General features: G+C 46.6%; 4 protein-coding genes across 6 annotated transcripts in view; all 4 read left to right on the forward strand.

Annotated features, from left to right (window-relative positions):
- The window catches only part of eml3 (EMAP like 3), a 67,234-nt gene extending 51,324 nt beyond the window's left edge, over nt 1–15,910 (forward strand). The window contains exons 11-24 of the mRNA XM_079257652.1: nt 1,884–1,994; nt 2,509–2,604; nt 7,775–7,909; nt 7,994–8,132; nt 8,206–8,357; nt 8,439–8,564; nt 9,146–9,277; nt 10,026–10,093; nt 11,193–11,281; nt 11,456–11,553; nt 11,657–11,744; nt 14,989–15,087; nt 15,153–15,283; nt 15,366–15,910. Coding sequence (XP_079113778.1) covers nt 1,884–1,994; nt 2,509–2,604; nt 7,775–7,909; nt 7,994–8,132; nt 8,206–8,357; nt 8,439–8,564; nt 9,146–9,277; nt 10,026–10,093; nt 11,193–11,281; nt 11,456–11,553; nt 11,657–11,744; nt 14,989–15,087; nt 15,153–15,283; nt 15,366–15,566 — 1,665 coding nt within the window. The 3' untranslated portion in view covers nt 15,567–15,910. The remainder of the gene's footprint in view (nt 1–1,883; nt 1,995–2,508; nt 2,605–7,774; nt 7,910–7,993; nt 8,133–8,205; nt 8,358–8,438; nt 8,565–9,145; nt 9,278–10,025; nt 10,094–11,192; nt 11,282–11,455; nt 11,554–11,656; nt 11,745–14,988; nt 15,088–15,152; nt 15,284–15,365) is intronic.
- A 4,594-nt stretch (nt 15,911–20,504) lies between these two features.
- mta2 (metastasis associated 1 family, member 2) lies at nt 20,505–37,905 on the forward strand. The gene is made up of 18 exons (XM_079257985.1): nt 20,505–20,855; nt 27,351–27,418; nt 28,372–28,465; nt 31,122–31,239; nt 32,046–32,109; nt 32,184–32,301; nt 32,379–32,481; nt 32,831–32,930; nt 33,009–33,197; nt 33,494–33,568; nt 34,240–34,298; nt 34,407–34,507; nt 34,708–34,847; nt 34,925–35,153; nt 35,233–35,322; nt 35,407–35,525; nt 35,630–35,772; nt 37,719–37,905. Exons 1-18 carry the CDS (start codon nt 20,828–20,830, stop codon nt 37,873–37,875), a joined length of 1,995 nt encoding a protein of 664 aa, XP_079114111.1. The 5' UTR covers nt 20,505–20,827; the 3' UTR covers nt 37,876–37,905.
- A 1,842-nt stretch (nt 37,906–39,747) lies between these two features.
- cth1 (cysteine three histidine 1) lies at nt 39,748–42,091 on the forward strand (the record flags this gene model as incomplete). The annotated part of the gene is made up of 2 exons (XM_079257684.1): nt 39,748–40,108; nt 40,223–42,091. Exon 2 carries the CDS (start codon nt 41,141–41,143, stop codon nt 42,089–42,091), a length of 951 nt encoding a protein of 316 aa, XP_079113810.1. The 5' UTR covers nt 39,748–40,108; nt 40,223–41,140.
- Nucleotides 42,092–42,761: 670 nt separating this feature from the next.
- taf6l (TAF6-like RNA polymerase II, p300/CBP-associated factor (PCAF)-associated factor) lies at nt 42,762–53,698 on the forward strand. 3 transcript variants are annotated; one of them, XM_079258000.1, is made up of 12 exons: nt 42,762–42,864; nt 43,650–43,818; nt 45,056–45,142; nt 45,213–45,363; nt 45,433–45,483; nt 45,557–45,651; nt 45,720–45,794; nt 49,581–49,801; nt 49,885–50,017; nt 50,146–50,274; nt 52,657–53,153; nt 53,225–53,698. In XM_079258000.1, exons 2-12 carry the CDS (start codon nt 43,672–43,674, stop codon nt 53,559–53,561), a joined length of 1,923 nt encoding a protein of 640 aa, XP_079114126.1. In that variant the 5' UTR covers nt 42,762–42,864; nt 43,650–43,671; the 3' UTR covers nt 53,562–53,698. The 3 variants fall into 3 exon arrangements, with proteins under 3 accessions (XP_079114126.1, XP_079114127.1, XP_079114128.1); XM_079258001.1 differs by having other exon boundaries at nt 53,228–53,698; XM_079258002.1 differs by having other exon boundaries at nt 45,056–45,136.
- Nucleotides 53,699–60,948: the final 7,250 nt, after the last annotated feature.

Genomic DNA, 60,948 nt, shown 5'->3' on the forward strand with positions numbered 1-60,948 from the left:
AAATAATTATTCAGATCAAATTTATTTTTAGAATATTGTGTATTCTTTAAAAAAAAATCCATTAGTGGTGTACAATCAAAACTGGCATTTAAGCAGCATGTTAATTTATTCTTTTCTTAAATCACGTTACAAATTAAAAAAATAAGAAAAGTTCATGAAAAAGTGTTGAAAATTTTGAAAAAATATTCATCTTTCATAATTTTATCGCAGCTTATCGCAAGTTCTTGTAGTTTACATTTTAATGCTGTTTGTAGCATACTTGATACATACAGTTTCAGAGACCTTTTTCATAATTTTATGGTAAAAACTGGAATCAAGACACGAAAACACAACCTGATTCTTGTCTTCTGTCCCCTGGTGGACACATTCCGCACTGCAAGGATTTTGACATTTTCCAACTTGTCGGGGTGGAACACCTCTCTCATTAACCTCATCGTCTCAATCACTGTGCGCTGACTCGCAGGAAAAATGCTTCTTATTCCACTTTGGTGCCTTTTGTACTTTACAGACACCTGTAGTTTAAAGATGGTCGACTGTTGCCATGGTGCTTCCCTACTAGCTTATTCTCTGGAAACGAATCTAAAATTCTTCGCTTATGCAAATGTGTTTGATTATTAGTGGAGGTCGTAGCAAAACAACAGAAAATGAACGTATGATTTCCCTTGGTTTTATTCATCCTTGTTTTGGCAGCCATCTTTACTAGTTAACTTGGGGTAGGTGGGACTACTTCCAATTTCCCAGTCGGAAATTCGACTGGGAAATTGTAAAGATTTCCCGACCCGGCTCGGTTTATTTGCCTCCTCCCGCTAAACAGCCAAGAAAGAGAAAATTGTTGGTGGAAAAAGCTGTGAATAAAAAAGCCTTGGATCACGCAAGGAGCAGAACCAGAGAGGGGAGGAGCCAATACAGGGGGAGGAGACAAGACAGGGGCGCCGCCAGGATATAGGAGGGACCAAAATAGGGGAGGAGCCCAGACATGGGGAGGGGCCAAGAAACGAGAGGAGCTGAGGCAAGAGGAGGAGTCAATAGAGGGGGAGGAGCCTAGGCAGGGTCCTGCTAGCTGCCCAACATTATCTAGCCCAGCTTTATAAAGCTGGATTGATCTTTTGCAAATATTTTTTTCAGCCTTTTTGTAGGTTTGGGGCCGCTGTCATCTTTGTTTTGCCCTTTTAAATATGTTTCCATAATTTTCCCTAAATGCTACCAGCTAGGTGAATGTATTCTTCTACTTAGTTTGTTAAACTGATCAGTGAATTACGGCCTCAAGCTGATGGAAAGAAGTTTTACGTCTGCACTTCTTATTCATAACAGGAATTCTCTTATCTTCCGAGTTATTCCCTATGTTGTCCCACTGCCTAAGGGTGGCGCGTTATAGGCCAAAGCTCTTAGTTAGTCTGTCTAGTGGATGTATTAGGTAACAACATGCACAGGTAACGGACAAAAGCACAGACGTGTGGACAGTGACGTGCCAACCTGTGAAAGCGATGTATGAAGCTGCAGTTTTATCTCCACATGAGCTTTCAGTCCCAACATCTGGTCGGCAAACAGAGAAGGACCCGAACCGACTGAAGGAAAGTTGACCTTTAACCAGGTCAACAACAGGAGGTGCTTTTCTCTGTCTTTGCTGTACCCTTGGCTTTGTCCTGGCCTTCATGAGGAACCCTAAAGGAACCTCTATCAGTTTGATGAAAAACCACATCATGAGGCATTTACCAACACATGCACCACATGCGCTCCTCAGGATCCCCTGCTGGTTGACCACCACTTCCCGTTACATCGCGTGAAAATTAGCAGTTCAGACAAATACGCTAAGCTAATTAGCCAGTTAACTCTGCATTCTTGTGCACACAAATGTAAATGTGATTGTATTTCTCATCTTCCAGCCTCTGCAGCCTTGTGTCCACATCTGGGACTCCAACACGCTGGTCACCTTGCAGCAAATCGGCCTGGGAACTTTCCAGAGGGGAGTGGGTTCAGTGGCCTTTTCCACTGTTGTAAGTGTGTGAGCCTGTGGAGGATGTGTTTGGTGGGATCAGTGGTGGAAATAGCAGTGTAAAAAAGGGGGTGGGGGTGGGGGGGTGTTTTCACACCTGAGATTTGTGTGATGTCAGAGATCCTTTTACGTCATCCAGGAAAGATTTCATCTGTGAATTTGAGAAATCAGTTAGTTCAGTTTCTGATTTCTGGAACTTTCTGCTGCTTCAGACATCAGACATGGGTCAACATCAGGTGGACTTGTACTGGATGGAGAGATCTCAGAGAAGAGGCAGGATGAAGATGTATTCGCTGTCGTTAGGATGAAAATATGTTCAGTAGTTCTGCTTTAAACAACATTTTCTATGTGTGACAGAACTTACTGCCGTTTTTAGCCTGTTTAGACCATTAAAGGGATTCAATTCCAGTCTGTGGAAGTTTTAGTTTTAGTAACTGGACAATGAAAATAATACATTTATCAGTCCAGAGAGACTGGGTGTTAAGAGGATGCTGTCCTACTGCGGATGTTTCCAGGATTCTGGCTCGTTCCTGTCTGTAATCGATGACTCTAATGAACACATGCTGTCGGTGTGGGACTGCAGCAAGGGGACCAAGCTAGCAGAGATCAAGGTAAAAACACAACTTCTGGCTATAAATCAGGAACTGGAGGCTGTGTTGTGATGCCCCCAACTGTTTAAACAGCTGCATTGTTTCTGACTGCCCCTGGATGGCATCTTTTTCTACCCTGACATGCATCTCGCTCTCTACAGCGATGCAGTTTTATAACCCACAGATGCAGAGTTTTCAGCGGAAGTTAAAAGCTTCATCGTGCTTATGCTGATTGTGGCTGCAGGCTGGAGGCTGAAGAGGGGCAATGGGGGGGGGGTTCATGGCTGGAACTCACTCTCTGCTTTTATGGGCTTTTATCCTAAATCAACTCAACTTCCTTCGCAGTAATTTTGGTGTAGTTGCCATAGTAACCTTGTAAATATTTTTCACTCTGGATTTGACCAGCTGTGTGTGTGTGTGTGTGTGTGTGTGTGTGTGTGTGTGTGTGTGTGTGTGTGTGTGTGTGTGTGTGTGTGTGTGTGTGTGTGTGTGATTCCATAGGCTGCTGTTTGAATTAATTTATCATCTCAAGTCAAGAATTTCATGGTCTAGTGCAGGAACCAAGCGGCAACCTCTGGCGGTTAAATCTGCAGTTGCCCCCTCATCTTCAGGTTTTCCAGGTTTTTCAGGTTCGAGTTTTTTAGGTTCAGGTTGTTCAGGTTCGGGTTTTTTTAGGTTCAGGTTTTCCAAGTTTTTCAGGTTCATGTCTTTCAGGCTCAGGTTGTCAAAATTTTTTAGGTTCAGTTTTTTTAGGTTGAGGTTGTCCAGGTTTTTTAGGTTCAGGTTGTTCAGGTTTTTTAGGTTCAGGTTGTTCAGGTTTTTTAGGTTCAGGTTGTCCAGGTTTTTTAGGTTCAGGTTTTTTAGGTTCAGGTTGTTCAGGTTTTTTAGGTTGAGGTTGTCCAGGTTTTTTAGGTTCAGGTTGTTCAGGTTATTTAGGTTCAGGTTGTTCAGGTTCTTTAGGTTCAGGTTGTCCAGGTTTTTTAGGTTCAGGTTTTTTAGGTTCAGGTTGTTCAGGTTTTTTTAGGTTCAGGTTGTCCAGGTTTTTTAGGTTCAGGTTATTTAGGTTCAGGTTGTTCAGGTTTTTTAGGTTCAGGTTTTTTAGTTTCAGGTTGTCCAGGTTTTTAAGGTTCAGGTTATTTAGGTTCAGGTTGTTCAGGTTTTTTAGGTTCAGGTTGTCCAGGTTTTTTAGGTTCAGGTTTTTTAGGTTCAGGTTGTTCAGGTTTTTTAGGTTCAGGTTGTCCAGGTTTTTTAGGTTCAGGTTTTTTAGGTTCAGGTTGTTCAGGTTTTTTTAGGTTCAGGTTGTCCAGGTTTTTTAGGTTCAGGTTTTTTAGGTTCAGGTTGTTCAGGTTTTTTTAGGTTCAGGTTGTCCAGGTTTTTTAGGTTCAGGTTATTTAGGTTCAGGTTGTTCAGGTTTTTTAGGTTCAGGTTTTTTAGGTTCAGGTTGTCCAGGTTTTTAAGGTTCAGGTTATTTAGGTTCAGGTTGTTCAGGTTTTTTAGGTTCAGGTTGTCCAGGTTTTTTAGGTTCAGGTTTTTTAGGTTCAGGTTGTTCAGGTTTTTTAGGTTCAGGTTGTCCAGGTTTTTTAGGTTCAGGTTGTTCAGGTTTTTTAGGTTCAGGTTTTTTAGGTTCAGGTTGTCCAGGTTTTTAAGGTTCAGGTTATTTAGGTTCAGGTTGTTCAGGTTTTTTAGGTTCAGGTTGTCCAGGTTTTTTAGGTTCAGGTTTTTTAGGTTCAGGTTGTTCAGGTTTTTTAGGTTCAGGTTGTCCAGGTTTTTTAGGTTCAGGTTTTTTAGGTTCAGGTTGTTCAGGTTTTTTAGGTTCAGGTTGTCCAGGTTTTTTAGGTTCAGGTTTTTTAGGTTCAGGTTGTTCAGGTTTTTTAGGTTCAGGTTGTCCAGGTTTTTTAGGTTCAGGTTATTTAGGTTCAGGTTGTTCAGGTTTTTTAGGTTCAGGTTTTTTAGGTTCAGGTTGTCCAGGTTTTTAAGGTTCAGGTTATTTAGGTTCAGGTTGTTCAGGTTTTTTAGGTTCAGGTTGTCCAGGTTTTTTAGGTTCAGGTTTTTTAGGTTCAGGTTGTTCAGGTTTTTTAGGTTCAGGTTGTCCAGGTTTTTTAGGTTCAGGTTTTTTAGGTTCAGGTTGTTCAGGTTTTTTTAGGTTCAGGTTGTCCAGGTTTTTTAGGTTCAGGTTATTTAGGTTCAGGTTGTTCAGGTTTTTTAGGTTCAGGTTTTTTAGGTTCAGGTTGTCCAGGTTTTTAAGGTTCAGGTTATTTAGGTTCAGGTTGTTCAGGTTTTTTAGGTTCAGGTTGTCCAGGTTTTTTAGGTTCAGGTTTTTTAGGTTCAGGTTGTTCAGGTTTTTTAGGTTCAGGTTGTCCAGGTTTTTTAGGTTCAGGTTATTTAGGTTCAGGTTGTTCAGGTTTTTTAGGTTCAGGTTTTTTAGGTTCAGGTTGTCCAGGTTTTTAAGGTTCAGGTTATTTAGGTTCAGGTTGTTCAGGTTTTTTAGGTTCAGGTTGTCCAGGTTTTTTAGGTTCAGGTTTTTTAGGTTCAGGTTGTTCAGGTTTTTTAGGTTCAGGTTGTCCAGGTTTTTTAGGTTCAGGTTTTTTAGGTTCAGGTTGTTCAGGTTTTTTAGGTTCAGGTTGTCCAGGTTTTTTAGGTTCAGGTTTTTTAGGTTCAGGTTGTTCAGGTTTTTTAGGTTCAGGTTGTCCAGGTTTTTTAGGTTCAGGTTATTTAGGTTCAGGTTGTTCAGGTTTTTTAGGTTCAGGTTTTTTAGGTTCAGGTTGTCCAGGTTTTTAAGGTTCAGGTTATTTAGGTTCAGGTTGTTCAGGTTTTTTAGGTTCAGGTTGTCCAGGTTTTTTAGGTTCAGGTTTTTTAGGTTCAGGTTGTTCAGGTTTTTTAGGTTCAGGTTGTCCAGGTTTTTTAGGTTCAGGTTTTTTAGGTTCAGGTTGTTCAGGTTTTTTTAGGTTCAGGTTGTCCAGGTTTTTTAGGTTCAGGTTATTTAGGTTCAGGTTGTTCAGGTTTTTTAGGTTCAGGTTATTTAGGTTCAGGTTGTTCAGGTTTTTTAGGTTCAGGTTTTTTAGGTTCAGGTTGTTCAGGTTTTTTAGGTTCAGGTGGTCCAGGTTTTTTAGGTTCAGGTTTTTTAGGTTCAGGTTGTTCAGGTTTTTTAGGTTCAGGTTGTTCAGGTTTTTTAGATTCAGGTTGTTCAGGTTTTTTAGGTTCAGGTTCTTTAGGTTCAGGTTGTTCAGGTTATTTAGGTTCAGGTTGTTCAGGTTTTTTAGGTTCAGGTTGTCCAGGTTTTTTAGGTTCAGGTTGTTCAGGTTTTTTAGGTTCAGGTTGTTCAGGTTTTTTAGGTTCAGGTTTTTTAGGTTCCGGATGTTCAGGTTTTTCAGGTTCAGGTTGTCCAGGTTTTTTAGGTTCAGGTTTTTCAGGTTCAGGTTTTTTAGGTTCAGTTTTTTTAGGTTCAGGTTGTTCAGGTTTTTTAGGTTCAGGTTGTCCAGGTTTTTTAGGTTCAGGTTTTTTAGGTTCAGGTTGTTCAGGTTTTTTAGGTTCAGGTTGTCCAGGTTTTTTAGGTTCAGGTTTTTTAGGTTCAGGTTGTTCAGGTTTTTTTAGGTTCAGGTTGTCCAGGTTTTTTAGGTTCAGGTTATTTAGGTTCAGGTTGTTCAGGTTTTTTAGGTTCAGGTTATTTAGGTTCAGGTTGTTCAGGTTTTTTAGGTTCAGGTTTTTTAGGTTCAGGTTGTTCAGGTTTTTTAGGTTCAGGTGGTCCAGGTTTTTTAGGTTCAGGTTTTTTAGGTTCAGGTTGTTCAGGTTTTTTAGGTTCAGGTTGTTCAGGTTTTTTAGATTCAGGTTGTTCAGGTTTTTTAGGTTCAGGTTCTTTAGGTTCAGGTTGTTCAGGTTATTTAGGTTCAGGTTGTTCAGGTTTTTTAGGTTCAGGTTGTCCAGGTTTTTTAGGTTCAGGTTGTTCAGGTTTTTTAGGTTCAGGTTGTTCAGGTTTTTTAGGTTCAGGTTTTTTAGGTTCCGGATGTTCAGGTTTTTCAGGTTCAGGTTGTCCAGGTTTTTTAGGTTCAGGTTTTTCAGGTTCAGGTTTTTTAGGTTCAGTTTTTTTAGGTTCAGGTTGTTCAGGTTCAGTTTTTTTTTTTATGTTCAGGTTTTTCAGGTTCAGGTTTTTCAGGTTTTACACTGAATCGGACGTTGAGGATGATGAAGAACAACCCAGATTAGTCTGATGTTGTTTCAGAATGAAGGAACATTAGTTAAAGCCACGTGTTCCTGAGGATGCATCAGAAGGACCTGGTGAGTCCCACGGCGATGAGAAGGAAAACCTGGAACATGGTGGAATTGCTCCAGTGTGGACTGGATCTCTTTTCTCCACCAGTTTAACATGTTTTTGTGTTTCCTGGACCAAATGAAGACATGTGGATGAATGAATTTTAACCTCTCCATCTGGAGATCCTGGAGAAGAGCCTGGAAAAGATCCTGGAGAAGAGCCTGGAAAAGATCATGGAGAAGAGCCTGGAAAAGATCCTGGAAAAGATCCTGGAGAAGAGCCTGGAAAAGATCCTGGAAAATATCCTGGAGAAGACCCTGGAAAAGATCCTGGAGAAGATCCTGGAAAAGATCTTGGAGAAGAGCCTGGAGAAGAGCCTGGAGAAGAGCCTGGAGAAGAGCCTGGAGAAGATCCTGGAAAAGATCCTGGAAAAGAGCCTGGAGAAGAGCCTGGAGAAGATCCTGGAAAAGAGCCTGGAAAAGAGCCTGGAGAAGAGCCTGGAAAAGATCTTGGAAAAGATCCTGGAAAAGATCCTGGAGAAGAGCCTGGAGAAGATACAAGTGTGAAAAAATGGATTATTGTCAGTGAAGCTAGCGACATGAGAGACTGAAAACTGTCCAGGATCCATAACGTGTTTTTTAACGTACCCCGGTATGATCATGAGATTGACCGACGTCGATCAAAGCAACGTTTTCCTGAACCTTGTTCTGGTTCATAAATCATCTAAACAACCTTCAGTGTTCATCAGAGTAGAACAAGATGCACTGAAAGGGGTGCTGGGAAAACTGGTGGGGGCCTTAATGTTCGACTGGGGCCTCCAGAGGAAAAGGTGGACTGGAGGCCTGGATCGGTAGAGGTGGACTGGAGGCCTGGATCGGTAGAGGTGGACTGGAGGCCTGGATCGGCGGGGCGGAGCTCTAAGTCATGTTTGTGAAAACGTTTCAGAGTACCAACGAGGCGGTGTTTGCCGTGGACTTCAACCCCAGCGACAGCAACATCATCATCACCTGCGGGAAATCCCACGTATACTTCTGGACGCTCAGCGCCGGACAGTTCACCAAGAAACAAGGCATCTTCGGCGTAAGACGGATTTCCATCGCGTGCAACATTCCCGACGCACTGATGTGAAAATGACGTTAAACCGGAACAACTGCTGTGTTGCAGAAATACAAGAAGCCCAAGTTCATCCAGTGCTTTGTGTTCAGCCTGACGGGAGATGTTCTGACCGGTGACTCTGAGGGGAACATCCTCACCTGGGGAAAATCAGCTGCAGATGTCAAAACTCTCGGTAAAGGAGCCAAAGGTCAGTGTTGAGGAGCTGGATGAATTTCTGGCCTTTATCCCTACAAGGGTGAACAGTCCGTCTCCCCCAACAGAGACCTACCAGATCATGAGGCAGACCAGAGCCCACGAAGGCAGCGTCTTCACCCTCTGCCCCCTGCAGGGTGGCGCTCTGCTCAGCGGAGGCGGGAAGGACCGTAAGATCATCCGCTGGAGTGCCGACCTGGCCCCTGAGAGAGAGTGTGAGGTGAACCACACCACCGACCAGGAAGCTTGGAGGTCCCAGGTAAGAGTTTGACTGCTGGGATTAACGGCATTATTTGTCCAGATTCCAGAAAAGTTTGGGGCGGTACGGACCATCGCAGACATGGATGAAGAGGAGCTACTGGTCGGAACGACCAGGAATGCCGTCCTTAGAGGAACCTTCTCGGACGGGTTTGTCGCCATAGTTCAGGTATGTTCCTAGTCCAGCACAATGCAGACAAACTCACAAAATAATGTTTTCTCCCATGTTGCCGAGATTTCCTCCAGGTGCATTAAAACAAACTCTTGGTTTGTTTTATGGTTACCATGGTTACCGTGAAATGAAAAATATTAGCAAAGGAAAGTTTTAATGTGATATACTGAACTCCAGTAACACAAATAGCTAAAGAATAATTTATTTGAAATGTTTTATAAATAATAGTGATAATAATATACTAACTATATAAAATATGTCATTACTGAAAAAAGATATAAACGACAAAGCAAAGAAAACTAAAACAAAACACCTCCTTGTCTCTTTATTTACTAAGTCTGCTTGTTTTGTGTCCACAAAATACGCCGACCAGGCAGACCAACAAGTCATTATTGCTTGGAAAAGGGTCACCCTTTGGTGGGTGCTACTTTTATATCCAATCTTGGCACCCTTACCGATAACCAATTAATCTGACTGTATAATTTCCTGAACAATTTTACTTTTATATCCTGTAAACTTATATTATCAACACCATTCTTTGTTGTGTGTGTGTTTGTGTCTGTCTGTGTGTACATTAGGGTCATGTAGACGAGATGTGGGGTCTGTCTACACATCCGTCTCAGAACATCTTCCTCACCTGTGGTCATGACCGGCAGGTGTGTTTGTGGAACACTGAGGAACACAAGCTGGACTGGTGCATCAGTCTGGAGGTAGGACTCCACCTTCAGTCTTCAGCCTCCTCAGACCTGAAGCTTTTCAGGGAATTTTCATTTAAATGCTTTTTAATTAGTTTTCTAAAACATGACGTTTTCTCTGCATCCATGTGACCGACTCCGCTGCTACAGAACCTGAAGGGGATCTTACTATAAATAAGTAAAATTAATTAGTTTGATTAAAAGAAATAAAAAAGCAAAATGTTTGTACTAAATTTGCCAACAACCCATTCTTGCTTGTTGGGTGCTGCTTTTATATCTAGTCTTGGCACCCTTACCAATAACCATCGATCTGAAAGAATGGAGTCCTGAGTAGTTTTAATTGTATATCATATAAACCTTTGTCTTTCTGGGCCTCTTAACTTTTTTCTTTTGTTTAGTTTTTATCTGTTTGTAATCATTTTGATTAAATTATGTAAATATAGCAAAGTTACCTGCATCATGTAAAGGTTTAGGCAAATAAAACAAAAATTAAAGGTAACCTCTATAAGAAAAGACTGAGGCACTTTGTGTTTTTTATGGAAGAAAAACCTTTTATATCCAATTTATAGCTTTCATATCTTTTTATCCAATCTTGGCACCCTTACCAATAAGCAATTAATCTGATTGGTTAGTTTCTGGAACAGTTTTACTTATATGTGCTTTAAATATGTTTCTTAAAGGTTCAAACAAACAGATAAATTACATGTTTGTTTGTTTTTAAAAAGCAACTATTGATGTTTGAATGAATTCATTGTCTTGGCAGGAATATGGGCTGTGCGCCGACTTCTGCCCCACTGGGTCCGTGGTCTCAGTCGGTCTGAGCACAGGAAGGTAAGGCCAAACGAAGTCAACGTTTGTTTGTTTGTTTAGGGACGGTGGGTCTCAGTTGCTGTTTAGTTCCTGTGTTGTTCAGGGGTTTTCCACTTGGCGAGCCATCTGTGGCTGCAGAAGCCAACCAGCTGATTTCCCACCTGGAACGACAGGAGCGAGCGGTAAATCCTCCTCAGTCTGATTCGCAGCGGCAGGGAGATTTTCCTGCCGCGCTCAGGAAAAGTTTCATCCCTGTAGGTCACCTGTTGCCCTTTCAGGTCATCTCTCTGGTTCTGCTCCACGTTTCCTTCCCGCTTGAAATAATAATTTAAAACTTCTCCTTCCAGCTTTTCATCTGGAGAAACGTGCTCTCTCAGGTCCTCAGGGAACAAAAATCTCTTCCAAAACAACTGCTATAAAAAATTGGGAAATAGATTTTTTGTGTCAACTTCAGTTTTAATCAAAACTAGCAAATATGTCATTTTTCAGATTATTCTAACGCTTTAAATCCAGTTGATCCGGAGGCTCCCAGGCACAAGGCTTCTGCATTTCCTCGCCGTTAGCAACCCACTTTGTCAGCATGTGTAATTAATCCTTAAAGCTCTACCCCACGGTTCATCTGTTCACACGGACATGATGTCAGGTTTACGTGCTTCTCATGTTGGCTGGATGCTGAGCAGGACCGATGCAGACTAGAAACGGACCAAACGACGTCCAGGCTGTGTCCACGCTTCCATTGTCTTCCAGATGAGCCCTTGCTGCGAGGAAACCAAAGAAAAAATTCTCTGTAGTTTCATAACATGTTTTTCTTCCCATGAAAACGGTGACATGTCATCACATAAGGGTTGAAATACTTTCGCTAGTCACATATTTGGCTTGTTTTCATTAGAACTGAGGTTGACCGAAAGAGTTGAGGAGAAAAAAGTGTAAGAAATGAATCTGTATTGTTCTTACGACAGTCTCAGGGAGACTTTTCTGTCCTCTGTTGACCTGACAGGACGGTAAAACAAAGTGACCGTATTTTACTTATGAAATGTTTTCTTCAGACTTTTAACTCAGGTTGTTTATTTGCTGTAAGAAGAGTCTGAACTGAGTGTGACCTCTCATCACCCTGCGACAGGTGGGTGGTTCTGGACCTGCTGACCATGGAGGTGGTCTCTGAATCCACCGATGGGAACGAGCAGCTGTCTGTCATGAGATATTCACCAGGTCAGTCAGCCAGAGTCCAGGAAACGGAGCTTTCTCAGGTTTCTACGCCTTCCGTCAGCGTCTCTGAGTCTCTGTCATAGTGAAGCACAGACATGAGTCAGAGGATGAATGAAAAGAAGCGCAGAGCAGCAGGAAACCCCCTTTAACCCTATGAACGGCCTCTTCTGTTCCCAGACGGGAGCTTTCTAGCTGTCGGGTCTCACGACAACTTCATCTACATCTACAGCGTGACGGAGAGCGGCCGCCGCTACACCCGCTTCGGGAGGTGTAATGTAAGTCCACAGTTGCAGCAGTTTCTTTCTTTTAGTGATGTAAAGATGTAAGATTAGATTCAACTGAGAGGAAATTTTAACGTTCGCTCATCTGCTCCATCAGGGACACTCCAGCTTCATAACGCACCTCGACTGGTCCAAAGACGGGAAGTACATCATGTCTAACTCAGGCGACTACGAGATCCTTTACTGTAAGTTCAAATCAGAGATGATGAGAAAGTTGTCAGCTAAGTTTGCAGAGGTTCTGTTAGTAATAGATCCTGTTTTCTTCTTCTGGTTGCTCTTTATGCTGCTTTATCTGTTCGTACATTCATTTTACATCATTTTAGCCTCAGAATCTGACAGCTGAGGCTGAAACATCACGTCTCCATGGAAACAATGGCTGTGTCCAAATGTGCACCCTGTTTCCGACATATAGCTCATGCCATTTTCTAGGGAATTGAACCTTGTGACCTTCTTGTTGTGAGGCCACAGTGCTAACCACTGCGCCACCGTGCAGCTGCTGAAGTGAAATGATATGAAAATCAAATGAAATGAAAAATACTTCATTAATTTTTAAATAATTTTTTAACATAATTGTAGTATGTAATAATTCATTTGAGGAGGTCTGAACTGAACACACTTTGTTGTTTCATCACTGTGTTGTGGAGAGGGTGTGAAGAATCCTCCATCATCTTCATCAGCTTGTGCAGCATTCTTCTTTGGACAATCAGCTCCAGCGGCTCCAGAGTTACTCCAAGCACAGAAGCAGCTTTCTGGATCAGTTTGTTGATTCTCTTCAAGTCTCTGGTTCTGATGCTACTACCCCAGCAGATGCTGCAAAGCTGACTGCACTCTCCACAACAGACTTATAGAAGATATGCAACATCTTGGTGCAGACGTTAAACCATCTCAGCTTCCTTAAGAAGTACAGTCTGCTCTGACCTTTCTTGTAGATGTAGTCAGTGTTGCATTTCCAGTCCAGTTTGTTGTCTAGCTGAACTCCAAGATGCTTGTATTCCTCCACCACCTCCACCTCCTCTCCCAGGATGGAAACAGCGCTTTGTTCATTCTTCTTCCTCCTGAAGTCAACAATCATCTCTTTTGTTTTGCTGCTATTTAATATGAGATGATTGTCACCGCACCATTTAACAAACTGACTGACCAGTTCTCTGTACTCTGCTTCTTGTCCATCCCTGATACACCCCACAACTGCAGAGTCATCAGAGTATTTCTGCAGATGACAGGACTCAGAGTTGTACTGGAAGTCTGAGGTGTACAGAGTGAAGAGGAATGGCCAGAGTACAGTTCCTTGTGGTGCACCAGTGCTGCTGACCTCCATCTCAGACACACAACCTTTCAGTCTCACAAACTGGGGTCTGTTTGTGAGGTAGTCATAGATCCAGGTGGTTGTGGAGGTATCCACCTGGAATTTATGGAGCTTCTCACATAACAAAGCAGGCTGAATGGTATTAAAAGCACTGAGAAATGAAAGAACATGACCCTCAGAGTGCTGCCTGAATGGTCCAGATGAGAGTGTGTGGAGGGAGATGAAGCTGTGTTCTGGTCCATGACTGAGCTGCAGGGTGACAGATTGGAGGCGTGACAGGAAAGCAGTGGGCTTATGGAGGGTGTGTGGTCTGTTGGGCTGGAGGTAGGGGGTGAACTGAACCTGTTGAAGAATATGTTCAGCTCATTAGCTCTGTCCAGACCTCCATCAGGCTGGTCCCCCTTTAACTTGAAGCCGGTGATCTTCTTCATTCCAGACCACACATCCCTCAGGTTATTCTGCTGGAGCTGACTTTCTAACTTCTTCCTGTAGTCCTCCTTGCACTTCTTAGTTTGTGTTTTAAGTTGTTTTTGTGTTGCCCTCAATAACTCCCTGTCTCCATCCCTGAAGGCTTTCTTTTTGATGTTCAGCAGCTTTTTCAGGTCACTGGTGATCCAGGGTTTGTTATTGGGGAAGCACCTCACTGTTCTTGTTGGGACGATGCTGTCCACACAGAAGTTTATGTAATCTGTCACACACTCAGTCATGGCGTTGATGTCGTCTCCATGAGGTTCACAGAGGACGTTCCAGTCTGTAGCCTCAAAGCCTCCTCTAAGAGCATCTTCAGCTTCAGCAGACCAGATTTTGATAGTCTTTGTGATGACTGGTTGCTGCTGAACGATGGGCTTGTAGGTGGAGGTGAGAAGAACCAGATTATGGTCAGATCTTCCTAAAGGAGGCAGGGCAGAACAACTGTATCCATTATTCATATTTGTATAAAATAAGTCCAACATCTTATTTTCTCTGGTGGAGCAGCTGACAAACTGCTGGAATGTTGGTAGAGTTGCAGAGAGGGAGACATTGTTGAAGTCTCCGGAGATCGCCATGAATGAGTTTGGATGCTGTGTTTGTAGCCGAGCAACGACGGAGCTGATGACGTCACAGGCTGTGTCTGGTGCGGTACCAGGTATTATATAAACCGCTGCCAGAATAACACAGGTAAACTCTCTGGGTAAATAATATGGACGGAAGCTCACAGCTAACAGTTCCATGTCCCTTGTGCATATCTTCTCCTTGACAGTAACATGTCCAGGATGACACCAACGCTGGTTAACCAGCACTGCAATTCCACCACCCTTTAGCTTTCCGCTGTGTTGTCTACTGCGGTCTGCACGGACCGTTTTAAAGCCCGGTACAGACACATTACAGTCAGGGATGTGTTCATGCAGCCATGTCTCGGTGAAGCACATAATACTGCACTCTCTGTATTCTTTCTGAGACCTTGTTAGCATCTCGAGCTCGTCCGTTTTGTTAGCTAGCGATCTCACATTACCCATTACAATGGTTGGGAGAAATGGTTTAAATCTCCATCGCTTTTTCCTCTGTCTCACTCCCGCTCTGCATCCTCTTCTCTTTCTTTTCAACTCCATCGGGATTTGATGTGTTGTTTCGCTGATAATCCTCATTTGGGAGAGGTTAATCAGTTGATCCCGATTGTAAACAAGTCTTTCATTGCCACGGAGACTCATCATAACAAACCTTGAAAGAGCAAAAATATGCAGAAAAATCTTCCTTGCAACACACCCTCCGAACCGGCATGAAATCCTCAGAAAAAATCACCTAATTTGAGCTAATATCTATGTGAGAAGAGTTTGTACTTTTAAAAAAAATCAAGATAGCAAGTCAGAGCTACTACAATCTGCTGCCAACAGACGGTGCAATCTAGAATGGAAACAATGTTGACTGGGATTAAAAGCTTCAACTTCTTTCAGCTGGTTTATGTGAGATCAAACAATAATAAAAAAAAGTCTTGGAGTTAAAGGCTTAGATCTTTTGTTTTCCTTATTCTGATGCTCAGTTTGAACATCAGCATGTGGTCTTCACCATATCTACATGCTGCCTTGTGATTGGCTGGTTAGATGTTCATGGGACCTGACCACTGAGTGACTCCATCTTTCTCCTCTCAGGGGACATCGCTGCCGGGTGTAAGCTGCTGAGGAACAGATTCGAGAGCAAAGACAGAGAATGGGCATCCTACACGTGTGTGCTGGGTTTCCACGTCATGGGTGAGGACCGCCAGGATGAAGTTTGTGCTGCTGTTGTGTAAAGCTAAGCCGATGTCTGTGTGTAGGAGTGTGGTTGGAGGGCTCAGACGGAACGGACATCAACGCACTGTGTCGCTCCCACAGCGAGAGGATGGTGGCCGTAGCCGACGATTTCTGTAAGGTCCACCTCTTCCAGTATCCCTGTCCCAAACCCAAGGTAGATCTCCACAATGTCATCTGGTTCTGATGTGACATGTTGATGCTGTCGCGCCGCTTCATCTCCTCCTGTCGCCCGTCAGGCACCCAGCCACAGATACGACGGCCACGGCAGCCACGTTACCAACGTCTGCTTCACCCACAGCGACTCCCACCTCCTCTCCATGGGCGGAAAGGACACCTGCATCCTCCAGTGGAAGGTGCTTGGAGGCGGAGACAGCAGAGAAAGGCTGGCTTCGTCCTCGTCCACCTCCACCAGCTCCCCTGAACCGGCTTCCAGCTAGAAGTGTCTGCTGTTGTCCCGCTGAGCGGAGGGAGGCCGGTTTCCTCACAGCCGCGGAGGTGGAAGTCAGTCAGTGGCCTCCTGCCTCTGCAGGGGGTTGGGGTGGGGGGTGTTGGTGTTCATGTTAACCTTTAGTTATGTTAAACCCCCCCCCTCGTGTGATGGAGGTCTGAGGACCATCAGAGGAAGTCTGGAGGAGCAGAACACGACTCTGTTGGTCTGTTTTACCTCCTGTTTACATCACTTACCAAAGTATTGCATTGTGGGAAACTCCTCCGAGTGCGTCTCCTCACACGTCTCCTCACACGTCTCCTCACACGTCTCCTCACACCATCTCCTCACACCATCTCCTCACATCTTCTCCTCACACCGTCTCCTCACATCTTCTCCTCACACCGTCTCCTCACACCGTCTCCTCACACCGTCTCCTCACACCATCTCCTCACATCTTCTCCTCACACCATCTCCTCACACGTCTCCTCACACGTCTCCTCACACGTCTCCTCACATCTTCTCCTCACACCGTCTCCTCACATCTTCTCCTCACACCGTCTCCTCACACCGTCTCCTCACACGTCTCCTCACATCTTCTCCTCACACCGTCTCCTCACATCGTCTCCTCACACCATCTCCTCACACGTCTCCTCACACGTCTCCTCACACGTCTCCTCACATCTTCTCCTCACACCGTCTCCTCACATCTTCTCCTCACACCGTCTCCTCACACCGTCTCCTCACACGTCTCCTCACATCTTCTCCTCACACCGTCTCCTCACATCGTCTCCTCACACCATCTCCTCACACGTCTCCTCACACCGTCTCCTCACATCTTCTCCTCACACCGTCTCCTCACATCTTCTCCTCACACGTCTCCTCACACGTCTCCTCACACGTCTCCTCACACGTCTCCTCACATCTTCTCCTCACACGTCTCCTCACACGTCTCCTCACACGTCTCCTCACACGTCTCCTCACACGTCTCCTCACACCGTCTCCTCACACCATCTCCTCACACCGTCTCCTCACACCGTCTCCTCACATCTTCTCCTCACACCATCTCCTCACACCATCTCCTCACACGTCTCCTCACACGTCTCCTCACACCGTCTCCTCACATCGTCTCCTCACACGTCTCCTCACACGTCTCCTCACATCTTCTCCTCACACCGTCTCCTCACATCTTCTCCTCACATCGTCTCCTCACACGTCTCCTCACACGTCTCCTCACACCGTCTCCTCACACCGTCTCCTCACACCGTCTCCTCACATCGTCTCCTCACACGTCTCCTCACACCGTCTCCTCACACCGTCTCCTCACACCGTCTCCTCACATCTTCTCCTCACACCGTCTCCTCACATCTTCTCCTCACATCGTCTCCTCACACGTCTCCTCACACGTCTCCTCACACCGTCTCCTCACACCGTCTCCTCACACCGTCTCCTCACATCTTCTCCTCACACCGTCTCCTCACACCGTCTCCTCACACGTCTCCTCACACCGTCTCCTCACACCATCTCCTCACACGTCTCCTCACATCTTCTCCTCACACCGTCTCCTCACACCGTCTCCTCACACGTCTCCTCACACGTCTCCTCACACCGTCTCCTCACATCTTCTCCTCACACCGTCTCCTCACACGTCTCCTCACACCGTCTCCTCACATCTTCTCCTCACACGTCTCCTCACATCGTCTCCTCACACCATCTCCTCACATCTTCTCCTCACACCGTCTCCTCACATCGTCTCCTCACACCATCTCCTCACACCGTCTCCTCACATCGTCTCCTCACACCATCTCCTCACATCTTCTCCTCACACCGTCTCCTCACATCGTCTCCTCACACCATCTCCTCACACGTCTCCTCACATCGTCTCCTCACACCATCTCCTCACATCTTCTCCTCACACCGTCTCCTCACATCGTCTCCTCACACCATCTCCTCACACCGTCTCCTCACATCTTCTCCTCACACCGTCTCCTCACACCGTCTCCTCACACGTCTCCTCACACGTCTCCTCACATCTTCTCCTCACACCGTCTCCTCACATCGTCTCCTCACACGTCTCCTCACACCGTCTCCTCACACCATCTCCTCACACGTCTCCTCACACGTCTCCTCACATCTTCTCCTCACACGTCTCCTCACATCTTCTCCTCACACGTCTCCTCACACCGTCTCCTCACACCGTCTCCTCACATCTTCTCCTCACACCGTCTCCTCACACGTCTCCTCACACGTCTCCTCACACGTCTCCTCACAGCGTCTCCTCACACTATCTCCTCGCACGTCTCCTCACACCGTCTCCTCACACCGTCTCCTCACACGTCTCCTCACACGTCTCCTCACATCTTCTCCTCACACCGTCTCCTCACACGTCTCCTCACACGTCTCCTCACATCTTCTCCTCACACGTCTCCTCACATCTTCTCCTCACACCGTCTCCTCACACCATCTCCTCACACGTCTCCTCACACCGTCTCCTCACACCATCTCCTCACACGTCTCCTCACACCATCTCCTCACACGTCTCCTCACACCGTCTCCTCACACGTCTCCTCACACGTCTCCTCACATCTTCTCCTCACACGTCTCCTCACACCGTCTCCTCACACGTCTCCTCACACGTCTCCTCACATCTTCTCCTCACACGTCTCCTCACATCTTCTCCTCACACCGTCTCCTCACATCTTCTCCTCACACCGTCTCCTCACATCTTCTCCTCACACCGTCTCCTCACATCTTCTCCTCACACCGTCTCCTCACACCGTCTCCTCACACGTCTCCTCACACGTCTCCTCACATCTTCTCCTCACACGTCTCCTCACATCTTCTCCTCACACGTCTCCTCACATCTTCTCCTCACACCGTCTCCTCACACGTCTCCTCACACGTCTCCTCACATCTTCTCCTCACACGTCTCCTCACATCTTCTCCTCACACCGTCTCCTCACATCTTCTCCTCACACCGTCTCCTCACATCTTCTCCTCACACGTCTCCTCACACCGTCTCCTCACACGTCTCCTCACACGTCTCCTCACATCTTCTCCTCACACGTCTCCTCACATCTTCTCCTCACACCGTCTCCTCACATCTTCTCCTCACACCGTCTCCTCACATCTTCTCCTCACACCGTCTCCTCACACCGTCTCGTGTCATTACCAGGGTTCGTCCACGTCTAAGTTCAGACTTTTAATTTGTACTTTAGGTAAGACTGTGAAAGTATAAACTCTGCGTCTCTGACTTTCATCCCTCTAAAAATATCTCTGTAAACTTGAAAATCACAACTTTTAGTACAGGTTTGTATATATTTAAAATATGTCTGCAGTTTGTTGATTTTGCATCTAGCTTTGAATAAAACAGTGAAGACTGGACGTGTGCTGTCTATGAAGTGTCACTGGGGGGCGATAGTGTCCCACGCAGCATCTCAAACCACGAGGTCCAGTCCGGATCCTGAAACTGAAAGCAACATGGAAGGTCAAAGCTTTCCAACCTGGATTCTTACAGATTCTTACACATTTATTAACAAAGTAAATAAACACACAGGCTGTCTGGGACGCAGATTTAAAATAAGACAGTTCTGTCCTGCAAGATGATTGACGTACACAAAGAGCTTGGAGCAGATCCTTAAACTGCTGGAACTCTGTTTGACATGGGAATAAAAACATGGCGGTGATTTTAATATATTATCAAACCACATCTTAAGGGTCAAGGAAGAACTGGAGAAAACCTGGAAGGTGAAGGCAACAGCAGTACACAGCACTGGGGGGTCGTGTCCCCAACAGATACCTACAGAAACATCAGACATGTCCATCCAGAAGAGATCAGTCTTTAGAACAGCTGAAATGCTGCACAGGACTCTGGAAGAGGAGCCAAGCTGGAGACGATCAGCCTGAGCAACAGAGTCGCCCAGCTGAGGTCCTTTGTCCTCTTAGTGGGTTAAACTTTCACCAGACATTTCCACACAAATCTGATGGAATTACATGTTCACACTTTTTCCATATAACTTCCGTTATTTCCCAGTTACTGGTTCAGACTGGCAGAACCACTCTGCAATAAAACAATAGAACAAAATAAAAAAGTAAAATAAGAATGTAATCAGAGTCCTGACAGACAACTTTTTCATTTCTGGTATTTCACAGCAGTAAAACAGACAAAGACTTTCAAGCTTAATAGTTATAAAGTTGTTTTAATAACTGAAAGCATGACAGATGTTTATTACTTATATCACGTCATGCAGCTCCAACTTGTCTGCTTTAGAGATTTTACAAATTTATACCTTTTTTATTTTTAATAAACTACAATTTTATTGTATTATTTATTCTGCTTTACTTTTTTATTTGTTCAAATCTTTTTAAAATGTTAGAAAATAGTAATAATAAATAAGGTTAATTGGCTTTCTCTTTCACTGGCATTTTTTTAAAGTCTGTAATTGAAGTTTATTAAAGTCAAAGTAACTTATTTTATTTCATATAAAAAAATTAGTTTTGCAGCCAACAAAAACAGACTGGACCACATAGACTTGATGGACTTGGTGAAACAGAACAATAGGTAGAAAAGGTAATTTACATTTCATAAAAGGAGATCTGAAACACCAGTGAGTCAGTAATTTGATAGCAACCAAATTGAACCTACAACTCCAAATGTAATAAACTGGCAAAAATTAGGGCAAAAATAATCAAATATATTAACTTCTTTAATTGAATCCATACAGTAAATAATTTTAAAATGTTATATATTTTTTCAGTAATTAAAATGGAATGGAATCAAAGTTGTGTGGACTTAAAAAAAATCTTTATTTTTTTCTAAAAACCTACACATCGTGTAATAAGTGGGATTTTCGGGAGATCGGCGGAAACAGCCGATCCTCTCCGAAGATGACGGCCTGCGCGCGACCGGAGAGGAGCAGCGCGTGTGGTTTGTGTGTGCTGAACTGAGCGGAGGTGAAGAAGAGGAGGATGAAGCTTGGAGCGGAGGATGGGAGGAAGAGTGGAGTAAGAGACAGGCTAGCTGTGTGTGAATGAGTGAGTGAGGAAGAGGAGCGAAAGGTCGCGCGTGGGGCCGGAAAAAAGGACGCCGCCGCAGCTTTTACTGACGGAAACTTCCAACTTTTTACCGCCACAGCTCGGCTTGCTGAGCCCGAAGCCGGCTTTGTTCCGCGGCGGGGGGATCGCGGATAGATGACGGGATAAAACTGATCCACAGCGGAGTTTTACCACGCAGGGACTTCCCTGCGACGGATTAGACGCGATTACAAGAGGATGGCGGCCAATATGTACCGAGTAGGAGGTAAGGAATGGTTTATATGTTAGAGACCCCCCTCCAACACACACACACACACACACACACACACACACACACACACACACACACAACGTGATTGTTCGATTCCGACAGCTAGCTAGCTAGCCGCTAGCTGTCCGGTTAGCCGCTAACTGAAGCTAGCGCCTGCTAGCCTTCATGTGTACGGCTAGTTTAGCTTGTATGAACGCGTCTGTCGCAAGCAGGCTAAAACCCGAGCTAGCAAGCAGGCTAAAACCCGAGCTAACAAGCAGGCTAAAACCCGAGCTAACAAGCAGGCTCAAACCCGAGCTAACAAGCAGGCTCAAACCCGAGCTAACAAACCGGCTCAAACCCGAGTTAACAAACCGGCTAAAACCCGAGCTAACAAGCAAGTTAAAAGCCGAGCTAACAAGCAGGCTAAAACTCGAGCTAACAAGCTGCATTCTTGCTTAGTTTCTTCACAGCTGCTGTAAATATAAATATATAAATGGCTTCTACACGGCGGCACCGATGCAAAGCATCAAACTGCGGTTCATCAACTTCAGAAAAATCCAAGACATCCCCTGACGGAGAGCTGAGTGAGCCCTTCAGAACAGAATATATATATATATATATATATATATATATAGATATATATATATATATATATAGATATATATATATAGATATATATATATATAGATAGATAGATATATTAGAAGTCATATATAAAACTGGTGCAAACAGAAGTTATGTGATAATAAAATAAACCCTGCGCAAACAGAATTTATATGATAATAAAATAAATCCGGCACAAACAAAAGTTATATGATAATAAAATAAACTGGTGAAAACAGAAGTTATATGATAATAAAATAAACTGGTACAAACAGAAGTTATATGATGATAAAATAAACTGGTGAAAACAGAAGTTATATGATAATAAAATAAACCCGGCGCAAACAGAAGTTATATGATAATAAAATAAACTGGTGCAAACAGAAGTTATATGATAATAAAATAAACTGGTGCAAACAGAAGTTATATGATAATAAAATAAACTGGTACAAACAGAAGTTATATGATAATAAAATAAACTGGTACAAAGTGGACAGGACTGTAACGTAGTGTACTTGTAGTAAAGTGACACATTTTCTGTCGGGGACAGTAAATTTCTACTCATTTTAAGACTAGAAGTTAATTCTCTTAGCGTTAGCTGCTAGCTTTAGAGATGAGGATAACAGTCAGATGATTTTTAGCCATGTCTGCCTGTAGCCAGGTCGGCCAGCCTGATCAGGGGGAAGGGGTTAATCTCATATCTCTTCCTCCATGGTGCTCCATTTGCAGCAGTTAGCATTAGCCAACTTAGCTAACTTTGGCTGCTAAACGTAGTTAGCTGGAAGTCACGTGACGGTCCAGTCGGTGGACTAGCTCGCGCTGTGTGACCCCTGCTCCTGCTCAGGTTCTTTCCCGATCTGACACTTGGGAGTATGTAGCACTCCCCGGGGGTCCCGGGAGTATGTAGCACTCCCTGGGGGTCCCGGGAGTATGTAGCGCTCCCCGGTGTCCTGGGAGTATGTAGCACTCACAGGGGTTCTGCGGGGTAAGTAAGTCATGGTGATTAAACGCTGCTCTGCAGAATATGGCACATAATTCGGTGATTGTCTTTATAGTTCATGTCTTTCTAAGTGAAAGCTGTAACACCACGCTTTGCATCCTTTTGGAAGTCTATCATTTGAACAAATACTGAATAAAACATTTGCAGAATTTTGCTTAAATTGTTTTTAAAAATAGTTTTTTAACCATTTTTAATGGATACAAACATTTCTGCACCACGTAGTGTGATCCGAATTCTTTATAAAACTACGAATTGAATCTTTGTTTTAATTTCTTACCACAGTTGCGATTCAGTGTGTTGGTCTGTGCCTCCATGGATATGTATGAATCTGAACTCTTTAATATGTTTTATTTATCTACAATAAATGTAAAAATAACTTCCTTTCCTCTCAAGTTGGTTCCTCTTGTTGCTTTCAGTCAGAAAGTCCACGATTTCACACTGCCTGCAGCTAACATGCCAAACTTTGCTACACACCCCAAACGTCTCACCATCGCCCCAGCGTGACCTGCGGCGGGGCCATGCCAGGTTCCCCCCCCCCCCCCCCCCACCTTGCTGAAACCTGTTTGTGCTGGAGATTTATATGGGCTATTTTCTGCCCAGATAATATGGGGGGGGGGCTTTGTCCTGCTGTAGAGCCTTGATGTGTTTCAGAGGCTGAAGATGAAAAAGGAAAGATGAATGAAAGATTTTTCTGAGAAAGATCAGCTAATGGAAATGTTGGTTTGTAGATAAAATATTCAGTAAATGTGATTCGTTGTGGTCCAGTTAGAATAAACCCGACTTATTACTGGGTTCATCGGAACCAGAACCTCCACCAGAACCAGGACCTGAAGGGAAACCTCCACCAGAACAAGATAAGATGTCCATTTTGATGGACCGGTTGAGGTGGAGAGGAAAGTGGGCGTCCAGCAGAACTCTGATCCAGGATCCTGCTGAGGAAACGGGAATGAAACATTTTAAACTTCTTAGTTTTTAACCCTGAAAAGTCTTTTAGAGTCCTAAAGTTCAGACTTGAAAGTTGGTGCTGGAGGCGGGGGGGGCATAGTGTGTGTGTTGCTGGGGTTATCTCTGTGGGTGGGAGGGAGGGGCAGGGCAGAGAGGAGTGAGAGGTCTTCCTCCTCATCATCATCATCATCATCATCCCCCCCCCCCCCCCCCCCCCAAAAGCACCACGGAGACATCCACACCGCCCGTTCACAGCTGCGTCCGCCCCCGTTCTGTTTCTGATCTCATTTCTGACTGCTGCTTCTCTGATGTCACGCTGCTGGTCCGTCTATAGTGCAGTGGGAACCCAGGACGCCGCTGCGGGACCGCCGGTCCGTCCATCCGTCCGCCGCTTCCGCAGGACGATGGCTGCCGGAACACAAAGCAGCTCCTTTTCTTCAGAGGCTCGTCCTGACACTCCTGACCCGTCCTCTGTGTTGTGTAACAGGAGATGCTGCGTTCCTTCAGGGTGAACAATGAGGTGATGCTGTTCAGGTTTTACCTCGCCGTGTTAAATTCCTCTCTGCTCCTAGTGGAGCAGCAGAAACTACAGGACCTCCCTCAGAGACAGCCTGTTGGTGGACCAGATGGAGCACACCACAGTCACACTGGTTTTATTGGGATGATGAAAGACTGCTCCATGTCTGGACACCAACTGGTTTAAGAACAGCTCTTCAGTGTGAACTCCTGGATTAGCTCCCGATGGAGGAAAGACCACCAGTCTCTAGACTTATTATAGCTGAACGTCGTCTCCTGTGCAGAAGAAGTAAATCCTACACACAGCTGATATGTAGGAAAACTCCAGGACGTCCTGGAAGCTGCGTGATGAAAATGTTTTGATCATTTCTTTAGAAAGCTTTGACTTCCAGCGTCTGAATAAAACCGGAAAGTAAAGACAACATGCAGGATTTCATCTGCTTTCTGAGCAGTAAAAGGTTTCCACCTCGCGCTGAAAGGTTGATGTCCTGCTGTCCACGCTGACGGGCGTCCTCCACAACCACACCTTCTGCAAGGAAAGAAGTCCCTGCAGGAAACTCTTCCTCTGCAGAAAACTCTTCCTCTGCCAAGCTTTCCCAGGAAAACTGGGAAGGAAATGCAGCAACACAAAGCGCTAGCAACACGCCCGTCGTTTAGCTGTTTTCCTTCCAGATCCCATCACATAGTTTCCCATCATCCCACAGAAACACTCGGATTTTTCAGGGTTTTAGGATCAATTGTTGTTTCATGATGAAGTCAGCTTACAGTCCCGTTCACTATGGCGTTAGCAGCATGGCGTTAGCAGCTTGGTGTTAGCATCATGGCGTTAGCATCATGGCATTAGCAGCATGGTTTTAGCAGCATCATGATTCGACTTCCTTCAAATCAAATTAAATCAAAGAGACTTTATTTATCCCTGAGGGGAAATTCAAGGTTCAAGCCAGCTCGTCCAGGGTTTGTCATAAAGACATTTAACATTAACAACAAGTTTACAGAACCAAACTGAAGCTTAGGCCCTGCAGTCAGTTTTACCGGCGCCGCCTTATAAATGAGGAAAAGATGACATGAGGAAGGATGGGTGGGTGTTGGAAAAAGAAGTATCTTTACACTTCACCTAAAGAGGGAAGGATAAAGATGCAACAGAAGAAAAACACCTCTAAACAAAAGTACAAATTCAGAGTAGACAACACACAAAATGGGAGGGGGGGGTCTCCCAGACAGCCAAGTGAGGTTCACGCTACGATTCGATTAGGAAACTATTATCAAGATCAATGCTTTTTTTTTTTTTTTTTTTTTTTAATTTACCAATCTATCTGAACTGTTTTTCTGTGGAATAATAAATAAATTCAACTCACATCAAACATATTTTTCTATGTTTTCTTTAAATGTTTCCCTGGAATCTGCAGGAAAAATGTGTTAGCAACAGTTGGCAACAACCAGCAGCTCCAAATGGGCTGCAACGGAGCTGCTGTCATGTGTCCCACATGCAGGATGTCTCGTCTGTTGTCATGTCCATAAAAACCGATCAGAATGAAACTTTGATCCAGCTGAGTGTGATCAGCTGATTGGTGTGTTCACACCAGGATTTTATTCATGGAAACATGCCCAGTCTCACATTTCATCAACCAGCTGAAAGGTCCAACAAGGACAGTTAGAGGAACCCCGGGAACCAGTTAAAACCTCTATAAAGACCACTAGCTGATGTAGTTTGATAGATTAATTGATTCCCAGTTAATCAGAAGTTCCCAGTTACAGACTGTGACTGGTCTCCAACCATGTATTCTTCAGCTGGAACATGGATGGGATTTATCTGACTGTTCAGACTGGTTTTTCTGGCTCCAACTGCAGCAGTGTCACACCCCATGTGGGACTCCAGTTAAACTCTTCCCAGAGATTTATGGCCTTTTGACTGGTGGAAATGGGATTTAATCCTGCGTGAAGCGCCTCGTCCTGTGCAGCAGAATGATGGTCGGTGCCAAACTAATGCGGTTAGCCGAGTTTGGGATGTGAGATTTTGTGGATGTAACGAATAGGGGTGGGAAAATTGAATCAAATAATAACAAATTGGAAATTTTTGCTTGACAATTTTTCTTTTTTTTCTTTTGCAAATAAATAATAATCCATTACAATTTTTTTTGTCAATTGTTTTTATTTATCTTTTTATTTTGTCTTCTAGGGTATTCTAGCAGGTCTAGCTACTGTTATTTTTTTTTATTTTATTTTTTTTACTGAAATCAAGAAAAATGACGAGCAAAAAAGTTTTGTACATTTTTTTCTTTTTAATCTACAAAAATAAGCAATGTTGAAGAATTGTGAGAATTGCAATTAAAATTGAAACGGCACACAAAAAATCGGAATCGAATTGGGACGAAACATGTCGTCACAGCCCTGGTAATGGATAAATATTCTTTATTTCTTCATTGCTGAAGAACAAACGAGTGCTGGATCTGATAGGGGGGTTTAGTAGAGTGTGAAGGGTCAGGATACAAGAGGTAGAAAGTGGAAACCAGACGATCAGCTGCTATACTTGCAGAGAAACATAAAGGATTGTACTGCCGAAAACCAAAGCAGAGGATCATCAGGAGCACCTGCAGGAAGACAGGTTAGGGTTAGCTGGGGGGTAAACCTGAAAGTATTGCTGAACGCGTCGCCTTTGACGCTCATAAAGCTCAAATGTTGATATAAATATGCGAGTTGGATGGTTCGCCGTGGCCGAGGCCGTTGAGGAACGGATCAGACTAGTTCTTCAGGAGGTTCAGGTTCCAGATCATCGGCTGTTCCCCAGAAGAACACAGGGTTCTTGTCTAGATCCAGTGTGAAGACCAGTAGAGGTGGATTTGCTTCAGGTTTTTAATCCTTTGGGTGTTTGAGGCACATGGAAGCAGAGATTTAGGATCTGGAAACACTTCACTGTTTCATTAATGAGAAATTCCACAGTTCAGATGATTTCTCTGCATGTGGGAGGGAAAAGGGACACACAGACCTTCTGCTGGTCTTTAGCTCAACGTGGTTTTATCAGAAGGAAAGAAGCCAGAATATAGCGGTGAGAATGAAGCCATCAAACCAACGCGGGGGGGGATGGGAACCCGCTGTGTGGCTCTAGTCAAACCGGAGCAGATGATGCTGTAATGACTTCTGATCAAACCACCGGAGCTGTTTCCTCTCAGGAATCCAGCGGGAACTGGACTCGGTCCGAACTTTAAAAACCTGATTTAAACACAGAATGGTTCCAGGTTCATATGAAGCTGATCCCGTCATGTATGATGGAGGGTGGGCTGAACGCCAGTGGATGTGACTGCAACCCACTGACCTCCTGACCTGTGGATGTGGCGTACAGGGAATCCAACCATTAACACAATGAGCTGAAGCTGCCTGTGGGAGCACTGGTTCATGTGGGATCTATTCACTGGGATTTAACTGAACTACTACTTCTCTCCTTGCAGACTATGTTTACTTTGAGAACTCCTCCAGCAACCCGTACCTGATCCGGAGAATAGAGGAGCTCAACAAGGTGGGTTTCTCCCTTCATGATGTTGTTTACACCTGCGTGTTGCCTGATTTTAGTCAGATCCTGACTGTAAACTGGTTCAGAGACCGTAAACTGGTTCAGGACCCATCTATGTAACAGCAGCACTGGGGCCTTTCCCAGTCCCAGGATTAACCTCCTTTATGTAACAGTCTTACGTTAAAGGCTTGTGTGGAGAAGCAGCAGGTCTACATGAGACGGAGCAGCGTTGGCTGTAGGCCACGCTGAAGGACCGACAGCGTCTTGCCCGATTTACACAACATAAAGGTCACATGACTGATCAGCTTTACTGCCTCGAGACGACCAGTGTGACCAGTCTCCCCAGTCTGTTACTTCCAGCTTGGTGCAGCGTGTCCGAACTGCTGCTCGCTAATCCGGCTGCTTCATTAACACAAGCCGTCCGTATTATCTGTGTGATGGGTTCCCAGAACTCTAAATACCACGTGCACGTGCGGGTGCACGTGCAGTTGGAGCGATGCACCTGCACAGGTCTGGAAACGGCCTCTGATGGAGACGACCTAACGACTTGTCAGACTCTTTTAAAGTCTTTGATAAATAAAAGACTAATCTGGTGAGTTTCTGCTGTTGTTGTGAAAAAATGGATCGTCCTCCCTCTGATCGAACTGATTGATGACAAACGGCTTAGTCACTGCTGATCTGTGTTGTTTCTAGTGAAAGTGTAGTGTTCTGGACGCCGTCGCCACGGTGGGGTCAGCGTAGGGAGACGTTCAGTCGTCCACCGCGGAGTTTGGCCAGACTGCTGCAGAGAAATACATTAAAAAGACTAAAATGCTTCTTAATTCTGTTGGTTTATTATTTAAAAGCTAAAGCAGACTTGGTTGCGTGTGTTTATCCATATAATCATGTATTTATGGCTCTGGCTGGATGGAAAGATGGAGGGTTGAATGACTGACCTTTCCCTCCGTCTCTGCTTGCAGACGGCCAACGGCAACGTGGAGGCCAAGGTGGTGTGTCTGTTCAGGAGGCGAGACATCTCAGGCAACCTCAACACTCTGGCTGACAGCAACGCCAGTGAGTAGACGCCTCTCTGCTGCTGCATGACGGCCATCATCACGACCTTCTTCCTGCTTTCATTTCATTTAGGAAACAATCCACCGGCGTTCCGACTCTTTCTGTCATGGAACAAACCAGACTTTCTTTCTTTAACATATGAACTCTCCCAGTTTAAACAGTTTGTTGTAATTCATACCAAGAGACAGAAGTCGATTAAAAGGCCTGAAGAGGACGGGGAAGTGTTGCGGGGGGACCGTTTTCACTGCCGCACCAGCAAACATGCAGCAGCTGTGTTGATGTCGAGCTTCAGGTGAAGACGTGAAAGGTGACGCTGTAGCGTGACGACGTATCTGTTGCCATGGAGATCCTTTGGTTTTCTAACCCTAACCATAAAACCCCCGTGTCCAGAAGGAAACGAGTTCCTCTGAAGCCCCTCCCACTTCCAGCTCTGATGGCTGACGCCCCAACAACCAAACTAAACGCCAGTGAGGTTCCACATCCTGATTCCACGTCTCTTCCAAACCCTTCTCCCTCATTTCACCCCCTGATTCCTTGTTTGCTGTCAAACATGGAGGTTATATTTTCCCGCCTCTGTTCACACATGCCGCGCCGTCTTTACCCGAAACAAACTGGTCATGTGACCTCCCGCATCACGTCTGGGACGTGTAAAGCAAAAAGGGTTTCCATTATGCTTCCATATGTGTGGAAATCTCCTCGTGAGGGCGTAAAAACGTCCGACTCCTCCAGGTAGCGCGCTGCCAAGACATTCACACGCCGTGCCTGCATGGTCACATGACCAAGCTGACCTTTATTTAGTGCACGTTGGATGAGTTCTTGCAGCACAGCTGGTGCAGCAGTGAAAAGGGTCCCTCTCAAACACGCTCCCAGCAGACTGGGATCCCATGACGTCAGCAGGAAAAGAGCTGAGTCATGTTCCGTGCAAAACCAGCTCCAGACATGGACTGGAAACCAGTTCAGCTCAGATCTGCTCCTCCAGGTTACCTTTACTGGTTCCCAGTCAGGTTTCAGATTTAAATGATTTATTTTGTTTTATTTGCTGCTTATTTATTTATTTTTAGGTATATATTTAGTATTTACTTTTTTTTTCATTGATATATTTCCTAAAAAGGAGTTTGCATGTTCTCCCCGTGTATGCGTGGGTTCTCTCCGGGTTATCCGGCTTCCTCCCACCGTCCAGACATGCATGTTAGGTTAACTGGTTACTCTAAGTTACCCATAGGAGTGTGTGGTTGTTTGTCTCTGTGTGTCCCTGCGATGGACTGGCGAGCTGTCCAGGGTGTACCCTGCCTTTCACCCACAGACTGCTGGGATAGGCTCCAGCTTCCCCGCCACCCTACATCGGACTAAGCAGTTAAGATAATGAATGAATAAATAAATGAATGAATGAATATTTCCAAATCTAATTCTGTTTTTTTTTGTTAAATTCCAATTATTTCCTTAATTGTTTATTTTTACTGAATTTTATTTCTGGCATTTAAAATTTTTATTTTTACTAATTTATTCTCATTCACTATATTTTATCACTTATTCATTGTCAGTTTTTTCAATATTTAATGGTGTTTTTTCTTTGGCAGTAATTTTTTTTTTTTACTTTATTTTCATTTATGCCTGTTTAAAAAATGTTTATTTTTATTTTCTTTTTTTAATCTATTTTCTTTTTACCTTATTTATGTAATGTTTTATTATTATTGAACTTATTTGTTATTTATTTATTTGACTGTGGCGTGGCTGTAAAGCGTTAAACGGGTAAACTGACGCGCTCGCCGTCTCTGGAGCTTCTTCTGAATGAAGCTGAGAGGTTCCTGAACGCACCGCCGACATCTTCAGTCTGCTGCTGATTATTTCTTCTGAATCACTTTATCTGCCTTCTTCTCCCCTCCTCTTCCTCCCTCCGTGCACGCACACATGCACACGTACGCACACACGTGCATGTTCACGCACACACGCGCACGTTCATGCACACCCGTTCTTTGTGCCGAACAAAAGAGTGTTGATCTATCCCCGAGGGCCTCCGCACACACACGCTTAAATCTGACTTTCCTTGTGTGTGTGTGTGTGTGTGTGTGTGTGTTAAGAGTTGGGGAGACATGTTGGGGGGGGGGAGGGGCGCCTCAGGTTTGGTGTACAGGGTTTCCCACTTTGTTTGGCAGGGACTCGCTGGACAGGAGGGGGGGTTAGGAGGTTAACAGGAAAAGGGGTGTGGCTTAAGATGTTGTCCTCCTCACTATATTTCTCTCTCTCTCTCTCTCTCTCTCTCTCTCTCTCTCTCTCTCTCTCTCTCTCTCCCGTGCCCTCACTCACAGGGTTTCCTGTGGCTGAGTGCAGGGGCGGAGTCCACGGAGATGGAGCCAGATCGGCCCTTCCCTCCAGCTCACAACAATTTACTCAGCAGCCTGAAATTAGGAAAGCGCAATCTAGTGGCCGACACACATTTTATCACATCCGATGGAAACGCCGTCTTCTGCTGGATGATGATGATGATGGCTCGGATCAGGTTTTTATTTGTTTCTCAGACAGGATTTAACACCAGGAAACCCTTCACGGGGCCCGTGCGGGGGGGAAACGGACGCCTGCAGCGAATTAAAGAGAACCGTTCTGAATCCTGACGTGTCACACCGAAGCAGCACTGATGTTGATGTTTCTCTGTTTGTAGGAGAATTTGAAGAGGAGTCGAAGCAGCCGGTTCTGGCTGAACAACAGAAACACCAGCTCAAACACAGGGAGCTCTTCCTGTCCCGACAGTTCGAATCCCTACCTGCAACTCACATACGGTACGACTTTGATGGAAAATGACCAGATAAACACTAAGATAAATATGACATGGCTGCATTTAGTCAGGTAGACATGCTGAAGGTGGAACTGAGCATCAGAGGAAGAAGGCAGATTTAGGAGACTTTGAACGCGGCATGTTGCTGGTCTGAGCTGCGATTTCTTCCAACGTGCAGCCCAGCAGGACACGATGTGATGTGGGAGGAAAGTTTCCATACAGAAACATCACCTGCCATGACAGGAAGACAGCTAGAAGCCCTGTAGTCTTCTTCTGTGGTGTCTTAGAGGGGAAATAGTAGATGATGTGACCTAGGCTGATGTCCTGCAGACGATGATGGACAGAAACTCAGAGCTGCATCCCAAACGTCTTCTTGGCTTTATTCCGGCCATAGAGGATCATTATTTTCCTGCTTTTCTCATCACTTGTTGATCTTTGGCTGCTCCTGATTGGACGTTACCGTCAGTTAAAGCTCTCTGATTGGTGGAAAGTCTGACAGGAAGTGTCTTCATCATCATGTCCAGGTGGAAATAGAGGTCATTTCTGATTGTGACCTTATTTTGGTGTAATCATGGATCACTCGGTGAGGATGTGGAGTAAACATTGTTCCCAGACAATAAATGGCAATAAACTTAAACAGATTGTTGTAAATATATTGAGATGTTGAGTCTTTTTCGCATCAAACTTTCAGCATCTTAAACATTCACATATTTTTAGGTTGAAATAAGGACAAACATGTTTCAGAGCTCTTGATTTTGTCTTTCCTGAATCACCATGTCTCCTCCTCCTCCTCTTTCTCCTCCTCCTCAGGGGAAAATGTAACGTCACCCTCCTCAATGAAACTGACATCCTGGCTTCTTACCTGGAGAAAGAGGTAGGTCTTCTTCGTCACGTTTCTGCGCCGCCTGTCCACGTTCAGCCGTAACATCTTTCACCTCGTCTGTCCAGGACTGTTTCTTCTACTCGCTGGTGTTCGACCCGGTCCAGAAGACCCTGTTGGCAGACCAGGGAGAGATCCGTGTCGGATCCAAGTACCAGGCTGAGATTCCAGACAAGCTCGCTGAAGGTGAGACTGGAATGTGCAGATTTGTTCTTCCTGAAGTGTCCGGAATCAGAAGCTGAACCAGTTCCGTCCGGTTTCAGGTGAGTCTGACAACCGGATCCAGGAGAAGTTGGAGACCAAGGTGTGGGACCCGAACAACCAGCTTAAAGATCCCCAGATCGACCAGTTCCTGGTAGTTGCAAGGTAACGCCGTACCGCCATGTGCCACTCGGATACACAGCTGTCACCAGATCCGGTTGCCGTAGCAACCGTTTCCACTCCTCTTGTTAGTTTATCCTAAAGTTTTTAATCAGTGGATAACGCCGCTGCTGGCGTTAGTCTGACCAAGACTCCATGGATCAGTTTCAGTGTGAGGAAAAACATGCAGCCTGACATCTGAATGATTGTTGACTTGTTGCTTCATTTCTCTGGAACACGAAACGTTCAGGAATCAGCCTGCTGCCAGTAATCTGCTTCCACCTAGTGGTTCTTTTTAGGAAAATCAGCCGGTTTGTGCCTGAACCAGCTCAGTGGTTGTTTCTGTGGCTTCCAGAGCCGTGGGGACGTTTGCTCGGGCCCTGGACTGCAGCAGCTCCATCCGTCAGCCCAGCCTCCACATGAGTGCAGCGGCGGCCTCCAGAGACATCACACTGGTGAGACATGAACCGCATGGGCACCACATTTAGTCCTGGGACCTGGACCCATGTCTGATGCTTTCCCTCTCCGCTTAGTTCCACGCCATGGACACGTTGCAGAAAAACAACTACGACCTGGCCAAAGCCATGTCCACCCTGGTTCCTCAGGGGGGGCCGGTGCTGTGCCGGGACGAGATGGAGGAGTGGAGCGCCTCTGAGGCCATGCTGTTTGAGGAAGCTCTGGAGAAATACGGGAAAGACTTCAATGACATACGTCAGGACTTTGTGAGCTCTCATTCTCTTCTCTCTGAATCACCATAAAGATCTGCTGGTTTAGGAAGTACTCAGCTGGTCGTACCAGGTTAAACTGGGGGGGTTTGTAAGCCCACTATGATGAGGCGTAGAAAGTATTCAGAAGGATCCGGATTCAGCCCCAGCATTGAGTCTGAATTCAGGAATTAGTCAAACATGTCAGAGCCCCAGTAATTTCTCATTAAGATCTTCTAAAGATACAAAATCAATATGAGATGCAGTAATGGGTCCCTAAGGAGAAGATTACCACCTGGTCTGTGTCTCCTCAGCTTCCCTGGAAGTCTCTGGCCAGTGTGGTCCAGTTCTACTACATGTGGAAGACCACTGACCGCTACATTCAGCAGGTTGGTCTCCTCAGAGAACTTACAATACCATCCGACCTAACCTCCATCAGACCTGACCTCCATCCGACCTGACCTCCATCCGACCTGACCTCCATCAGACCTGACCTCCATCAGACCTGACCTCCATCAGACCTGACCTCCATCCGACCTGACCTCCATCCTACCTGACCTCCATCAGACCTGACCTCCATCCTACCTGACCTCCATCCTACCTGACCTCCATCCGACCTGACCTCCATCCGACCTGACCTCCATCCTACCTGACCTCCATCCGACCTGACCTCCATCCGACCTGACCTCCATCCGACCTGACCTCCATCAGACCTGACCTCCATCCTACCTGACCTCCATCCTACCTGACCTCCATCAGACCTGACCTCCATCAGACCTGACCTCCATCAGACCTGACCTCCATCCGACCTGACCTCCATCCGACCTGACCTCCATCCGACCTGACCTCCATCCTACCTGACCTCCATCCTACCTGACCTCCATCCTACCTGACCTCCATCCTACCTGACCTCCATCCGACCTGGCCTCCATCCGACCTGACCTCCATCCGACCTGACCTCCATCCGACCTGACCTCCATCCGACCTGACCTCCATCCGACCTGACCTCCATCAGACCTGACTCCTACAGATCCTTTATAAATCTGATGTTTTCCTCCAGAAACGATTGAAGGCAGCGGAGGCGGACAGTAAACTCAAACAGGTCTACATCCCCACATAGTGAGTATTTGTTTTATCTAATATATTGCTCCAGTTAAAACTGGTCTGAGCCAAACTGGTGTGTGAACCAAACTGGTGTGTGACCTCCTCCCTGTGCCCCTCCACCAGCACCAAACCCAACCCGAACCAGATCATGGTGCCAGGCAGCAAGCCGGGTATGAATGGAGCGGCCGGCTTTCAGAAAGGACTCAGCTGTGAGAGCTGCCACAGTAAGTTTAACCTGTTGGATCCGGTTGCTAGGCAACAACCTGTCGGTCGAGTCCAGGTCAGATTTTTCCTGTTTGAGCTTCAGACTGGTCCTCAAGTTGTCCAAAAGACACAGAAATCCGACTTCACTCCAGGTTTAAGCAGGAGAAGTGTCTAATGCTGATCTGTTGGTGTAAGTGTTAACTGTGCTACCCCCCCACAGCGGCCCAGTCCCCTCAGTGGTACGCCTGGGGCCCCCCCAACATGCAGTGCCGACTGTGTGCCTCTTGCTGGATCTACTGGAAGAAGTACGGAGGTCTGAAGACCCCCACACAGCTAGAGGGAGCAACTAGAGCTGGCTCTGTAAGTCTGACCAGCTGCTGGTTTCCAGCTGTTTTCTCCCTCCTCTTCATCAGCTCGTCTTCCTTCTCTCTGTGCAGGAGTCAGGCCCCCGCGCACACATGACCCGCCAGGAGGTCCAGGGTCTGTCCCCGTTCACCCGCAACGAGGGCCGGGCCAAGCTGCTGGCCAAGAACCGCCAGACCTTCATCCTGCAGACCACCAAGCTGACCCGCATCGCCCGGCGGGTGTGCGAGGACATCCTGCAGCCTCGCCGCGCCGCGCGCAGACCCTACGCCTCCATCAACGCCAACGCCGTGAAAGCCGAGTGTACGCACGCACACGCAGCCTTCCTCGTGTGCGCATGTGATCCAGGGCTCTGACGTGTGAACCCCTCTGTCCCCCCCAGGTATGATCCGACTCCCCAAAGCCACTAAAACTCCTCTGAAGAGCAAAGTGATCCCCCGCCAGTCTCTGGCCGCCATCGTCAAGGACTTAGGTGAGGCGATGTCATGTGAGCTGAAGCAAAAGCTCGTCCACGGCTGCGGGTCCATAAAACTGGTTTCTGGTCTGGTCTCTGCAGCCATTTCTGCCCCCCTCAAGCTGAAGGCGTCCCGAGGACCCCCGACACCCATCAACCGGAACCAGGCCAGCCAGCCTCGGGTCGGGCAAAGCCTGCTGGGAAAGAGAGGCTTCGACAGCGTCGGTGTTCCTCACGTTTCTCTCATTTCACCGGTCTAACCTTCACACAGGTGTCTGCAGGTAAACATCTGAACGTTCAGCCTTCTTCTTCTGTGACTCTGCAGGCCGCAGGAGTTCCCTACCCCACCAACGGGAGGCCGAACACGTCCGGCATGAGGACCACCTCCCAGTCAGTCATCAAGCGGCAGAAGGTCAGCCAGGGAGAAGCTCCCAACCCCGTGGTGTTTGTAGCGACGAAGGACACCAGGTAAATGATGCTGCAGCACCAGTTGCACCAGTAACAGATCTGATCCACTTCCCAACACGGGCAGGGCTTAAACCAGGAGGGCCAGAGTCCAGTTCCCAGCCGGTCAGAGAGACGAGGAAAACATTTCTCCTTCGCTTTTATAGAAAGATCACGAAGATGTTTCCATGTACTGACCTACGATCGATCCGATTAGAAAACAAGAAGAAGAACCAGAAACTAAGAGAAGAATATAAATTATTTTTTATTTTTATATCCGTCATCTTTTATTCATGAAATAGAATTTTATTAAATACATTTGCATATAAATAATTTTTTCATTTTAAATTGTATATATTTTTTGTATTTGTAAAATTCTGTTTTTTATATAAACTTTAATATTTTAATCTTTTTTTATACATTTTTTGTACTGTATTTACATTAATTTTGTTTATTTTGTATAAGAATGAGTTTTATTTGACATATTTACTCCTTTAGTTCCAGATCAGCATGGATCTATAAAACCTGGAAACATTTTATTCCAGATGAAAAAGTATTTTTCATCCTGACCAGAGGGACTTTTTCAGATCTAAAAGTAATTTGACATTTACGTGTGCATTTCCTCACCTGAACGGACTCGCCTCATGAAGTCAGACGGATGGAAAGGTTTTACTCCTGCTGTCGTTTACATTTACAGGCCAGTGTGGCAGAAAATCCACCTGGAATTTCTAAAAGGAAAATAATAAAGAAGAGATGTGAATGTTTGCTCTCCGTTAGCATCGCGTCGCAGCGACACACACTTTGCACCAGAGCAACTCGAACCCCTAACCACACAGCAGCGGAGTGTTTGGGTAAACTGACGCCATCTTGTGGTGGTAATGACACATAATCAGGTCACATTAAAATTACAATCACATAAAATACTATTTTTTATTTTACAAATAAATGACTTAGAAGCTCCTCATCCCTCCATCTTTTTTTTTGTGTGTTTGCAATAAAAATATCGGTAAAAGTAAAAACAAATTAACAAAACTTTCTTGTAATCTTTCGATTACAAGAAAAAACCACAATGCCGATAACATGTGAATGGGAGAGATGACTTATACCAGCACTCAGAGGAAAAATTATAAGACAACAAGTAAAACTGAACATGTCAGACATCTGAAGTGGAGAAACGATCAGAAGCTCAAAAGTGGACGTGATGTTCTCATGTTTCCTGTTCTTACATGTTAGCATGGCTGCTGTGCTACAGGTTAGCATGGCTGCTGTGCTACAGGTTAGCATGGCTGCTGTGCTACAGGTTAGCATGGCTGCTGTGCTACAGGTTAGCATCGCTGCGGTGCTACAGGTTAGCATGTTAGCATCGCTGCTGTGCTACATGTCAGCATCGCTGCTGTGCTACATGTCAGCGTCGCTGCTGTGCTACATGTCAGCGTCGCTGCTGTGCTACAGGTTAGCATGTTAGCATGGCTGCTGTGCTACATGTTAGCATCGCTGCTGTGCTACAGGTTAGCATCGCTGCGGTGCTACAGGTTAGCATGTTAGCATCGCTGCTGTGCTACATGTCAGCATCGCTGCTGTGCTACATGTCAGCGTCGCTGCTGTGCTACATGTCAGCGTCGCTGCTGTGCTACATGTCAGCGTCGCTGCTGTGCTACATGTCAGCGTCGCTGCTGTGCTACATGTCAGCGTCGCTGCTGTGCTACATGTCAGCGTCGCTGCTGTGCTACATGTCAGCGTCGCTGCTGTGCTACATGTTAGCATGGCTGCTGTGCTACGGGTTAGCATGTTAGCATGGCTGCTGTGCTACATGTTAGCATCGCTGCTGTGCTACATGTTAGCATGTTAGCATGGCTGTTGTGCTACATGTCAGCAGACGTTTTCTGATCCTCCAGGCAGAAGAGGCAAATCCTCTGTAGAAAAGCAGAAAGATGGATCTGATCCTGTGTTTCTGTGGTTTTCTCCACCAGGGCTCTGAGGAAACATCTGACGCAGTCGGAGATGCGGCGAGCGGCCAGGAAACCTCACCTCCTGGTCCGGATCAAGCTGCCGCCGCCGCCACCTCGCTCCCTGGCCGTGCCCCTCCTCCCTTCCAGCACCAGCGAGCCCATTGTTCTGGAGGACTGAGGGGGAGGGCAGGGGGGAGAGGGCTATTTTAACAGGACACAGGGATTTAATGGGGGGGGTATTTTTTGGGAGGGTGGGTGGGTCTGTGCTCAGGCCACGACTTAGAGGCAGCACGCCATAAGATACTCAGATTTTACCTGTTTTCAAGTCATCTTTCTGTTAGTCCTTTTCTTTCCAGATGTTGATGTTTCCAACACACACACACACACACTCTGACTGAACGTTTTTATTTTATTTAAACAGCCATGCTTTATCTTCACCTTGTTTTTAAATGTGTCATTCAAGCGCCAATTATTTTCCTCCTGTAACCACGGTAACCACCTCTTTTTCTTCCCGGGTTTCCTTCTGCCAGTAGGCCCGGAGCAGCAGATCCGACTCAGATCCGGTCCATCTCAGACCGGAGGAGGTGTCAGGAGTTACAGCCGGTCGTCCCGCGTTTGCTCAATCAGGGCCCGGAGACATGTTCAGGTTCAAACAGGCGGAGTGACGCTTCGTTTCAGTCCTCATTCCCTCCGTTCTCACACACACACACACACACACCCGGCTGCAGCAGGCAGAATGTGCAGTAGATGTACCACCCGTTGCACGTTGTGAAGCTCAGTCACGTTTTGCCCCCAACAGCAGCAAAACACCTGATTTTTACCGTTTTTAGTCCGGCTTGAAGCGTTTTTTATCCGACTCGCCACGTCCAGGTCAGCGTCGGGTTTTTACGAGGAGACAAACCGAACGTTGAGCTTCTGACCCGTTTTAAAGCTTCATTCCCTCAGAAAAGCGACCGCGGCCGTGTCGGCGCAGTGAATTCGACTTTTTGGTACGATGTTGTTGAGCGAGAATCCAGACTGTGCTGTCAGAGCTGGTCTGCGTGGACGCCGACGGCGTCTTCCTAATGAAGGCTCGGAGGACACACCTGATGCCCCCCCCCCCCCCCCCCCCCCCTCTTCCCTGAAACGTTGTGAGGTTGAAACGCAGCACTGGGGGATAACTGGTTTTCTGCAAACATGTGACCAGTTTGTAGCAGATAAAGTAGAAAATTGGCGGATTGGAATATTTTGTACATGTACAGAGTGTAATTCGCTCCATCTCCTCCATCAGGTGGTCCTTCCCAGCAGGACGGGGCGGGGGCGGATTTTTCTAAAACTCAGAGACCAACATGACGAAACTGAAACTTTGTTTTCTATTGTCTGTATCCTTAAATGTATCTTGATAAGAAAAATAAAGGTTTTCTTTTTTCTTCGTGGTCAGATGCCGACTCCGTCTCCGTCTCTCGTCCACAAGTTGTCCAGCTTCAGGATCGTTTGCAGAATTTAAACTACAAACTGGAATTAAACACGACAAACGGAGAAAATGTCGGCTGTAAGGAGAGAGGGAGGAGCAGCAGGTGTGGAGAGGACCCCCCACCCTCACTATGTTGAAGTTTCTGGTTCTTTTAAAGGTGTGTGTGTGTGTGTGTGTGTGTGTGTGTGTGTGTGTGTGTGTATACACGCAGCGCGTGAAACCATGACAGGCCAGGAATGGCCCCCCAGACCCCCACCACATCCACCCGCCTCCTGCTGTGGTTTCAGGCTTCAGGTGGATAAGCTGTGATGTAATGTTGCTGTTGGTGACCAGTCTGGACTGGAGGAAGACCAGTTCAGCAGCAGGACTCTACCCAGGGCAGACTGGGGTTAGCCCGCTCCACATCTGGTCTGAACGGATGTGATCAGGATTTCCTCTGGAATCCGTCCGCTGCTGGTCCTGGTACCAAGCCAGGATGTAGTCTGACGATGATGATGATGGTGCTTTTTAGAGTTTTCAGTCTGAACAATGAAACTGTAAACAGGAAGAGCTAAGTGGCAGGTGAAGGTCGGGCCCCGCGCCGCCTGCGGCCCCGCGCCGCCTGCGGCCCCGCGCCGCCTGCGGTTCGTCTACAACCTCCACTCAGTGCAGATAGTTTAATTTCTTTCTGAACAAAGAGAAATAAAAATGTTTTAGTGATTTGAAAGTGATAAAAAAATTTAGCAGAAGAAAAGATCCTCTCCTCCCACCGACGTGACGTTCCGACACGAAGCTCTCAGAGGGACGAGGAAAAACTGGTCCACGTTCGTCCAGGTTGGACCAGTTCCTGATAAACTGTCTGCATCTCCATCTGATGCTGCAGCGTCGCTTCTGATGACGATGGTCTTCTCTTCATCTGCTTCCTGCTACATCCAGAACCAAACCAAAAACCCTTCCCGCATCCAAAGACCAAGATCAGGTAGGAGACCGCCTGTCTATCCTCAGATCCTCTTCAGACTTTCCATCCTGGTAAGTCTGCTAGTCGGGTCCGGCTGGGTGACCCTGATCCGTCCCTTTCGTCCTGCTGCTGCAGGCCGAGGCTGCTGGGAGACGTCCCATGATGCACCGAGAGACGTTCCATGATGCACTGACATGCCTGTTCAAGGAAACAAATGGAATCTAGGAGTTCCTGGTCCTGATGGAGGTTTTCCTTTCCACTGTGTCCTCGTGCAGCTCAGGATGGAGGAACCACGTAGAAGATTTGATCCAGTTTTAATCTCAGACATTATTGTATGAAATGGTTTATATGAACACAGCTGCTGTAAACTGGACTGGTAGATCACATCAGCTTTAACTGGGTTGTAACTGGACCAGATCAGTGAAAGTGCTGTAACTTTGTTGTGAACTGGTGGTGTACTAATAAAGCTTGATTGAATTCCATTCATAAGGTCAGTAAATCTCACATGAACAAATGTTGAAACGAGCTAAAGACGGTTTTAATCATGACCCCTGCCGGCTTCCATTAGCGCTGAAAACAGGTGGAAACCTGGCAGGTGGACCTGGTGGGGGGTGCAAACACGCACAAACCGGATTGGTCCGTTCCGACGTGCATGCATGGATGTAATTAATGCTGAAGACGCTGAGCTGCAAACACACCTGATTCTCATTTGATCTGAGGACAGGAACTAGTCTGTGGCTTGAAAAGAGAACCTGGAGTCGGTCCTTGGTGATCTGGCAGAACCCGGGGTCTGTTTTTAGACACTTTTATCTGTATTTAAATGTTTATTTAGTCTGATCCACCACAGAAATATCCATAAACAGAGCTGTGCTGCTGCCGCCATGTTTGAGGTAAAATAGGAGAGGACCTCCCCAGCTGTGTTTTAAATTAGTTTTGTGTTGCTCTGTTGGTGAAAGCAGACCTGACTCTGGGAACTGTTTTCCTGTCTGTCCATCAGGTGCAGAACTGTCACCCCAAGTCAAAGTCACCTTTTCTGACCTTTTTCCCCCTCAGATGAGCAGAGACGACCTGTTTCTGCCAGCCTGTCAGGATGAGGAGCTGGTGGGCAGCTTGCTGTGCAGTGAGGAGGATTCAGATGGTCTCACCCTGGCCAAGGCCCTGCTCCCCCTGGTGGACCCCCCTCCCTCTCCGTTTGGCCCCTGGATCTGCTCCACCCGCTACAAGACCGAGCTCTGCACCAGCTACTCGGCCACCGGTGTCTGCAAGTACGCGGAACGCTGCCAGTTCGCTCACGGCCTGCACGAACTTCGCGTTCCTTTTCGCCATCCGAAGTACAAGACTGAGCTGTGTCGCAGCTTCCACGCGACTGGATACTGTTACTATGGCAACCGCTGCCTGTTCGTGCACAGCCCCGCGGAGCAGCGGCAGGCCGTCCGCCGCCGCAGGAACGTCCCCTGTCGGACCTTCCGCTCCTTCGGGGTTTGTCCGTTCGGCTCGCGCTGCAACTTCCTGCACGTGGCCGGCGGCGAAACGGAAGGCGAAGCGAAAGGCGAAGCCGGCGGAGAAGCCGCGGCCTCTCCGGACTCTGGCTGTGGGAAGCGTCAGCTCGCCACCCAGACCCCCCCACCATCCAAAGAGTGGAAGCCTCGTGGAGCTTTGTGTCGCACTTTCAGCGCCTTTGGCTTCTGCCTTTACGGGACATGTTGCCGCTTCCAGCACGGCCTCCCCAACAAGACCAAGCCCTCCGAGCGGAACCAAGGGAGGAACCTGCCTTCACAGCTGACCATCGATCCAGGTGTACCCCACTCCACCTGGCTGAACGCCTCAACCTCCTCGTCCACATCCACGTCCCCCATGGACACCCCATCCTCTGAGGACACAGCCCACAATGCTTTTACCTTCTCCAGCCAGCAGCTGAGTGGTCTTCTGCTGCCTCTAGCCCTCCATCTGCAGCACCTGGAGAGCAGCAAAACTCAGGGCATCTGGGACAGCAGAGCACTCTGACTTTAACCTTTTTTATTTTCTATAATTTTTTTAGATATTCTTTTTAACTTGTCAGGCGGTTCTTGAACTGTTTACTGATGTATCAGTGGAGAAACTCCAGAGTGTACGTTTGTTTTAACTGTTGTATATGCATCCAGTTTACAGCATAAATGAACTGTAATTACAACACTGTGAATAAACTAAGATTTTAAACTAACCCCCTGTGTAAATGACTGCCAGTATTTGGGGTCTGTTAAATGGCTTCTATTTGGACTCTTGGCTCTTAGACTTTACAGGTCTGTTTATTTGGCCAAGGGAGCAGGTGGAACTTCAGACTAAGATTTATATAAAATGAACAGGAATATGGCTTCCAGTAGGCAACCGTCTGATTAAACTTTATTCATTGAAAAACAATTCACCACCATCTCAAGACACTTTCAGAAATATTAGATTAAATGTGAAGCTACGGGAGTTTGTAGAGAAGATCAATTGGATTTATTGCACACATTTCCTCATTTACTGAATTTATCAGTTAAAGGAGCAAAACTAAGTCCAGTAGATGGCGGTGATCAATCTCCAGGCCAGTTGGAAAACTCCCAGAAGAAACACCGAAGCGAAGAAGACTTTTTGTAGTTTTTATAGTCTGATTTAAACGCCTGGTTTCTAGTCGGACATATTTTCATGATGAACCAATTGATGTAAAGCTAATCAGTTTGTTAGCTTATTGTAAACATCTGAAGAGCATAAACGGCTACTTGTTCTGTTCTCGGACCTCAGTGGTTTTATGCTAAAAGGTAAAGCCTGTCCTCTCCAGAATGTAAACTTTGAGTCGAACCACTTTGTTTTTCTGCCGCGAGCTGCTAGCATGAACTGGCTAGCTAAGCTAAAGCTACATCGGTCCGGTGTTTTTCATGACTAAGCGCTTTGCCAGACTTTTTCACATTTTAACGCTACTATTCTAGACTCCTTTGGTTTTAAACACAAGGTGCAGTCTAAAGGCGGATTGATTTACATGCTGTACACTGAGATTCTCCCTTTACAGAAAAACTTGGTTCCGGATGAAAAATCCTGAAATTCTGTGTTCGGCTTTTTGCCCATAATGTGTAACGGAGTCTGGACAGCATGTCTGCAAACTCTGGATGTTCTCATCCATCCGGCTCATGTTTTACCAGTGAAATGTTGGTTGTTGGGGCTCGGAGCCCATAGACACCAGAAGACTTCTCTGTGATTCTGTTAGATGGACTGAAGTCCTGACCAGGTGTGTTTTGTCTTGTAGTTCCTGACCAGGTGTGTTTTGTCTTGCTGTTTTGTTTAAGTTGGCTTTCTGCACATTAAGTTGACTTTTTAGATATGATTTTATTTCGATTGTTTTAATTTGATTGCTTTTATATATATATATATATATATATATATATCTATATATATCTATATATATATATTATTGCTTTTAGATGTCTGAATTTTTTTCGTCCTAATGCATGTTATTTATTCCGTTTTTTTAACCCCCCCACAATGTGGCACTTTGGTCAACATTGTTGTTTTTATAGTGCCTTATAAATAAAGTTGTATTGTCTTGCAGTTCCTGAGCTGTTAACGGCAGCATGGCGGACCGGGAGGAGCGCCGCTTCGCTGAGGTTTCCCGGGACTCCGTCAAGCTGATGGCCGAGAGCAGCGGCGTGGAGCTCGGTGATGATGTCGCTGCTCTGCTTGCTGAAGATGTTTGTTACCGTCTGAGAGAAGCAGCTCAGGTCAGAGCTGGATGTTTGTCTCCCTGGGAACGAGTCAGACCCCCTACACGGCTTAGTCTCAGCATCTAGTTATCATTCATCAGGTCCACTGGGCTAGAACCGGGTCGGACCCCCAGAACTGCCTTCAGTCTGGTCACAGATCCAACAAGCAGTTGGAATCATTGCTCAGATATTTCCCTCCAGACTTTACTCCTGATGTCTGGATATTTTCTCTGTCAGTTCTGAGGTTGTGTGTGAACATCCCAGCAAGGCGGTGCAGAGTTACTTCACATTTCATTAACAGACGACACAAACATTAGGAGCAAAATGCAGAAGAAGCCCGACTCATACAGTCGGTGATATGATGCAGAAATAACACTTTAAATGTAAGAAATACACCCAGAAAGAAAAGTTTGATCCTAACTGCCACCAGAACCAAGGTGTGGATTTCTCTGCTACGTTGTTCCAGGAATCAGAGGGAAACTAAATGTTTAGTCTCACCTACAGACCTAAAAACTGGACCCAGATGTCCTCAGATGTCTCGGGGGCACATCTGCAGATCAGATCTATATTCTGGACCAGAACCAGTCAGAGATGTGAGAACTTCCTCTGGTCTTCACGAGGACATGAGCTGCAGACCAGTCGCAGCTGTTGCGACCATTTCTACAGAGAAACCTGTAAAACCTGCAGCAGTGAAAACTCCAGAAACGGGTTTCTCCAGACCATGTTGAGCCACTCTGGGTCTGGATCTGCTCTTCAGCAGGTGAAAGAATTCTGGGTTCTGCTGTAAATGTTCACATTTAGCTCCAAATCATACCAAGATGTCTGGTTTTCACATTGCTGGTGAGGATGATGATGAAGCTCATTCTGAAGTTCTGGAAGATCCAAGCTGATCTGAGCGAGACTGAAGCTTCATGTGGATCAGACCAGTTTCTGCTCGACTCTGACCAACAGCATCCTCTTTCTCCTCTTCCTCATCCTGATGCTCAGTTTGACCTTTAGCGTGTCTACGTGCTGCCCTGTGATTGGCTGGTGATCTGTCAGCTGATTGGCTGGTGATCTGTCAGCTGATTGGCTGGTGATCTGTCAGCTGATTGGCAGATAAAGCGGCCTGCGGTTGGGTCATCTTCCATGTTTCATAGAGTTTGTCTGACCTGTGTGAAAGTATTTGTGTCCGGAACAGAAATGTGTCCGGGACTTTAAAAGATGCTGGTCTGACCTGACTCTCACGCCGTCTTTCTGCTTCCTGTCCCTGCAGAGCAGCTCGCAGTTCATGCGCCACGCTAAAAGGCGGAAGCTGACGGTGGAGGACTTCAACAAGGCACTGCGTTGGAGCAACGTGGAGGTGATTCGCAGGTTTCAGGTCTCTGACAAACACAAGGAAAACATGCTAACCGTCCCGCTGCGGTGTCCAGGTCGTCTGCGGTTATGGCGCCCAGGACGCGCTTCCCTTCCGCTCGGCGAAGGAAGGAGAGCTTTTCTTCGTGGAGGACCGGGACATCAACCTGATCGAGCTGGCTCTGGCCACCAACATCCCGAAAGGCTGCGCGGAGACCATGGTCAGAGGTAGGTGTCGCACATCGCCGCTGCGTCGCCGTATGCAGGCGCTGACGTGTTGACCTGATCTCCCGCCAGTAAACGTGGCGTACCTGGATGGGAAAGGCAGCGTGGAGCCGCAAGGAACAGGTGAGACTCCACCTCTCTGTTACAGCAACTGGTTTTATCAACTGGTTCTGACCCGACTGTCCACCCGTCCCAGTCCCCACGGCGGTCCAGTCTCTGTCCGACGACCTGCTGAAGTACTACCAGCAGATCACACGGGCCATCCTGGGGGAGGACCCCCACCTCATGAAGGTGAGCTGCTGCTGGATGACCTCTGAGGGACCCGGAAGCTCCTTTCTGACCCGGTCCGTGTGTTTCAGGTGGCTCTGCTGGACCTCCAGTCCAACTCCAAGATTGCTGCCCTGCTGCCGTACTTTGTCTACGTCATCAGCGGAGTAAGTCTCCGACGGATGCCTGATGGTTCGATTCCTGGTTCTGTGTGGGCTGCTCCTGGACCATAACTAGATCTGGACCAGATCTGGATCAGATCTACACCTGGACCACAACTGAATCTGGACCAGATCTAGACCTGGACCAACTCTGGACCTGGACCAGATCTAGACCTGGACCAGAACTGGATCTGGATCAGAACTGGACCTGGACCATAACTTGACATGGACCGTGTCAAGTTATGGTCCATATGGTCTATAAGATGCTAACTGCGTAAGCATCTTTCAGCTCAATGATAGTAACTAGTTACCGGGGACAGAAAGTTAGTTACTTCTGCTAACCGAATTAGCGTCTTCCAGCTTTATACAGTAACTAGTTACCGGGGACAGAAAGTTAGTTACTTCTGCTAACCGAGTTAGCGTCTTCCAGCTTTATACAGTAACTAGTTACCGGGGACAGAAAGTTAGTTACTTCTGCTAACCGAGTTAGCGTCTTCCAGCTTTATACAGTAACTAGTTACCGGGGACAGAAAGTTAGTTACTTCTGCTAACCGAGTTAGCGTCTTCCAGCTTTATACAGTAACTTGTTACCGGGGACAGAAAGTTAGTTACTTCTGCTAACCGAATTAGCGTCTTCCAGCTTTATACAGTAACTAGTTACCGGGGACAGAAAGTTAGTTACTTCTGCTAACCGAGTTAGCGTCTTCCAGCTTTATACAGTAACTAGTTACCGGGGACAGAAAGTTAGTTACTTCTGCTAACCGAATTAGCGTCTTCCAGCTTTATACAGTAACTAGTTACCGGGGACAGAAAGTTAGTTACTTCTGCTAACCGAGTTAGCGTCTTCCAGCTTTATACAGTAACTAGTTACCGGGGACAGAAAGTTAGTTACTTCTGCTAACCGAGTTAGCGTCTTCCAGCTTTATACAGTAACTTGTTACCGGGGACAGAAAGTTAGTTACTTCTGCTAACCGAGTTAGCGTCTTCCAGCTTTATACAGTAACTTGTTACCGGGGACAGAAAGTTAGTTACTTCTGCTAACCGAGTTAGCGTCTTCCAGCTTTATACAGTAACTTGTTACCGGGGACAGAAAGTTAGTTACTTCTGCTAACCGAGTTAGCGTCTTCCAGCTTTATACAGTAACTTGTTACCGGGGACAGAAAGTTAGTTACTTCTGCTAACCGAGTTAGCGTCTTCCAGCTTTATACAGTAACTTGTTACCGGGGACAGAAAGTTAGTTACGTCTGCTAACCGGGTTAGCGTCTTCCAGCTTTATACAGTAACTAGTTACCGGGGACAGAAAGTTAGTTACTTCTGCTAACCGAGTTAGCGTCTTCCAGCTTTATACAGTAACTTGTTACCGGGGACAGAAAGTTAGTTACTTCTGCTAACCGAGTTAGCGTCTTCCAGCTTTATACAGTAACTAGTTACCGGGGACAGAAAGTTAGTTACTTCTGCTAACCGAGTTAGCGTCTTCCAGCTTTATACAGTAACTAGTTATCGGGGACAGAAAGTTAGTTACTTCTGCTAACCGAGTTAGCGTCTTCCAGCTTTATACAGTAACTTGTTACCGGGGACAGAAAGTTAGTTACTTCTGCTAACCGAATTAGCGTCTTCCAGCTTTATACAGTAACTAGTTACCGGGGACAGAAAGTTAGTTACGTCTGCTAACCGAGTTAGCGTCTTCCAGCTTTATACAGTAACTAGTTACCGGGGACAGAAAGTTAGTTACTTCTGCTAACCGAGTTAGCGTCTTCCAGCTTTATACAGTAACTAGTTACCGGGGACAGAAAGTTAGTTACGTCTGCTAACCGAGTTAGCGTCTTCCAGCTTTATACAGTAACTAGTTACCGGGGACAGAAAGTTAGTTACTTCTGCTAACCGAGTTAGCGTCTTTCAGCTTTGTGACAACAAGAAGTTATCAGGGACAGAAAGTTAGTTACTTCTGCTAACCGAGTTAGCATCTTTCAGCTTTGTGACAGCAACAAGTTATCAGGGACAGAAAGTTAGTTACTTCTGCTAACCGAGTTAGCATCTTTCAGCTTTATGACAGTAACTAGTTACCGGGGACAGAAAGTTAGTTACTTCTGCTAACCGCGTTAGCATCTTTCAGCTTTATGACAGTAACTTGTTACCGGGGACAGAAACTGATTTACTTTCCGTCTTTTCTTTCCGTTTTCCTTCAAAGGGATTGAATTCAGCTTCGTGTTGAATAATTTAGAATAAAGCTAAATATTCGATCAGAAGAATTAAATGGAAACTGAACAGGAAGTATTGAACACCAATAAGCCTGGTGGGATGTAGTGGCTCCGCCTACTTCAGGTGTCACATCAGCCTCTGATTGGCTGGCCCTGACATCCTCTTCCTCATTCTTCCAACACTTATTCCTTGTTTTATAAACGTCTCACTGATCAGTTTAGTCTTGTTTCTGATCGGGTATTGATGACAAACCTTCCCGAGTTTCATGACCTGCAGATCTTTCTGTTCTTTACATTTTAATTTAAAGATTTATTTTCATCAGTAATAACGTCCAGAAACTTCATTAACCTGTCCATAATAATAAGACCTTTTATATTTAATAAATATTTGTAGCTAAATGGCACGAAATATGTTTTTATCAAGATTTATTCATATTAAACCACTTTCCATTTTGTTCTCTTTCACATCATCTACATCAGAGGTGCTCCAGTCCGGTTCTGGAAATCTACTGTTCCTACTCCAACACACCTGGATCACCTGAATTTCCTCATGCACACACCTGTCCGCTCTGCAGAGGCCTGTTGGAGAAGAGCTGCAGGGTAGCGGATCTCCAGAACCAGACTGGTTCTCTGCTGAGTTTCACCTGCTTTAAAAAATACACTTAAGTACTTTAGACGTAGTAAAGTCAGAATAGAAGATCCAGAAATACACTTATACAAAATACACAATCCAAAAGTCCAAACCCTTTTCTTTTCGACCAGGGGTGCCCAAGTCCAGTCCTGGAGATCTACCATCCTGCAACCTTTAGATGCAACCCCTGTCCAGCACAGCTGAGTCAAACAGCTGAACTCCTCTTCTCCATGTCATCCTGCAGAGGCCTGCTAACAAGACACTTATTAGATTCAGGTGTGTTGGAGAAGGGTTGCACCTAAAAACAGCAGGATGGTAGATCTCCTGGACCGGACTTGGGCACCCCTGTTTAGACCGCCCCCAAACCACACCCCCAAACCACGCCCCCAGAACACAGAAACAAGGCTTGTTACCTGGTGTTCACCGTTTTTTTATGTAGCATGCTAGCTAATGTAGCTAGCCGAGTTCTGGCTCTCGCTTCGTTTCCTTCACCAGAACTCCAAGCCTCGAGAGCGCACGATTCATGCACGAGGGGGGGTTAAGGGGGAGGGACAGCTGGCCGTTGAGTTGATAGACATGTTGTAGAACGGGTGGAACGGTTAGACGGTGTTCTGCTGTCCAGAGGCGACTACGCCGTGTTATTCTGAGTAAACTGGGTTTGGTTGGTGTGGCGGGATCTTCAGCACGCTCCTGGGAAACATCTCTAACCAATGGACGAGAGTAAGAAATGAAGGGTTAAGGTCGGAGGTCGGACGTTCCCCGCGTGTTCTAAACCAGCGTGAAAGTTGAGTTACATCCGTGTTCCTGTGTGTGAGAAGGTCCGGTTCCTCTTCTCAGCTGGTGGATCAACCCGATTCGCTGCCAGATGTTAGTGATGGCGGTCGGGTTTTTCCTAAAGCGCCTCGATTCAGGGTTCTGCTGCCGACACGGCGGCATTTTCACGCCGCGGATGCTCTGTTCCAGGTGAAGTCCGTGAGCCACGACCTGGAGCAGCTCAACAGGCTCCTGCACATGGTGAAGAGCCTGGTCCAGAACCCCTACCTGTACCTGGGCTCGTACGTGCGCAGCCTGGTGTCCAGCGTCATGTACTGCATCCTGGAGCCGCTGGCCGCCTCCATCAACCCGCTGAACGACCACTGGACCCTGAGGGACTACGGCGCGCTGCTGCTCAGCCACATCTTCTGGTCTGTAGCTCTCCTGGTTCTGCTTCCACCTCCAGCAGGAGCTCACGTCCAGAAGCGGGTCCTAAAGCTGCTTCTCTTTCCAGGACTCACGGGGATCTGGTCAGCGGACTCTACCACCAGATCCTGCTCTCTCTCCAGAAGGTTCTGTCCGACCCAGTCAGACCACTCTGCTCCCACTATGGAGCTGTGGTGGGGCTTCATGCGCTGGGATGGAAGGTCTGCTTACTGGTTTCTCATGTTTCCAAGTTTCTGTGAAACCATTCGGCTGAGGGTTTCACAGAAACTTCTGCTTCTGGTCTTGTGTGTGTGTGTGTGTGTGTGTGTGTGTGTGTGTGTGTGTGTAGGCGGTGGAGCGGGTCCTGTTCCCCCACCTTCCCGCCTACTGGGCCAACCTGCAGGCGGTACTGGACGACTACTCCGTGTCCAACGCTCAGGTCAAAGCAGACGGACACAAAGTCTACGGAGCCATACTGGTCAGTTCCTCCAGACCCTTTCCTCCCAGCAGAAACACTGGAACAGGAAGGGCCTTTACTGGTTTAACTGGGAACAGGTCGGTAACATGACTGGTTTAACTGGGAACAGGTCGGTAACGTGACTGGTTTCACTGGGAACAGGTCGGTAACATGACTGGTTTAACTGGGAACAGGTCGGTAACGTGACTGGTTTCACTGGGAACAGGTCGGTAACATGACTGGTTTAACTGGGAACAGGTCGGTAACGTGACTGGTTTAACTGGGAACAGGTCGGTAACATGACTGGTTTAACTGGGAACAGGTCGGTAACATGACTGATTTCACTGGGAACAGGTCGGTAACGTGACTGATTTCACTGGGAACATGTCTGTAACGTGACTGATTTCACTGGGAACATGTCTGTAACGTGACTGGTTTAACTGGGAACAGGTCGGTAACGTGACTGGTGTAACTGGGAACAGGTCGGTAACGTGACTGGTGTAACTGGGAACAGGTCGGTAACGTGACTGATTTCACTGGGAACAGGTCGGTAACGTGACTGGTGTAACTGGGAACAGGTCGGTAACGTGACTGGTTTAACTGGGAACAGGTCGGTAATGTGACTGGTTTAACTGGGAACAGGTCGGTAACGTGACTGGTTTAACTGGGAACAGGTCGGTAACGTGACTGGTGTAACTGGGAACAGGTCGGTAACGTGACTGGTTTAACTGGGAACAGGTCGGTAACGTGACTGGTTTAACTGGGAACAGGTCGGTAACGTGACTGGTTTAACTGGGAACAGGTCGGTAACGTGACTGGTTTAACTGGGAACAGGTCGGTAACGTGACTGGTTTAACTGGGAACAGGTCGGTAACGTGACTGGTTTAACTGGGAACAGGTCGGTAACGTGACTGGTTTCACTGGGAACAGGTCGGTAACGTGACTGGTTTCACTGGGAACAGGTCGGTAACGTGACTGGTGTAACTGGGAACAGGTCGGTAACGTGACTGGTGTAACTGGGAACAGGTCGGTAACGTGACTGGTTTAACTGGGAACAGGTCGGTAACGTGACTGATGTAACTGGGAACAGGTCGGTAACGTGACTGGTTTAACTGGGAACAGGTCGGTAACGTGACTGGTTTAACTGGGAACAGGTCGGTAACGTGACTGGTGTAACTGGGAACAGGTCGGTAACGTGACTGGTTTCACTGGGAACAGGTCGGTAACGTGACTGGTGTAACTGGGAACAGGTCGGTAACGTGACTGGTTTCACTGGGAACAGGTCGGTAACGTGACTGGTGTAACTGGGAACAGGTCGGTAACGTGACTGGTGTAACTGGGAACAGGTCGGTAACGTGACTGGTTTAACTGGGAACAGGTCGGTAACGTGACTGATGTAACTGGGAACAGGTCGGTAACGTGACTGGTTTAACTGGGAACAGGTCGGTAACGTGACTGGTTTAACTGGGAACAGGTCGGTAACGTGACTGGTTTAACTGGGAACAGGTCGGTAACGTGACTGGTTTCACTGGGAACAGGTCGGTAACGTGACTGGTGTAACTGGGAACAGGTCGGTAACGTGACTGGTTTCACTGGGAACAGGTCGGTAACGTGACTGGTTTCACTGGGAACAGGTCGGTAACGTGACTGGTGTAACTGGGAACAGGTCGGTAACGTGACTGGTTTAACTGGGAACAGGTCGGTAACGTGACTGGTGTAACTGGGAACAGGTCGGTAACGTGACTGGTGTAACTGGGAACAGGTCGGTAACGTGACTGGTTTAACTGGGAACAGGTCGGTAACGTGACTGATGTAACTGGGAACAGGTCGGTAACGTGACTGGTTTAACTGGGAACAGGTCGGTAACGTGACTGGTTTAACTGGGAACAGGTCGGTAACGTGACTGGTGTAACTGGGAACAGGTCGGTAACGTGACTGGTTTCACTGGGAACAGGTCGGTAACGTGACTGGTTTCACTGGGAACAGGTCGGTAACGTGACTGGTTTAACTGGGAACAGGTCGGTAACGTGATTGGTTTAACTGGGAACAGGTCGGTGACGTGACTGGTTTAACTGGGAACAGGTCGGTCCTCAGACCGTGAAGGTCATCTACAGTCTATAAAACAATCAGAAGATTCAGAGAATCAGAAGGAATCTCTGTATGCTAAGGACACGGCTGTATACTGGTGATGTCCTGCATTACCAGCAGAAATTATTCTGTACTGGAAACCAGTGCATGGCCTCAGGAAGCTTCCAGAATGCTAAAACGTCTCAGTTTCATGTTGTTTATCTTCTGCTGGGAGGAAATAAGACCTGATGAGAAGACAGATCCCTGCGGAGGAGACACAAACATCTGACGTCACATGTTGATGGTTGCTCGCATCACTTCCTGTTTGTCCTGCAGGTGGCGGTGGAGCGTCTCCTGAAGATGAAGGCCCTGTCTCTGTCTCAACCGGCAGACGGGGCTTCTGGGTCTCTGGCAGGTTCTGCAGCAGGTTCTGCTGGTTATAGGGTGAGCTCACCGGGCCTCAGCCCCCCTCCAGAACCACTATCAGAGGCCGCTCTAGGCATCGCCAGCCACCTCCAGGCAGGAGGGGCGGGCTGTCTGTGGGAGGAGTGGTCCCCCGTCCCCCTCCCTGCTATGTACTGTGAGCTCTACTCCTTTTTTGGGGACAGCCTGGCAGTCCGGTTCAGTACTGGACCAGGATCCGGCAGCTACCCCCCCTGCATCCTGTCCCAGCTTCGGGACTCCAGGAAGGAGCCCGTTGGACCCGTGTCCAACCCAGACGCCAACCGGAAGATGCCGCAGCTGACGGCCAACCTGAACATCAGTCCCCGACAGGACGGGAGTCCCCGTACCGACCCGCCCCCGCCCAGCCTGGCGGCCACCGGACCCGGCAGGTAAGTCTGGACCTGGAACGTGTCTAAAACCTGTCAGGGGGGTTCCTTCAGTCCTGCATGTTTGTCTTCAGCAGGTCTGTGGCTCGCTCCTCCTCCATGCAGCGCTCCAGATCCTCCTCGTCCCGGTCCGGCCCGCGTTCCGCAGGTCTGTCCCGGGACGTCTTCCCGAAGGCTCGCTTCACCTGCCCTCAGACCGGACCCCCGACCTTCTCCTTCCTCATCGGGGGACAGCAGATGGGGCGCCGCTGCCAAGGCCGCCGCCCCTTTCAGACCAACTTTGCCCCGACCCCGCCCCTTTCCACCATCCCGCCCCGCACCTACGCCCACAAGCTGCCCGTCATCGGCAGGGTGGGCAAACCAGTACGGCGCTGGGCGTGTTCCCACTACTCGCTCCACCTCCCTCTGTAGAGCAGCCGAACCGCGCCGCCACCACCGCCGCTGTCGAGCTTCAGGAACCGTCTGACTTCCTGGAGACTTTGGTCCCGTCGCTCTAAACTGTCCTCCATGTCTCGTGTCTGCCAGCAATGGTTCCGTCTCACGTCCACCTCCACATGTTTGAGTATTAAAAGGCTGAAAACCTTTTTTTTTGCTACTGCTGATCATTTTTATTCCATAAACTGTAAATATTATTTCCAGTAAATAAGTGAAAATGACTCCTCTGGAAACTGTTCTGGTTTCTCTGGTCAAACGTTGTAAAAAGTTCAGATTGATCAGAACTGATCCATGACGGTTCTCTCCGGGTTGCAGCTTCCTCCCACCAACCAAACACCTACATGTCAGGTTGACTGGTTACTCTGAATAGTCCCTAGGGGTGAATGTGTCTCTGTGTGGCCATGTGATGAACTGGTTACCTGTCCAGGTGGACCTGCCTCTCACCCAGTGATTGCTGGGATAGGCTCCAGTTTCCCCAGTACCCTGAATTGGAAGAAGCAGTTAAGATGGATGGATGGATGAATGATGGATGGATGGATAATAGATGGATGAATGGATGGATGGATGGATGGATAATAGATCGATGATGGATGGATGAATGGATAATGTATGATGGATGGATGGATGAATGATTGATGGATAATGGATGGATGGATAATAGATGGATAATGGATGGATAGATGGATAATGGATGGATAGATGATGGATGGATAATGGATAGATGGATGATGGATGGATGGATGGTGGATGGATGATGGATGGATAATGGATGGATGATGGATGGATGAATGATTGATGGATAATGGATGGATGGATAATAGATGGATGATGGATGGATAATGGATGAATGGATGGATAATGGATGATGGATGGATAATGGATAGATGGATGATGGATGGATGATGGATGGATGGATGGTGGATGGATAATGTATGGATGATGGATGGATAATGGATGGATGATGGATGGATGAATGATTGATGGATAATGGATGGATGGATAATAGATGGATGATGGATGGATAATGGATGAATGGATGGATAGATGATGGATGGATAATGGATAGATGGATGATGGATGGATAATGGATGGATTATGGATGGATGATGGATAATGGATGGATGATGGATGGATAATGGATGGATGGATGATGGATGGATGATGGATGGATAATGGATGGATGATGGATTATGGATGGATGATGGATGGATAATGGATGGATGATGGATGGATAATGGATTATGGATGGATAATGGATGGATGATGGATGACGGATGGATGATGGATGGATAATGGATGGATGATGGATTATGGATGGATGGATAATGGATGGATGATGGATGGATAATGGATAATGGATGGATGATGGATGGATAATGGATGGATGGATGATGGATTATGGATGGATAATGGATGGATTATGGATGGATGATGGGTGACGGGAGGAAGTGAACTCTACAGTGATGGTGGTTTGTCTCCCTCTGCTGGTGAAAAAGCTGAACAGCAGGACATCAGTTATAAAGTTCCCTATAACTTATTTATCCCAAATCCAAACAAGTATCAGTTAACCTATTGATCAGTGGTTGGTGAAGGAACATGTGACATATCCAACTCATTTTAACTATTATTCATATAAAAAGAATCAATAGCAAAATATATTTTTAATGGAAGCAAATAAATTCTCCAGGATGATAGGTGTATTAAAATGGACGTATCGCCAGATTAGAATATCAAACAAATCCAGTTTAATTAAAAGCTGTTTTATACCACATAGGAACACAGAATGAAAGTGCTTTGCATAACTTTCAGGTGGTGATAGTGGCTGTTGTTTTAAGAAGGTGCACTGGAGTAACCGCCCCCTCATGATTATCAGGGGTAACGTTTAGGCTGGATAGGAAGCGTTACACTTGCTCCCTACTGAGGCTGCTGCCCCCGTGACCCGTCCCCAGATAAGCAGCAGAAGATGGATGGATGGATGGATGGATGGAGGAAGCGTTACAGGCATAACTGTGACCTAAACTGACCAATCAGAGGAGAAGACACACCAGCCGGAGCCTCAAACTCCAGCTGGCCGCCCAGCTGAGGGTGAACTGGTCTCTGCCATGAGGACGGCGGTCTGATCGGCTCTCATCAGCGTGATTCCCGCTCAGTATGGAAACATCACCACACGGTGTGTGTTTCCTCTAGTGGGTGCTTGTTCACATCCCTGCGCCTGATGTTTGACGTGCACACGCTCTGTCTTTGTGCATGCCGTCAGTTTTCAAACACACCCTTTGTGGAACTAAAACAGCATCGGTCTTTCCACCGCTGTGGCAGGAAGACTGTCTGGATGAATCTGTCAGATTCTCTTCATGCAGGAGGAAGACTTCCATGCCTGTCGTGTTCTTTGTTGGCAAAGTTCTGCATTTCCACACAAAGTCCACGGTCGTGAGTGTCAGGCTGGCTGTGGGGGGTCAGAGCAGCACTCCGGGTCGACGTGTTGTTGTAGCGCTCCAAACCTCCCTCTTCAAGGTCCTGAAATCTGATTAAGTGAAGACAGAGCTGTATCCACAACCGCCATTTAAATGTGATTTAGTTTTTCCCAGACGCATCCCTCCTCAGCTCCTCTGGAGACTCATGCAACGACGCCGATGTCTCCATGTTTCCTCTGCAGGTTTCTGTGCGTGAGAGAACCCGGTGGTTCTGCAGCGACGTCCAGCTGACGGAGGAATTTACTGACATGTTGGAGGTCGTTGACGACGTCACATTGTTGAACACATGGACAGTCTGGAAGGTCCAGACTGGGCTTCAGCTCAACCTCATGGCCAAAGGCCCCATGGTCCCCCTCAACCCCAGGCCTGCCTCCGGGGGGGACCACGGTGACCCACCTCCAGGCAGAAGAAACCTTTTCCTAAAGTTTTTATCCACCATGTGGGAGGGATCAGACCGGGACACGCAGACCCCTCCCCCATGATAAGGTGGCGGCTCAGGGAGGGGATTAATAACTTAATCAGATTAAATCCATCTCATTGACATGAGGGTTAAAGGTCACACCTCTGTTTGTCTTCCTCTTTCCCTCCCTGAGGACCAGATCTTCCACCGCTTCACCGCTACCTGCTGAGTATGACGCAGGTTGTGGAGTCGGATGCAGCTGATTGGTTTCTGGACTCGTCTTCCCCACAGAGAGGTCAAAGCTCCGCGACGCGGCCAGGAAACAACAAAACGCCTCCAGATGATTCAGGAGAAACTTTCCCATGAAGCCATGTGTCTGTTGGCGTGACTTAACTCCGCCTGCGCTGCAGAAACAGACTCATGGGGAGGAAAAGTTCACCCGACTGTCGTCGGCCACAGCAGGACGGCCAATCAACGATCTACTGAACAAATAAACCAACTTGGTAAAAACAAAAGCAAAACAAGAAGCAGCAAAGAACAAAAACATGGAATTAAAACGTATACATGTAATAAGTACATGGGATGTGTGGCGGGATGCATCTCCATGGCGACCGAGTCAGAGACATCACCGGTCAATACCAGGTCTGCAGGCTGGAAGCGACAGAAGCAAAGGTGGTTTCCCATCGGATCAATAATCAGACCGATTGATCAGTCAGATCGACAGGGCAGCTCTTTCCTCAGTTTGGGCCTCAAGTGAAACTTTCTCTGCAGAGGAGACAGAGGGCAGGCAGGCAGACAATCTAACAAACAAACAACAAACAAACAAACAAACAAACCTTTGACTTCGACGGTTTTCATTCTCCTGGTCGTCTTGATACAAACATCACATCTGAACCGCCCAGCGTCTCCGTCTGTCGGGAGTTTCAGAGTCAGACTGAGGTCTCCAGTTTGCAGCAGGTCTTCATTCATCCCGGTTCTGTGTCTGTAGAACTGGTTCTGCTCGCCGTGCTGGTCAGAACCGTTCTGATGCACATGGACCATCATTTGTGGCTCAGGTTTCATTCGCCACCATTGCACCTCAGCATCTTCAGGCAGGTCAGGTGTTGTTCTGAAGGGCAGCAGGACAGACTCCGCCCCCTGCTCCACCTCCACCTGACAGACTGAGAAGAAGAAGACACCGTCAGCTCTTCATCACGTTACTGACTGACTCCAGAGCTGCAGGATGGAAGCAGGTGAGAGCAGAAATACACTGTTGTGACTTGTAGAGTCTGCAGCTGCTGCCTTTCTGTCTCACAGCATCACATCATGTTCAGCATCCGAACAACTCTGTCACACCTTCCTCACACCTGTCAGACCAATACAGCTGATCAGCTCAGTCACGCTGTGAAAGCATCACCTGTCGTTTATTGATCAGAGTATTGGAATTCACTGATCAGTCACATCCAGACTGAGCTACAGATGATCCGGTGTGACCAGACTGCACCAGTCGCTGTTTCTCCTGTTTGCAGAAACATAAGACGTGATGGGAACGTTGTTGCCTCCACAGTGTGAAAGTGCTGGTGATTTTAGAACAGATCTTCTCTCAGATGAACGTTCTGACACAGCATGTTCTGCACAGGTGGAAAGGTTTGCTTTCTAAATAAATATTCTATAGAGCAGATGCTTTTATCCAAAGTGACTTACATACATGATCATACCACGACAGGCACATTGTGGGGCAACTTGGGATTAGGTGCCTTGCCCAAGGACACTTCAGCACACAGTCAGGGGCAGCCTGACTATGGAATTGAACTCCCAACTTCCCAGTTACAAGCCAACTGCTCTTCCTCCTGATCTACAGCGACCCCTGCTCTGTGTTTCACTGTCAAACAGCAGATCCAACCCCAAACAACAGCAGTGATCACATCTGATCAGCTGTTAAATAAAACTGACCTCTGACTTCCAGCTTCACTTGTTTCTTCATCAAAATGTGTCCTCTGCTGCTGCAGACGCTGCAAGTGTAGATCTTTTGGTCTCCATCGGTGGGGTGCTTTAGAGTCAGACTGAGGTCTCCAGATCTCAGAAGGTTTTTATTGATCTCTGTTTCTGTAGAACCCATCCTGCTCTTCAGGATGGTCAGATCCGTTCTGATACACATGGATAGTCCAGGAATTATCCCTCCACGCCTCCTCAGGCAGGGGAACAGTCGTTGTGCAGGGCAGCAGGACAGACTCCACCTCCACCTGTGCAACTGGGAGAAGCAAACACCATCATCTGATTTTCCATTCTTCCTCACAAGTCCTCCTTTGTGACATAAGATCAAACAAAAACCTAAGACAAAAAGGTATTTATTATTATTCTCCTTCCCTGGGCTTGTTTCACCGCTGCTTCCAGGCATCCTCCACAATCTGATGGCTGATGGCCAACAGGTCCAGCAGAGGGCAGCAGGGCCGAGTTCAGGCCACAGAAAACACATTTCCAGTGGTGCAACTCTACTGCGCTGCAGACCACATCTGCAAGTTCTCTCCAAATGGACCAAATCCTGCATGTCAAGCATGCAGAAGATAGACAGAAAGCTCCTTTTCCGCCTCTGGTCTACAACATAAACACACCTTCAGGGTGTCGATACATACGCTTGGTTCCAGAGGGGTTAACCTGCCTGAGGGGAGGGGTTAACCCCAACCTCCAGCAGAACTGGTCCATGTTCCAGCCTGCTGTTGTTAAGGAAGCTGACTGGAGGCGCGTATCGGTCTGAATGTTGGTCTCAGACAGGACTCTCCCTCTCACAGAACTTTATATTATATTATATTATATTTATATTATATTGTATTATATTATATTATATTATATTATATTATATTGTATTGTATTGTATTGTATTGTATTATATTGTATTATATTGTATTGTATTGTATTGTATTGTATTGTATTGTATTGTATTGTATTGTATTGTATTATATTATATTATATTATATTATATTATATTGTATTGTATTGTATTGTATTGTATTATATTGTATTATATTGTATTATATTATATTATATTATATTGTATTGTATTGTATTGTATTGTATTGTATTATATTATATTATATTATTCTATGATATGTTATGGCTCCACCTGCAGTGTTTCAGGTTCAGTGACAAACAGCAGCTGATTGCTGCTTTTGATCACACACATTTACTCTCAGGCTGACACACACACATCACGTTCCGTTTCTAATCAGTTTCTGACCAGTATTGATGACAACTCATCACTGACTTGGAAACTACCTAAACATGAGATTTAAGTGTCGGACCTTTGACTACGAGCTTCACTTGCTTCTTCAGCAGGACCTTTCCCTGCGAGCTGTAGACGCTGCAGGTGAAGACATCACGGTCTTCATCTGTGGGGAGTTTCAGATTCAGACTAAGGTCTCCAGTTTTCAGCAGATCTTCATTCATCCTTGATCGGCTTCTGTAGAACTCATCCTGTTCTTCAGAATGATCAGACCCGTTCTGATACAGATGGACACTCCTGTAACTGTCCCTCCACTCCACCTTGGCGTCTTCAGGCAGGTGACGTGTGGTTCTGCATGGCAGCAGGACAGACTCCACCCCTGAATCCACCTCCACCTGGTCGACTGATGGAAAACAAACAGCATCAAAAGGGAGAATAGACTAGACTAGATGCGTTGGGTTAAAGTTGAAGTTCATAAAGATAAGGTGAGCTTAGAGAGGTCAGGAGTTCAGAAGAAAAAGGTAAGAAAAACTTGGTTGACACTAGTGTGAAAAGCCTAACTGGTGGCAGCCCACTGAGGTAAACTGGCCGTACTGGCCATTCATTTGGGGCCAAAACATTCAAGACGGTAAAATGGTTAGCTGCGACGTAAAAGTTGGCTTGCAGTGCAGATTCATTCCTTACAAGATAAAAACAACAAGGATGGATTATCCAGGTCCAAGGTTAATTATGGCATTAATCCGGCCTCCAGTACCACCGTGAGGAACCGTGGAGTTCTTCTGGACCAGGGTTTGTCCTTCAGCTTGCATTTAAAACTGGTTTCTAGAACCGCCTTCTTCACCTGTAATATTGCAAAAAATTAGTCCATGCCTTTATTACTTCCAGACTGGATTAGTGCAATTCATTATTTATGGGTTGTCTCAGATATGCCCTGAAAAGTCTCCATGTGATCCAAAATGCTGCAGCGAGGGTTCTGATGAGGACTAGCAGGAGAGATCATATTTCACCAGTTTTAACCTCTCTACACTGGCTCCCTGTTAAATCCAGGATAGAGTTTGAAATTCTTCTCACATATAAAGCTCTTAATGACCAAGCTCCATTGTACATAAAAGATCTTATAGTTCCATATATTCCCATTATATGGAATTTTCCATTCTAGATTGCGCCGTCTGTTGGCAGCAGATTGTAGTAGCTCTGACTTGCTATCTTGATTTTTTTTTTTAAAGTACAAACTCTTCTCACATAGATATTACCTCAAATTAGGTATTTTTTTTGGAGGATTTCATGCCGGTT

This window comes from Telmatherina bonti (genome assembly GCF_933228915.1).
Source record: "Telmatherina bonti genome assembly, chromosome: 18".
In the NCBI taxonomy this organism is placed as follows: domain Eukaryota; kingdom Metazoa; phylum Chordata; class Actinopteri; order Atheriniformes; family Telmatherinidae; genus Telmatherina; species Telmatherina bonti.

Coding starts and splice junctions, on each gene's coding strand:
- mta2 (XM_079257985.1), top strand. CDS start 20,828: ATGGCGGCCAATATGTACCGAGTAGGAG. Junction 35,323..35,406: donor CGCCATCGTCAAGGACTTAG/GTGAGGCGATGT, acceptor TGGTCTCTGCAG/CCATTTCTGCCCCCCTCAAG. Junction 35,773..37,718: donor GTAGCGACGAAGGACACCAG/GTAAATGATGCT, acceptor TTTCTCCACCAG/GGCTCTGAGGAAACATCTGA.
- taf6l (XM_079258000.1), top strand. CDS start 43,672: ATGGCGGACCGGGAGGAGCGCCGCTTCGCTGAGGTTTCCCGGGACTCC. Junction 45,143..45,212: donor TGCGTTGGAGCAACGTGGAG/GTGATTCGCAGG, acceptor TGCGGTGTCCAG/GTCGTCTGCGGTTATGGCGC. Junction 49,802..49,884: donor CTGCTCAGCCACATCTTCTG/GTCTGTAGCTCT, acceptor TTCTCTTTCCAG/GACTCACGGGGATCTGGTCA.